Here is a 72,089-nt window from a genome sequence, read left to right as displayed (position 1 = left end):
AGTTCAAAAACAATACTCTATCAAAAGTTATTTACACTTAGTAACAATTTATAGTGCTACTTTTTTTGCTTTTCTTTTTTTTCATGGGGTCCACAGGAAACAGAAAACCAGTTAGAACACGCCCCTGCATCTTATACATCTGAACTTATTATTTTTAAATCTATAAAACCATGTCAACTTAATAACTAATATATGTTTATTTTCTAGCTCAAGGTTTTTTTAAAATATTTGTTTTTGCACTCGTCTTGCTCTAGGAAGCCAGTCGAAACACGACCATAATTCATTTATTTAATATAATATTTATTAAATTAGTATATTAGTTTTATAATTTTTTTATAACTTTAGTTTGTCGACAACTGTTATTTTTGAAACTTTCGCTGTTTGAAAATTGTAATGAAGGCCCTAAACTTAAAGTATGCCATCAAAACTTTTATTTTTGTTGCTGTCGATATTTTTACTGCGATTTGTAATAAACTTTAAGTTCTCGCGATTTAGATACTTTTGATAGATCAAGTTTATAACATGTAGAGTAAATACTTTGGAAAATTATGCTATAACGCTAAATAGATAATGCTGATCTGATTAAAGGTTAATGTTCTGATACATGTTAAAACTAGTAGATTAATTTATTTCGCTTCATAAATAAGTAATGTACTAAAAGTAGTATAGTTAATATATAGATATATTTGATCGTAATATTTCAAATAGTTTTTACAATTAGCACTAGCACAGTAATAAGCTATAAATACTTTTCTTAGACTGTTTTTTTAGCTTTAAATTCTTTTGTTATGATATTATAAGTATACCTTAAGGTTATCAAAACTTAGCTATTAAAGTTAAGGAGACTTGAAATTTTAGAACGCATGCTCGATACACATACAGTTTTATACTAATAAGTTTAAGTAATTTTGCGTTTTTCGCTAAAAAGTGGTGAGGAATTAAACCTTTAGCTTGAATTAGGTTTAAAAGCTAAAATACTATATTTTTAAATGAACAGTTATTTAAGCATATCTATATGAAAGGGGATAATTAATAATTCAACTGCCAAACAAAATAAGGCCTTCAAAATTTTCAAGTTAATATATTTCAACTTTTATAAATTAAACTTCGTTTAAGCATGAAAGTAAATTTCAACCAAAGCAAGAGATCTTCGCATTAAAAAAAGTAAAAATTCGTATTTATTCTAATAGTTGTCATTTCTAGAAATGTCGAGCTTATTGAGCAAAACAATGTATGTATATGAAACTAAGAATTTAATAACTTCTATTTTTGTTGAGTAAGTGTAAATCTTTAAGAGCATTTACTACAATTATAACTGTTTTGGAGAAAAATACATAGTTTTAGCCTTTAAACGACAAGAAAGACGATAAAAAATTTGGTACTAGGACCTGGACACAAAGATTCGTTTGGTTATCGAGTTGCACATTACGGATATCTATCAACGTCTTGTCCAGGTCGTGTACACAATTATAGTAATAAAACTTAAAAGGTAAGTGCAATTTTAGCATTTAAAGTCAATTTATAAATAAAGTAAGTTAATAAAAAAAATGCATTAACTAATACTTTTTTATAGACTTAAAGAATGTATGTCTTAAAGTTTAAATAAAAACAGTTAAAAAATAGTTATAGTTTCGACAATAAATGAGTTTAAAAATTGTTCTGTTGACAAATTTTTACGTTTATTAAACTAAAAATCACTCACCTTTGTATAAAAGTGCATATTAATTAGATAATAAACTTTAGTTTACCAGAAATTGCATATTTCTTATTAAATTATACAACTTATATTCGTTTTAGAACACCAAAAACACTCTATTACGCAAATTAATTCACTCACATTTTTTACCAAAGAGACCCTTGTTTTTTAACTAAAAATTTCAATAAAAATTAAAAATTATATTACTAATAAAACATTTTTTTTATATGCTTTCATTTAAACTAACTTTAAACTATAAATGAAAGACATATATGCAGCTTCCGAAAATTTTTTATAAGTTCTAAAGTTTATTACAAATTATAAAGAAACACCAGTTGATCAAATTATATACATGTATTTTCTAAAGTACTAGTAAATTAATAGATATAAAATCAAAACATTTGATGCAAATATTTTAAAGTTATTTTACTATGTCCAACATAAGTACTTTTCAACATATTTTATATTCATACTTCTAAGATGTACTGAATGGAAGACATAGAAAAAATAACACCAACATAGTAAATAAAAAAAGTTTAAGACTTCAGTTTCAAAATTTTTTTAAGTTATGTTAAGAAAACAAGTAAAAAATTTATGTCTAAAATTTTAAGAGTTAGAGTGCAGCTAGACTATGAATTAATTTAACGTAACTGTATAACAATATAATTTTTACCTCTTAACCAGATATAGTTATAGACAACATATAAAAATTTCTGTGTTAACTAAAACTTAGGTAGTTTCACACACAGGTAGCAATCAATATATTTTGTAGCTTCGAACTGTTCTTCCGTCCATTCGTTTTGATTCAGGTCATAAACAGCCACTTTTTCTGAATACCTCTCAAACACCAATACTTTCCCGCCAACAGAAATAGCGTGTTGCACTCTGTAATCGTCCATGCGTAGCGTTTTCGGCTTTTTAAGAATGGAAAACCTGTTACTGCAAACATCAAAAAGTTCACAGGTATCTCTCCAGCCTCCACAAACAAACAACTTGCTCTTTATAGCAACTAAACTGTGGCTGTTTCTGGCATGAACCATTTTAGGCATGATTGACCATTTGTTATCAATATTGCAGTATGCCTCAACAGTGTTTGCGTTATCTAAATGGTCGTATATATCTACCATACCGCCTGAAACAACCACTTTGCCTTGGAACGCCACGCAACCTGCCGAAATTCTTGCTTGCTTCATTCTTTTTATAATTTTTACTTTGCAGCTGGCTGTGTCAATCTCGAGACAAGAACTGAGAGCCCTTTCGTTTTTATAATTGCCTCCCACTATATAAATTTTGTTCAAAAAAGTACAAACACTGTAATCATCACGGCTGGTCCGTACAATTTTCACTTTATCCCAAGCATTTTTTTCATGGGAGTATTTGTGGACATTTATTGTGTCTATTCCATCGCGTTTAGCTAACACATAAAGTTCACACATGACGTCAACTGGCCAAAGATAATTAAACCCTGAAAACTCTGCTACAGTTTCAAACTTGTCAAATTTTTCTGCATCAATTTTTGTTATATTATGATCGGTTTTTTCACCATATTCCTCTTCTAATTCATTAAAACCTCCGCAGATCATAACGTTAAACATTTTCTGACTGCAATACCGCGTTTTATAGTTCAACGTTGATCTTCCTTTATAAAATTCCTCTCTGTTTTCAAAAATTTTCTTTGTCATTTCTAGACACTCTTCGTTGCTTTGGAACACAGTAGAGTTGCGCGTGTTGTGAGATCTGCATAAAACTTTCTTTAAAACTGAACTAGAAAGCAAGGGAAGACGGACTGTTAAAAGAAGATTCTTCGCAAACTTACTTCTCCGATCATAGTAATGTCTTAACCAAGAATCGGCTACTTTCATGATTTCCAACTCCGAAGTGATGTGTAATTCTGAGCTAGATAGGATTTTTTTTACTAAAGCAAAATCTAGTTCTAAAAAGTTTTTTGACTGAACAACTTTCATAAAACAACGCTCAATGTATTCGAAGGAGTTGTCAGAAAGTTTTGGTAAGTAAAACTTTTTTGCTAAAAAATATGATAAAACTACATTGTGTGAAGTGATGCTTTCTTTTATCACTTGAGTTATTCTGGATTCATCTTTTTCTTTTAAGATAATTTTTCTTATTTTCAAAGCTGAAAATATTACAGTATCTTTTACTGATCCGTTACCTAATAATACATAATTAAAAAAGTTAACGGAATTTATTTGCAGTAGGTATTAGAAAATAATTATAAACATAATTTTAGTTCTTAGTAGTGCTTTTATAAAAGCTACACTAAACTACCTTTTAAGTAAAGTATGTCATCAAAGTAAAATAACTCAAGATCGACATGCGTTTTATATAGATTTAATAGTTTCGCTTCATATAAATAAATAAAACGTTTTAAAATGTCTTTATAATTTTTTTCGCAAGCTTTAAAAAAAATATTTGATTTTAAAATCGTTTTAAACAACATTTTGCATATGATGATAGAATAATTTTTCAGTTGAATTCATACTACGAGCTTTTGAAGATTGCCCTGCTTATATACGATAAGGGACTAATATACAAAATTTTATAAACTATATGACTTAAAGAGCTCAATATATTTTATAGAAACTAGAAAGCGAAATCAAGCTAGAACTAGAGAAAACAGGGGAGTATACTTTAAAAGTTAGTAATATTATTTCAAATATTATAAGTTTAGCGCTTTAATCGTTTTTAGTTAGCTTGAGAACTTTTATTTGTGTATTTTTTTTTAGTTTTACATATGACAATAGTAGAAATATTTTTTCTAAAGTAGCTTTTTTGGTAGAGATAAATTAAAAAAAACTTACTCTACAAGTTGAACAAGTAGTATTAATAGTAGTAGTATGTTCCTATTATACAATGGTATATAATTTATACAAAACTTATAAAACGGTAAAGAAGTTGATATGAATAAGAAAAATACATTAAGTACTGTTTACATGGGTTACAAAAATTATAGCATTATACCTATTGTAATATTAAGAGCTAATAAAAATAAGTTACGTTTTACAGTTATGTCATAAAGAAATAAAAAGTAATAGTAAACTACTAATTAGCTAACGAGCACTTGTATTCAAGTTTTTTAAACTAAATGTGTTAAACTAATGTAAATTAATTTCCACGATAAAATTTAAATTAATTAGTTATAAAATTAGTTAAACACTTGATTTTTAGTACTGTAAATTTTAACTTAATTTATTTATTCAATGTTCTGTTTTATTGCTTTATCACGACTTAACACATGTAGACAAAAAATTACGGCTATCAAATTGTACTTAAAAATTTCAAAAGTTTTGTTATTGCGAAAGAATTATAAGATATGTTATGAAAAACTTCTCTCTTATTATATTCTTTAAAGTAATATCTAAAGAAAACTAAAACACTTAAACTATTTTAAAAATTAAATTTGTCACCTTTAAATGTAGAGTACTTCACTTTTTCCAATGCTTTTTTATCATCGTCTTTTAAAGTGTTGCTTATGCATGACTTTATAAACTCATTATGTTCAATTTCATGAGGAAGTGCAAAACAACTGCTTTTATTGTTATCAACATTGTTGTTTTTGGTTTTCTTTTCAACTGGTTCTACTTCAAACTCGGACTTTGTTCTTTTAGGCATTATGTAAGTTAAAGGAAAATCTAAAGATATATTTTTGATTATATTTTAAAGTTTTTCGTAATAACTACACACTGTATATAAACTAGTAAAATAAATAAACCACTATGTTTCCTATAGCATCGTTTTTAAATAAGATTGAAAATGTATAGGGCTTACAGTATTGAAGTATTAAGATTTTTTTTTTCAGGATTGCTTTTTATACTAAACGCCCGATACTTAAAATGATTGTGAACTAAAGGTTCCAGCTACCAGAGGTGTCGTGTAATGCTAACAATTGTCCAAGTTAATACAAAAATTATAATATAAAACTACTAAAAATTTTATTTCTTAATAAAGTTTAGTTTACAGATTATTTGTTATAGTTCTAGTACTTATATTTACCTAAATTAGTATTTAAAACACCAACCTAAGGATTTATTTTTATCTTTTCAAATCTGTTTACCACTTAACAGAAACATAGCGCGTCTCCACTGGTTGTTAAATTAACAATGTTTTTTTTTGTTTGGTTAAAATCAATTAACTTTGTATTATACAAGTGTTTGTAATCATAGTGTTTAAAAAAGACAATAAATTAAACTTAATACTAAGTCATTGACACATTTATCAAAAATATGACCCACGATTATTGTATAAGTTTTGGTCAAAAAACAAATTTAACCCGTGCAAAAATGTCTCCGTGCAAAAGTGTTTTCGTGCAACTTTGTCCCCTCGTACAAATTTGACAACACAATTTTTTTAAGACACAAAGTATAATGTTTTTTTTTACAATTCGCAGAAGTTTTTTACATTAACTTATATCAGGGTTGCCAAATTATTTTGAGAAGTTACAAATTTTCTTATTTTCTTCGAGGTTTTTAAACGTACACGATTTTAGGTGTAGTTATAGTGAGAAGCTAAGCTACTTAAAATGTTTTTTTTTATAAAAAAAAATACGTTTTGATGATCAAAAATTGTCGTGTTAAATAAATAGTTTTACTACTAAACATATAAAAAATCCAGGATGTTCAAAGTTTTTTACTGATTTTGTTCAAAATTTCAGTTTTGTTTTTTTAAAGTTTCTCAAATTCCAGGTTTATTATAGCCTTAATTTTCAAATTCCAGGTGTTTTAGTTTTACAGAATTCCAGGTTTTTGGCAACCCTTTATACGTAAAATTTATTAAATATCAACAATACAAAAAATTAATAAAAATCATAATTCTGTAAAACTTATTATCATTTATTAATAAAAGTATACATTTTTTTATGTTTGAAAAATTTTCTTCTTTTAATTTTATATGAAAAATTCAATACATTTTACCATTTACATCATAATCTGGAAACAAACATTAAAAATTATAATGAAACAACTTAATTCATCATTTACAACTAAGTTGTTCAAGGCTAATAACTTAATTTTTAGAAGTTTCGACTAAATAAACATGACAATATTTTTGTTTTAAATAAAACATGGTAACTAAACAGTTCTTAAATATAGAAGCTATAAAGTAAAAGCCACTCTAACACTTATAAATTTAATTTAAGATAATTAATATTTTAAAGAATCCTTTAAAATAATATAAAAAAAGAAAACACAAAAAAATCTTAATAATTTAACAGCAATGTTTGTAAAAAAAAAGAATAAAAATACAATCTGAAAAAAACTTTTTGCACTCTTTTTAAATAAACCAAATTCAAGAAGCTTTCTTTTGAAATATAGTATCTGCAATTCTTTTTAACAAACTTAAGTAAAGAGCAGTTAAAACTTTGAAAACATAAAGCTCCCTAAAATTATCAGGAAACATCAACTGAGGCAGGGCCATATTTGAGATCCTGCAAATAATAGAGAGTTTCTTCAAAAGCCGCAAATTAAAGGATTAGCTGACTTTGTTAATGACTCTGAGTGTAAGAGCTATCAAATGGCTGATTTACCTTCAAATGTTACTGACATCATTTTTACATTAAGAAAAATCAACTTGACAATTTAGTTTTAAATTAAACCTGTATAAGAAAAGTTTCTTAAAAACCACATATAGTGTACTAAGTTTACAGTAGTAATACAAAATAAAATCACAAATAAATTTTCAAAATGTTAAACTAACTTAAAAATAAAAGAAATGCTACTTAAAAGCTGTAAAAATTTTGTAAACCACCTCAAAACTTGGTAATAAAATAGATGAAAAAATCTGAGATATAGAAAATTATTTGAAAAGTAAGATTAAAAACAAAATTCTAAACAATTAGTTTAAAAAAAATGATAGAAAAGAAATAAATACTATCATGAAAAGTTATATAACTTTTAACAAAATCTCAATCCTCTGGCTAACATTAGTTCAAGAAAGTTTTTCTTGTAATTTCCTTTAAATAAAAAGTAGCCCTTACAAGAAACAATAAAAAAAACTATATAAGAATTGCCACCCTTTAAGTCAAATGAGTCCTGAGTGAACATAAAATGCATTAAATCATCCTGGTTATTTTAAAATCTTGTAAAATTATGTTTAACTTTGCACACTGGCTATAATTAAAATTAAGTTATTTAAGCACACTGGTTATAAAAGATAAAACATATTGAAAATAACCCAGCTTAATTTCATTTAATATTTAGGAAAGAATGTTTCCTGAGATTATTAAAAAACCTAAACCTATACTATACAAGAAGAAACTAACTTGAGTTTAATAATAAAATCAAAAAATCCTAGAGTTAACCTGAACTGTCCTTAAATTTTCATAAACTTAAAAATGTCTTGAGTATCCATAGTACCCTGAATTTAAGGCAAGCCTTAAAATATACATTTTTCAACTTAGCTAATATCTGTATTAAAAGCTTTATTAATACTGTACTTCAACAACAATAAAGTTTTTAAAACAATTTTCGAACTAGAAATAAAATTCTAAAGTACTACATAAAAAAATATAGTTTATTTAACATCAAAACTTTAAGATTTTTGATTTGTCATTCATGTTTCAAGCTATATTTTTATTGAATATATTTTTAAAAAACTTTCACAAAAATACATAACCTGCATTATGCTAATGCATTGTTTAATTTACCTAAGTACATTTTGAAAAATTATCTTTTAAAGTTTTCTTTTTTTAATGATAATAAGCTTCTTTATATATAAAATATAAAACAAATGCAAATGACTAGTTTTTATTTTTTTTCTAGGTGGCGCTAAAGACCATAAATGTTTTTTAATACATAACTAGATACTATTTTTAATCTGAATACAAGCTAAAATATAATTAATGTTAAAGAAATCAAAAAGATTACTTCTCCAGGTAAAAAAAATTATCAAAATTACCACTCAGATTTAAATAGTATTTGAATTTTTATGTTATAGTACTTTTATTTGATAATAAACTGTAAATATAAAAGACAACTTTTACCAACAAGGATTTAAAATACCAATGAGGGGGCATGGCAATTTTTTTAGAAATATATTGGAGGAGGTCATTGTTTTTTTTTTGTTTCTTTAATAGAAGCTAAAAGTTTTGCTTGAGGTCAAGATTACGATCTGTCAGGAAATTTATTTGTCTCAAAATTAAAGGAAACTAAAACATTAATTAGTTTTTTTACAGTTATAACAACTCTCATAAATTTTTAATACCTTTTATTAACACACTCTAACTTTTTATTTAACTCTAACTATTGAGGAAGGCGTACAGCCTAAAGGCAAACGATAAGTAGTATATAAGCTTAAATGAGAACATTAAATGTAATACACACTCATCAGTTAGTCTTTGCGAGTCTATTGAAAAACAGCCATGTATTTTCTAATTCAGTTTTATTTTTGACAGGTAGACTGAATAATTTATCAAGTTTTTCAGGAATTTTTCAGTTAGATTAAGGCATTCAGGTTTTATTGTTTAAAATAAAAGAACTAAAATAAAAGTGTTTATTTCTGAAAAATGGCTATTAGCATGAAATTTGAAGATATTTTTCCTGTAGCACTTTTCTGTTTTTATGCATATTGTTTTAAGAGATAACTTTGAAATAGTAGTATAAAAGTTATGACATTATTCAAAATATTTTTTAGTTTTTTATTTATAAATATTTATTATTTCATTTTAATTGGTTATAGTATAAATTAGGTGATATAAAACTATGGATTGTTTCATAACACTATCAATAAAGTCATTGACAGTGCTTTTTTACCCATTTAAAAAAAAAAATTATAAAAAAAAAGTATGTAATTTAACAAAAAATACGGTAGAAATAATAAATTTTTAAGTAATGAAAATGGGTTAAAAATATATATGGTTTTAATCTAGTTTTAAGCAATGATTTTTTTATAATAATATATTTAACTCAAATGTTTAAAAAGGAGAAATGGCTTATGGTAAATATTCGCCGCTAGTAGTAAACATCTAAAAAGAGAAAATCTAAACAGCTTGTTTTTAAGCTCTTCATTATAAGAACCTTTTAATCTCTTACTATAATACGAAGGAGTACTTCCTACTGATTAAAAATACTTACCGTTTGCAAGAAATAGGATTTATAGTCTGAAATTAACTGATAAATATTTTCAGTTTATACATGTACATCAATTGATTTATCACAAACTTTTAAATTAAACAGTGTCATGTTAATGTAGACAAGAAGCCTACTGATGTTAGAATTTTTTAGTTTAAGGCAAGACTTGAAGGTATAGTTTATAAATTCACACTTTTTTCTGTTGCATGTTAAGTATATAACAATTAAATTTCAATAAAAAATAGTCATTTGTTACTTCAACCAAGTTTAAATATAAAAATAAAGAAAATCATTTAAATTTGTATACAAGTTTAAAAATTTGTTTTTTGTATTTTGTTGTACAATACTGTACAAAAAAAATTAGATAAGAAAAAAAATAAACAGTGCTAATTGAATTTAACTTTTTCAATCAAACAGTTAGTACAACTTTTTTTTAATTAATATTAGGATAAATTAAAATTTAGAAAATGCTGACATTTTATTTTATTTTAAATAATATTTCCTTGCCAAGTTTTTCAGTAGGCTTTTTCCTTAAAGTTTATAGTTTTAAAAAAGGAAAAAGCTAGGGAAATATTTTTTATTTAATATATTAAAATAACAAAAAAAAAACTAAATGTTTTGCTATTTTATTTGCATCCTTTAAAAAAATTTGAAAAAATGTTTTAATATAAAAAGTTACTACTGAGTTTGAGTTTTGAACAAGATCTGTTGGGTGTAAGTAGTTAAAAATATTTTTATCAAAGCCAAGGAGTTTAGGCATCATTTAGATTAAAGCATTTTAGATTATGTTAATAGTTTAAAACTTTCCTTATTAAAATAAAAATTTCGGTAATACTCGTAACATTTGGTTTTAAGTTTAAATGTCTTCTGCAAAATTCTGCTAAGTTTTATAAAATATACACAAAAGAATGCTTTTATGGTTCATTAGTGTGGTTTAGTGTTAATAAAACTGAAAAGCAAAAATATACTTTTTACTTCTCTATCAATTAAAACATTACTACGTGTTAAGCACAAAACTATACACCAAGCTCTTCTAAGTGAACATATTTTGGATTAATTTCACTAGTTTCAATTAGAATTTTTATAGTTGAATTTTTAGAATGTATATATTTAACTAATATTAAAGATAGTAATGCTACAAATTTTAAACAACAAAGTTATGTAATAGTTTTCCAAATATTTCAGTTTTTATTTATTTTTATCAAAAGTTCTTTTCTTTGTTGACCAAAGATGGAGAATTATAAAAGTTCTGCCGGCATGAACGACTCTTACAAGCGTCAGCTAAATCAAGCTGACAGTCCAGCGACTTCAAGCGGCCAGTTTCACCCGCCACCTTTGAAAGCACAGAGAATAGGAAATGGAAGTTACAGAAAAGGAAGTGAGCAGGCGATTCAGCAAACTTACCAAATGACGTCAATCAACAGTAACTATGTGAGAAACGGCGCTGGCGTCAACTCTGCAACGGATCCGGTTAGTTTATTTTTTTTAAACACAATCGAAAATTAAACAAGAAAGTCAAAATTATACAGCAAGTTGTTACTACATATTGGTAATTTAAATATTTATTTCATTTTAAATATTTTCTGAAATTGTTTTTGGATATAAAGTTAAAAATTGAACGGATGTTTAACTAGTTTTTTTCTATGCATTGCTTTTGTTTTTTTTAGTTTTAATAAAATGTATTCTAACAGACTAGAAGTGATGTAAGTCAACAGAACAAATACTTTCATAAACGGGCTCAATTAAAACAAGCACAAAGTAACAATAACAATGATTGCTCATCTTCGTCGAATTTAAAGTATGTTTTTATATAAATTTTTTAGTAAAGTTATGGTCATAATTTTAGTCACTGAAATCAAATTTATTATCTATTCTCGTTAAAAGCTGTTTTAAAATTAAATATCTATGTTTTCTTATTATCAAATTAAGTTTTTACGTATTTATTCATGCGAATTAAATAATCTATTGTTTTCCTAATACATTTACAGAAAAGATATAATTTTTATTTATTTTTTCGACTACTTGCAAAAAAAAAATACCTGTTTTTTTTACTTTAGCGAAAAACTAGTTTTAATAGAAAATGTTTACGTTTATACAGAAGAAAGTAAGTGTTCATTTTTCTATGTATTAAGATAAATAACTATTTAAAAGTTTTTTTAGTTAAGGCTATTGCCCTTATTAAATATAACCCTAACTAACATTGATCTGTTTCAGACATACTTATAAATAAACAGATTAATATGTTTCAGATTTTAAATAATAGCCATGTATAGATAAAGCATGTTTTTCTTAACTAATTATTTATTGCTACTTTTACACGTGTATTAAACAATTTCTTTTCGCATTAAGTGAGAAAATTATGTTCATTAAATCTTTTATTAGTCCTGATCAAGACATTAAACTGTATCTAAGTATTTTACGACTCGATAACTGAAACGTTTTTTCGTACACTACGTCCTTGGAAAAAATATTTCTGAGAACTTTTTTTTTAGTTTCATTAGCTAATAAAGTATTTAACAACCAGGTTTGGAACTAACCAGGTTCTTACAGGAAACCACTTCAACTTTCAGAGATCTAATCAGAACGTGTATTTTCAAAACAGTTCGAACTACACTGGAGGACAAGATTATACACAAGTTGTAAGTTTATTTATTTGCATATAAATTAAATTCTAAAAATTATACCTCTGACTTTATTATAAAATACAGATGTTGTGTAAAACTTTTAAGATAAAAATAAATTAATAAATAATTTATCTAATAATAGTTTTTATTAAAACCATGACAATAAATAACAGGATACAAAAAAGGATCTTCAACAAGAACAACAATATCCACCACAACATCAACAACAATTTCCACAACTACATCAACAACAATATACACTACAGCAACAACAATTAAAACAACAACAACAATATCCACCACAACATCAACAACAATATCTAGACCAACATCAACAACAACTATATCCACAACAACAACCACAACATCAACAACAATATCCACCACATAAACAACAACTTTCACAACATCAACAACAACAACTATATCTACACCAACATCAGCAACAATTTTCACAACAACATCAACAACTACACCAAAAACAGTTACAACAACAGTTTGTTTTGCATAATTTACAAGGGTTTGTAATTAATAGATTTAAGATTATCATGGTACTTTAATTTTACAATGATAAAAAAAAAAAAGGAATGTCAGCTAATATGTTTAAACCATCTTAAAGTTAATCTAAAACATTTTTTGCATTAACTATTTACGCTTTTAATAAACCAACCGACAAATATCAGTACACAAATTTGTAGTTTATTTAAAAATTTATCTATTTTATTTAATTAACTTGGTATGGATTGATACTTAAATTTTATTAATCAATTAATCTTTTTAAAAACTAAAAAACTTACTGTTCTATCAAAAATTAACTTTGTAACAATAAATAGTAGCAAGAGTGAAAGTCAGCATCAAACAAACAATGAACCTTCAACAACTCAAGGATCTGAAAATCCAGAAGAAGTATTCTGCAATGTTCTTGGTAAACTTGGTTTATTGAATTCAACAAGGAACTATGCAGTTACAAATGCTGAAATAAGTAGGAGACTGGTTGGTTCTGAGCGTCTTAATGCTTCAACGATTGGCGCTTACTTAAGAAGGTTTTTATTAAACTTTGTTGTCTACGTTTTAAAAGTACAAGATTGGTTTTTTTCGAATATTTTAGGATAATAGCTCAAAAAGTTTAACTTGTACGACTTTATTTGAATTACTTTTAATTTCAATAAAACTTACATAAACTACATGTAGCTTTACGAACATGTTAAAACGGAGTTTAACATTTTGCTTTGGCAAACTTTGTTTTTATATAAACTAAATATTTTTATATCTTTATTAAAACTATACAAATAATAACAGAGCAAAATCAAAAGAAGGATTAAACATTCTCCGAAACGAAATAAATGATAAGATTGGAGTTGATTTGCTTGTAGGCAGTCGAAATGCTAGTAAAGTAACATTATTTACATCATTAGTGGAAGGTAAATGTTTATTGTCTAAATTAAGATTTCTTCATTAGTAGATCTATATTAGAAACTAATTTAGACTGCTTTTTTAAACTCTTTTATTTGACAACTACTAGTAAAGTGAATGATCAAAATCTTTCATCAAATTTGTATTTTCTTACAAAACATGTTTTCCAAAATTTATAAGTTTGAAGAACAGTGTTACAGACAAAACTTATAAGTCCAATGAATAAAAATTCTTAATTTAAAACTTAAATTGACAATAAAACACTAACTAAATAGTTTCTTCCATTTTGTTTATATAAGTTTATCTATAGGAGAAGCTGTTGATCTTGCGAAAGATTTTGGTTCCATTTGTGAGAAAGATTTTCCCGCAAAAGATCTGGCTAAATTTGTTTGTGAGAATAATTCTGATCCCCATACGATAGACACGAGAAACAACATGATACTTACTGCAAAGTTTGTTGCTTAAAACATTATTTAAAACTTTAAAAAAACGGTAATGCGAATAAAGTTTTACCAACTTCAAATAAAATTTTCCTAAAGCCTATATATATTCCTAACCTTAAAGTATTCACTAAATGCTAGTATTACTTATTTTTTCAATAGTTGCTTTAGCTACAAATTATACACTTTTAAGCTTTAAAGTAAGTTCCAATAACTAAAAGAAACAAAAAAAATGTTGTACAGATTTTAAATATATTTTTGGTTTTATAACGTCTTATAATTTTTTTTTAATTTAAGTACACTTTCAAAACAGTTATAATGTATAAACAGAATTGTTTTCTGAAAAATAATAGTTCCTGATTATTTAAATTAGTAAATTCGCAACAACCATTTACTTTTATTTATAGGCAAGTAGTCAAACAGTTACAAGACGTACTAGCGCAAGACAGATCACCAGTGATGAACAGTGCACCAACACCAATATTAGAAAAAGAAATTCAAAAGTCTTTGACAAACTTTAGTTCAGTTACCCATGGTTTTGGTAATCCTGCTATTAGAATCATCCTGGATGCTTTACAGGTTGTTTGATATATATAGTTCGTTTATGTAGTTTAAATAGTTTTAAACATTTAGCAGTCGTTTAATACAATGTTCTTTTTTCATACTATATATTTGTTTTTATTAATAGTTTTGTATAACAAACTCTAAGTAAATAATTGTTAAGCAGTAATATAAAGTTTTTATTAAAACTGTGAATCTGGTTAAAAGCTTTTAAACTTATAGTTGAAGATAAACATTTTTTTCAGATAATTGTAATATTTAGCGGTCGAATTTTATAAAATCTTATTCAAACGATTATCTCAAAATTTAATAATAGTTTTGTTTGAAATAGTTTAACATTAATTTATAAATTGTGTTAAAAAACTAGTAATATTATCTCAGGTGTTTTATTTAAAATTGTTTTAACCTAGAACTGAACTTCAAAGTATTTTTCAGATGTTCTTAGATGAAATGCTAAAATTTCAAGCAAAACAAAGTATTACACCGCAGCATGAACATTTACCCAAATATTAGCGATCCACTGCAATCTGATAGCAGTTTAGATATGATGTTCAATAATGGATTCACAAAACGACTAACAATAAATGATATTTAGATATTTACCTTTCTGCTCTAACAACTTTGAATATTAATTTATTTAAACAAATTATGCTGAGTATCTTAAAAGATAAACTAAAAGTTTGTCTATTTCTTTTTTTACCCAGTGAAAAATATACTATGATCCAAGTTTATTTTGGGTTCTATTTTACAGTTAATAAAATTTCACTACATATTTACTATGTTTGCTTCTATTATAAATTGAAAAAAAAATTGTAGCTTTTTCTACAGAGATTTATTAAGTACTTATGTAGAGATTAATAATTTTTAGTTTTATAATTTTAGTCTATAAACTTAAACAAACTTTAAAAAAAAGTTCTGCAAAACTATTATTCAAGTTTGATTGTCTTTAATTTAAATTTTAGTTTCTAGTCATACGTTCTTTAGGTTTTACACTTAATTTTTATTTTAATAAAATACTTAAAAAAGTTGTAAATAGTTTTTTAGACTTTACAATCTATATTAAAATAATTAGTTAATTTGTAACGAAAATGTAATTTATTTAACTCTTAGATGCAAGGTAAATTATTTAGCAAATGTAAATCTAGGGTTGTACAATTCAACCTATTTACTACAAAATATTAAAACCAATTTATTAAACATTTTTATTTAACGCCGGTAATTTTTTGTTTAATGGCTTGAGCTTATGATTTTTATAAGTCTTGTGACTTTTATTGTTTAGAGTAAAAGTCTTTTTTAATATTTTGTAACAAAGGGTATTAGAATTATTAACTTTATTTATTTTTGTTGTTAATCAAAAGTGGATATTTTAATGGGCAGGTAAATTACACGTACAGTGGCGCAATCACATTTTTTATTCAAAAAACCTTTAACCATGCAAAGAAAAAGTAAAAGACTGATGTTTTGTTATAAAATAAAACGGTTTTTCGAATTAATTAGAACGTTATATACACAAATTGTAAAAAGTTTCGATTTGTGTAATTTTACACTCCTTGTCACAAAAAAACTTTTTATTTCTTAATTAAAACTAAAAAAAAACTTAATTAAATTTAGATTAACATTAGGAAATGTTTTTATTAAAGATTTACTAAACACTATGTATTAGATAGAATAATTAAAATCAAGACTCAAATAACAAAATAATTGATACAAACAACATCATTTTTGCCTTGATGTTTTAGTTTCTAGTAAAATGTGTAATTGTCAGTAAAAAAAAAACATTTGATTAAATATCGAAAAAAATAGTTACTATTATCTAGGTAGTAAAATTGCGCTTAATTGAAATAAGTTTGTTATTTAAAAAAAAAGTAAATTAAAATTTTTTAAAAATTAAAATTGTTTTATTTTCAAACTTTTGATTTTCTTATAATGCGATAGTTTAAGTTTTTTTTCTGAAAATGGTAATGTAACTTTTACTTAAGCGCAATATTGTTACCTAGCATATAATAACTTTTTTTTATTGTTTAGATACATAACACAATACTAAAATAACTAAAAACACAAAAATAACTCTAAAACATTAAAGCTAATCGTTACCTGCATACTAAAAAAAGCCCAATTAACTCAATTAAGTAAAAACGATGGCAATTAAATAAATAATTTTGAACTGAAAGAGTCAACGATTTTACATAACTTTTAACTTAACTATTTTGATTAATTTTTATTCTTTTCATCGTCCTAGACAAGACGTTTAACTGTATCCATGGTGAGTGATTCGATAACCGAATGATTTTCCGACCAGGTCTTAAGACCAAACGTTTTAAGCGCTTTATTTTTATTGTTCATGAAACAACCATATAACAATGTATAAGTTCAAATTAGTAAATATTCTGTCTTATGACTTACGACTCTGGGAAATTTTTATACGCACGAACTTGGCTTGAATGTTTTTTTTTGTGTATTTTTTTTACCAAAATTAAAAACAGATTGTTTTGAAATTCGTTAATGCTAACTTGGAACTTTTCTTTTATACTAAAGAACATTTCTTTTTCGTTGTTTTTCACAACAATTTCCATCTAATTGTGGTTTGATTTTTGTAGTGGGGCCCATTTAAAAACTTTGATTTTCTTTCTATTTTTTTAATTTTACAGGTTTTTCTCCAAAAATAATACTTTTTAAATTTTTTTTTTGTTAAACATACTTATTTAACTAATTTTAAACTTGTAAATAATTTTATTTTTCCAATTTTTTTCTTATATCATAGGCCTAAATAAATTTTGCATAAAAAATTCCAATTTTGCATGATTTTTATGTTTACATACTTTTATGCAAAAACAAAATATTTTTTTGATAATTTTTGTATTTAACATACTCGTATAGTTAAGTTTCATGATGTAATTATATTTTTTCTTTGTTATTTAAGTATATGACCCATACAAGTTTTACCTAAATTCTTAGCAAAGCTATTTTAAGGATTTCTTGCTCAAATATTAAGAGTTTAGGTAAAACTTGTATGGGTCATATATAGAAAAAAACCCAAAATTTTAAAGGGGTTCCACTACAAAAGTCAAATCCCAATTTGATGGAAATTATTGTGAAAAGCAATGCAAAAGAATGTTCTTTAGAATAAAAGAAAAGTTCCAAGTTAGCAATAACAAATTTAAAAATAATTGACTTTAAAGTTTGGTCAAAAAAAACATTCAAAAAAAGTCATTCAAGCCAAGTTCACACTTGTAATTTTTATTGCCTCTTTAGCTCAAATTTATTTATTTAAGGAGTTCTTTCTGCAGAAACTTTTAATTGGTTTCCTATTCAAAAATTTTCAATTTTCTTTGAATTGTAATGCATCATTTTCTCTCAGTATACTATAAATGTTTTTAGATATTAGAAAAAAGAGTGAATTTACATTATTTATCTTTTTATTTATATTATCTTATGTATAACAACATTGTATAGTGATTGAGTAGAGGTCTAATGATGGCTTTAAAAACTGTCTAAGTTTAATAATATAGAAACCACAAAAAAGCTGATCTTTTCTTTTTTTTTTAAGGTAGTAAAACATCAGAAAGTACTCATTCTTTCCTTCTGCAACGATAAACGTTAACAGTAAAAGAATCTAACAAGATCTAACAGTAAAAAGAAAAATATGATTATTAAGAATATTTATAAAATTGAAAACATATAGAACAAATTAACCCAGGATAATAAGGATGATCAAAAACTAGATATTAATGATGTAGGCAGAATTACACATGATGTAACACACTTGCTTTCCCCAAAAAAATGTTTATACTCAAAGGGTAGAGTTTGAGACTGATTTTTTTTACAATAAACAAAACTAACTAATAACCTGAAATTATGGAAAAGAGACAAATGTGAACCCTCACAACTATTGTCAATGGATTGGTGTGTAGAAAGACCTTTCAGCCATCAAGCCTCACACCATACATTACATAACATTTTGTGAGCATTTTTAATTAAAACATTAAAAAAGAAACTTAAGATCAATAAAAATTCAATATTAACATTATTTGATTGTATTTTTTTTCAAAGTAGTGTTATTTGAATTAACACAAAAAAAAAAATTATTGAGCACCTTTTTTACACTCATTTTTGCCAATAATGACTATGGAAACCATAGTCTACCATGACCACCACACTGTCTCCTCCCTTAGATTTCAATTTTTACAAGCATGTACGTTCACATTTTTCCTATTGATTTTTTAACAAGAACGACCATGAAAAATGCAATATAAAGTTCTAAAATAACATAAAAAGGGAGAAGTGGTAAAAATGTGTTGAATTTGGCAATTTTAGTAAAAAACCTAGATTTTGACAAAGCAAAATAAAAAAACCTATAATTTTGAACAAAAATTACTAAAAACCTGAAAAAACCTGGCTTTTTCAACAATTTTTACATGTAAAGTAATGCAATTTTAAGTAAATACATTTTTTTGGTAGATTTCAACAGTTATATCTATGATATAGGTATTATTTTGTTGACATAAATTTTTTTTATTAAAAATCTTTGCTTGAAGTAGTTTTAATTTTTTTTTAATGTTATAATACTAACCAAGACAGTTTTTAGCTTAAATATAATTTTATACTTAAGATTGAGTTAAAACCTTGTTTTTTAAACACCTGGAAGAATTTAAAAAAACCTGGAGGTATCTATTTTTATCTTTTGGTATCCTTGCCAAAAAAAAAAGAAGGTAAGATCAGTTTTTTATTGCCAACAATTTAGCTGCTCAGGATAACTTAAGCTATTTTTTATTCTCAGATTTTCTATGAAAAAATTCTGAATAAAGTTGAGTATATGCACTGCTGAAGCAAGTAGGTATTAAACATATAAAAGTTGTAATAAATTGCATACATAGGATAGCCAGTTTACCTGGAACTTATAAAAGTTTTACATATACATTAATAACATTTAAATTATATGAAAGTTAACATTTTTCAATAAAACATTGTTTAGAGTTTTATTTGTTACAAAGCTCATTTAAACTAGCATTACAAAAGCTTTTTCAGTATTTTTTTGCTATTGAAAATATCTTTCTACCAAGATTTTATTTTTTACTAAAATGAGAAAGAAAACTTTGAAAATCCTAGTAGAAATTATTAAAAATCAGTTGCTCACTGACTAAATTGTTTTTTATATCAATACATCATGGTTTATTTTTTTATCTTCATTGAATTAAAAGAAAACAACACTTGAGTTTTTAACTTTACCCTCTTCAACAATTAATGATTTCAAGTTGCAGTAAGTAGTTTAAGTTATGTGTAATTTAACTAAACACAATGTTTGCAAAACTAAATTTTAAGGATGTAGAACATTTTAAATATATTATATATTGTTTTAAAATCTAATTAGAAAATAGTAATTATCAAAATTAAGGCCATAGGGAGGTTCCAACCTTTTTTACAAAAATTAACATTGGTTCCAAAATGAAAGCTTTAATTCAATAACCATAAATTAGTTTTTATAAAATTAAATAAACTTTATTTTATAATAATTTATAAACTTAATCAATAAACTTTTCATATTTTCTAGTAAAAAGATCTAAACTACTTGTTTACCTAGTACTTAACGTTTTTTAATATTTTATAAAATTTAGTGTAATAATCTATATACACATAAGTTTAAGACCTTTTATTTTTATACTTTTTATGTTAATTCTAAATGGAGATATAATGTAATTAAAACTTCACTTTTAAGTAATGTTCTCTATTTAGTGTTTCATTTTATAGTTACTGCATAAGTAAAAGTTATATTAATTTTTAAGTGTAAATTTGGGTTGTCTTAATGTGATATACAAGTTTTTGAAATGTGTGATTAAGTTAATTTGAAAAAGTAGTTTGAAAATAACTTGTGGGTCTAAATTTGTCCAGTTAGTTTGATCATAGTTACTATGATAAACACTTGGTATTAATTTTAAGGTAGAATCTTTTTGTCTAAATTTTTTTTAAAGTTATGATTAATTAAGTTTTAAATAGTTTCTAAAAAAGGAATTTAATAGTCAATCTGTTAGTAATTTTATTATTAGTGTACCTAATAGTGGAGTTATAACTAGCAGGCTAACTAAAAGTAATTATGATGTATTGTTTTGATGAAGTACTGGAAATTTCAAGTACCTAAAACGTTTGAGCAATTATTTTAAAACATTCTCCTATCTTAATGGTGATATTTTTTTTTATCATTTTGTTGACAGGAATAATTAAAAAAGTTGTTGTTGTTCTAAGTAATAATTTTTGTTTGCTTGGGCAAAAAAAATTTTTAAAAGGGTATTCATGTTTACTAGTTAATTATATAACTCGTCAAACTTTAGCAATTTTTGCTTGTTCTAAAACAATTGCCAATAAGTAGTAGTTTTTCAGCTAATTCTACTCATTATAATAACTATAGTATGTTGTAATGGTTGAAGAACTGAGAAAGTATCTTTACAATTTGATGAGCAATATCCAAGGACTTACTGCAATTGTTGTATCTGATAGAGAAGGAGTACCTGTTTTAAAAGTGAGTGGAGTTTATAATCAAATATCATTTATGGTTAAAAGAATCATTTCCATTTTGTTATTTTTTTAATTAACTTACTGTTATTCATTTTAAGGCCATAGAGGGGATAACAAACTTTTATTCACAAAAATTAAAGCTTTTATATGAAAGGTTTAAATATAAACTACAAGCCAGTTTTTATATAATTCAAAAATATCATTTACCTTATTTGTTGTAAAAAGTTTCCGATACAAACTTATGGACTGCAAATTTTTTGGGTTCAATTTTCTCGGAAATTTTAAAGTTCACTAAAAATCTATCTCCTCCTTCATTTTTTAAGCAATCTTCTTCAAATTTTCAGGAAATGTTCCTTATATTAAAAGAAAAAAAAAACATTACTTGTGAATTTCAATAAATTAAGAAAATTAAAAATTTTATCACAAATAATAAGAAAAAAATTGTTTTTATTAAAAAAAAACATACTTTTACAAAAATTATTTTAAATTTCAAAGTAATGTTTTTTTGTTATTGTATAAAGATTAGACTGTGAAAGTTTGAAGAAGATTGCTTGAAAATGTAGGAGAAGATAGATTTTAAATAAAATAGTATTTTTCCCAGTTTTAGTTTTCCCTTCCTATAGGAAACCTAGTATGCGGCCCGACTTTGACTGGTCATATCTCAAAAAATAATTGAATTTTTTTAAATGTTAAAAAACATCTTGAAGCTTAGAAAAACTATATAAAATAAGATTAACTTATAAAAAACATGGAAAACCACCTCTATTGCCTTAAACTTACTGTTTTTAATTATTTTTTGTTTTTTAATATGCAAAATACTTGAGGTAAGGTCTTTAGGTTTGTTATTTTAATGCCTTAGCAATTTAAAAATGTTTTCACTAATAACTTCTTCTTTAACACAGTGTGGCAAGTAGCTACAATAAAAAATTAGTCAAAATACAGTTATTTATATGCATAACTTTCTATTGCAAGTTTTTAATTTATCTGATGAAAGTTAATGTTTGAACTGTAGTGATTTCTTTTATTAAAAACAATTTACTTTTGACATATAGTAATTTGTAATCATATAGACTACAATGTATTCTACACCAGTTTTGTAATTGAATAATCACTAAATGTTTATCAACTTTTTTTTTAGTTTTTAAGATAAAGACCTAAAATTTTAAGAATTTTTCTATATTAAGTAAAAATAGTTTTATTTGTGGCATTTTAAAATATCAAGGCCATAGGCAAGCCATGCTTTTTACAAATTGATCATATTTTATAGAGTTTTTTCTAAGTTTGAAGATGCTTTTAAGGGCATAGGGAGGGTAAACACCCTTTTTTGGTTTTTCATTTTATTTTATATAGTTTTTACTAAGCTACAAGATGCTTTTTACAGATTTTGAAAATTCAAAGTATTTTTCAGATATAGCCCGTCAAAGTCGGAGCCAACAATAGGTTCCTTATGGGAGGCGCAAACTAAAACGGCAAAAATAGACTATTTTACTAAAAATCTATCTTCTCCTACATTTTTTGAGATAACTACCTCAAACTTTCAGGAAATGTTCCTTGATATATTTAGAAAATTCTATCGGAAGGAATTTTGAAAAAAATATAAAATAAAAATTCTATATAAAAAATAAACAAAAAAAAACAGTTTTTTTTTCTTTTTTTGTTATAAAATTTTTATTTTTAATTTTTTTTAAATTCTGTTCTGACAGAATTTTCTAAATACTGCAAGGAACATTTCCTGAAAATTTGAGGTAGTTATCTCAAAAAACGTAGGAGGAGATAGATTTTTAGTGATTTCTAGTTATTTGCCGTTTTAGTTTGCGCCTCCCATAAGGAACCTATTGTTGCCTCCAACTTTGACCGGCTATATCTCAAAATTTTTTTTGAATTTTTTAAATCTGTAAAAAGCATCTTGTAGCTTAGTAAAAACTATATAAATTAAGATGAAAAACCAAAAAAGGCTGTTTACCCCCCCCGCCCCCCCCCATGCCATTAATTGTTTTAAAAAAATCAAATTATTTTTTTAGATATGACTAGTCAAAGTCGGGCCGCATAATAGGTTCCCTATGTGAAGAGAAAAGTGAAACAGCAATATTTTATTTAAAATCTATCCCTCCTACCTTTTTCAAGCAATCTTCTTCAAACTTTCACAGTCTAATCTTTGTACAATAACAGAAAAACGTTACTTTCGAATTAAAAAAATATTTTGTAAAAAATTTTTTTTTGAAAAAACACTTTTTTTTCTAAATTTTTGTGATAAATTTTTTATTTTTTACACTATTAGAATTCAAAAGTAACAATTTTTTTTTAATATAAGGAACTTTTCCTGAAAATTTAAAGAAGATTGCTTGAAAAATAAAGGAGGAGATAGATTTTTAGCAAACTTATAAATTTCGAGAAAGTTGACCTCAAAAGTTTGTGGTCCATACGTTTTTATCAGAAACTTTTTACAAAAAATTAAATATCTCAAAAGTTAAATGATATTTTTGAATTCTATAATAACAGGCTTGTAGTTAGTATTTAAAGCTTTCATATAAAAGCCAAAGTTAATTTTTGTAAAAAAAATGTTGGAACCCTTCTATGGCTATAACAGATTCAAAAAATTAAAAATATAAATCAGAAAAAAATATTACAGTTAATTTGTGCACTTTGTCTTAAACAATTGGACAAAATTCATTTGCAAATGTTAAATTTTTGACTTAATCCAAAAAAATAATAAACTTTTTACAGACAATCAAAGAAGAGACACCCGAGTTCGCATTATCTGCAGCATACCTGAGTAACTTTCAGATAACCTCTGACATCTGTGGAAAGCTAGGTTTTGGTTGCTGCAATTACATCTGTTGCAACTACGACAACCTCTCCGTTGTTCACTATAGCAAGTTTGTTACATTTGTATTTTATTATTGTGAATTCACTTGTTACAGAGTTGCCAAAACACCTGGAAACCTGTAAAAACCTGGAATTTAAAAAGTTTTGAAAAAACTATAATTTTTAACAATTTTACATGCCCAGTAGTTAATTTGACACAAAAAATCTATCACATAAAAAAAAAAATTTGTCATCAAGAGTTTTTTTATTAAAAAAACACATTTTTAGTACCTTAACAGTAACTTTTTAATGTTTTCGTACTATACAGTTTACCTTAAACTTAACTTTAAAATATAAGTAAACCTAAAAATGAGTACTTTTAAAAACCTGGAGGAAATTTTGAAAATCTTGAAAAAACTTGCCAATAAAGTTAGGAAACCCAGTTGTTATTAAATTTTATCATATTTGTTGACCTTTGTAAAAGTATACTGTTTTTTTATCTTGGTATGTTTTTATAAATTTGAATTTTTTTTGTTGTTATTTCATTTATAATTTTTCATTATGATTTGCACATTTTTTTTTAACTCAGTAAAAAAACTTTTTTGTTCTTGTCTTTAAATTGTAATGACTAACTGTATAACATTTAATTTTTAGATATTGTTAGTTAAATTTTATGTAACTTAGAAATTTTAATGTGGTTATATGTTATACATTAGCAATTTATTAATTATAAAAGTTATACAATAATATTGAACACTTACACCATTCTTACTAAATAGTTATAGTAGAGTTAAACATAGTAGTAGTAGCAGTACATCATTCATTTTGTAAACTGTTATTATCGATTGAACTGCATTTTTTACAAAATGGTTGGTCATACCAACTTGATCATCTGACCACAGGCGTTTTGTAAACTGAGACCAGTTTTGTTCTGATGATCGAATTGGTATGATCAACCCTTTTGTTAAACTTGAGCTAGTCTCACAGCATACAAAAGTTCAGGCTTCTTCTCTGCAGACTTTTGCTGATGTTATTGTTAACTGCACATTTAGTCAATATTTATTTAAAATTTGTTTTATTGAAAAAAAAAAATTAACTTTCATGCTCTCTCAAATTGAAAAAAAGAAGGAATGTTTATAGAAAGTAGGTAGAACACAAAGTTAAAGGTTGCCACATACTCAGGATAACTCAGTACATTTTAAATTTTTTAAAATCTCATGCTAACTAAAGATAAATTTTGTGTTTTTTTATAAAAACTCAGGATAGTTTCAAGATTTTCTAGAAATCTATTTACATTTTATTTCAAAGTTTTGAATGGGATTTAGTTGATTTAGTTTAATATGTTCAGGGTTGCCAAAAAACATGGAGTTATTGAAAAACCTGGAATTAGACAATTTAGGCTACAAAAGCTTGGAAAAATCTTGAATTTTAGAAATTTTGAACAAAATTACTACAAAACCTGGAAGAACCTGAAATATTTAACAATTTTTACTTGTTAAGTAGTTAAATTTAACATAAAAAATCTATTATTATATAAATACTTTTTTTAGTCATTGCTAAAGCTCTTTTTTATTAAAAAACATCTTAAAGTAGCTTTACAGTGTTTTTCAATGTTTTTATACTACTTAACACAGTTTTTTACCTTAAACTTAACTTTACTCTAAGATAGACCCAATACTTTTCAAAAACTTGAAAGAAATTAAAAAAACCTGGAAGAAATTTCTCAAAAAATTTTGGCAACCCTGTAAGTTATTATTTTATATAAATTTACCTACTTATAAACTAAATGTAGATGCATATTTATAAACAATTTTTTTTTATTTAAATAGAAAATAAGCATAAGGTATATAATTTTGTGCCGGAGGTGTATATTTTTTAAAGGATTTTTAAAAACTCCGGATAGTTTAATGTCACTCAGGACAGTTTTTGAACACTCAGGATAGTTTTAGACTTTAAGAGGGGCAACCTTGTAAAATGAGTTAATAATCTTAAAATAACCTAACTTACTATATGGGTTATTGATTTTTTTTACTATAATTGTGAACAATTTTTTTAAAACTTAGTCAATGGTATGCCTAAACCAGTTTTGATGCAAAAAAAATTATTGAATTAAATAATTTTCTATTATCATGTTTATATTACTTTATAAAACAGTCATTCACTTTAGTAATTTTAGCCATAAAATACAAGTAAAACAGAGAAGTTCATAATCATTCAATTTTGTAATGTATACCTATGAAATACATGTTAAATAGGCTAGTTCATGATCATTCACTTTTATAATAAATACCCATAAAATAAATGTAGAATATGCTACTTGAAAATCATTCAATATTTTTTTTCCTTAAAAAGTACTAACCACTTGATCTCTCACAAATACAAAAAAATAAACTTTTGTACTTTAAACTTTAAGTTTTAAGATTATTTAATTTGATTATAAACTTATAATTTTATTTAAGTAGATAAAAAAGCACTTAGGGCTATTAAGGGAAAGTACTTAAAAACAAACTAGTTATATAAATTGAAGTATAAATTCTAAAATATTTGTTATATAACAAAATTTATAAATATGTCTTTTGAAACAAGGTGACAAAGTTTTTAAGTTTTCCAACACAAATATATTGAAAGGAAATATTCTTTATGCATTTTTCAGGGAGACCATTTTGCCTGTAAACTTGGAAATACCTGGAATAGTCTTAAATTTTAAACAAAAATTACAAAAAAACCTGGAATAGACTTGTATTTTGAACAATGTTTCTATTAGAAAATTCTCAATTTTAGATTAATTAAGGGTTACATGACAATTCAAATTCAGACAACTCAAAATCCAACAATTCAAGTTCTTATAAAAAAATTAAAAGACTGAATCTCAAAAATTAGTATAAATTTGAATGAAAAAAATATGTATATAGAACTTATTAAAATCTACAAGCCATTTTTTATTTTCTTGAAAAACTTTAAATATTTAAAGATATTTTAAAATTACTAAAAATATCTATGTTTTTTACTTCATTTAAGTCATATCTCAAAAAAATATTTAATGTTTTGCTAAAAGAAAAAAATGGCTTGAGATATTTATATGACCTACGTATGTATTTTTTATATTTGCCAAATATACACTTGTTTAGTCGTGGCCTCTAATTTTTTTTTAGAATTTGATTATTAGAAATGAACTGTCCAAATTTGAATAGTCAGGCACCCTAAATAAGAAACAACTGTTACATAAGACGAAAAGTTTAAGTGTTTTTATGGTTAAATTTATAATGAGAAAAGTTGTAGAGCAATCATTTTAGTAGTTTTATATAGTTAAAAATATTTGTTTACTCAAACTTAAGTTTCTACTTAAAAGGACAAGAAAACTTGTTCATTAAAACTTTTGAAGAAATTTATATTAAATTATTGTACAGGCCACCCTGCTATTTTTTTCTAAGTTTGAAAGAGCATATTCATTTAATCCTTGTTTTTTTTTTGCTAGAAAACTAAAGTTGTCAGTTTTTTGAAAATTCAGCAAGAAAATATAAGTGTTGTAGCATCTCAAAATTTAAAAGTTTAACTATCTTGTAAGTACAACATACAAAAGTTGTTATTAATAATACACAAAACTTATGAAGGAAATAGTAAACCTGCAGTATAATTTTTTTTAAGATTAAGAAAGTTTGAAAAAGGGTTGTTTAAAAAGTTTAATTAAAAATATGTAGTACTTTTCACTGTTTTTGTCTTTCCAAACATACCTACTGAAGTCCTAGACTTATAATTTACTTATATCAAAAATACTTTGAATTTGAAAAACAATATTAAGTAACTACTACCTTTAAAAAGATCGCTAATTTAAAATGAATTGTCATTATTTTATTTAAAAAACGATCATAAAAAATACTTTATCGGTTGATGTCCTTTTTGCACAAAGGGACCTGACCCTATCTGTTACTCTAACAGTTAATCCTGTCCCTAACCTTAAACTGACCCTAAATCTTGTGCAAAAGTGACTACTCTTCCCACTTATTGTAGTATCATACATTCTAGTATTCAATAATTCTAATAATTCACAAAAATAACATAATATCAATAATATCAAGAAATTAAGTAAGAATACCTTATTTCACCTTAAATATTAATGTTTTAATAATTAATATAAACAGAAAGCACTTGATAATATCCTACATTGCCACCGAAGACAGCAACTTGGGTCAGATATTGAATTTGCACAAAGAAGTTTATCCATACCTGCGCTCAATTGAAGACATTGTTGAAAAGTTTGAATAAAATGGCATCTCCACGGCCTGTAAAGGTATAGGGATAATTGTTTTAAAATTGTTAGTGTATAAACAACTAGAAAGTTTTTTGTAGGTTAATAGTTTAAAAACAAAAGTAATGTTCTTTAAAACTTTATTCTTTTAAAACTAGTTTAACAATCCGTTTTTGAAGTTACTTTTTATTTTATAGATTCGGTGTTTGTTTTAATATAACTAAAAATAGTTTTTCAAAGAGAAGTTTAGTTTTCACTGTTTGTATATGATTAAGTATGAAATGTTTCTTAAGGAATTCAGTATCAAATGATACTTAAAATTAGCTTAGCAAAAAGAATAATTAAAATCACTTGAAGTTAATATATCTAACTATAATAAGTTATTGTCTGAATTGAAAGGTATTAGTATTTTGCAGAAATATACTTATAATTGCTACTAACAATATATATTTGATTATCTAATTTGATATAAGTTTTATATCAGTTGTTATACCTGAGTTTTACCTCATATTGTTGTAAAAAAAGATTGTTCATTTATTGTTTTCATTTAAGGACACATTTTCCTAAACTACTTAAATGGAACATTTTTCTTTTTCTCATTAGACTTTATAATTACCATATTTGTGTTATATATGATTATATTTTATTTTAAGTCTTCTAATTAAACCATATGAAAATAGGCCTTTTGTTAGGCCTTAAGTGTTTTATAAAAGTTAAGACTACAGTTTAACTTTAACAATTTATATTGTTTCACATAATTAAAAACACTTTTTACTTTATTTATCTCAACAATTAGATGTTGTTTTATATATTAAAGTAACTTGTCTAAAATTAATATTTAGTTTAATGTAAAAACTATAAAAGTTATTGAAACTTTAAACTATAAACAACTGTTAATAACTGTAAACAATTGAAACTATAAACAAAAAATTCATTTTTTAGTTTATTTAATTACTAACGAGCTCTTTGATAGTAATATAAGTTACAAAAAAGTTTTGTAAAAAAAAAAACAATTAAAATAATAAGTTTTTTTATTATCCGTACAGATGGTGGTGAATGAAGTGAAGGAGAAATTCGCCACCATCATTTCCACCATCACCTCCCCGAAAAAATCCCCCGATTCAAAACAAGTAAGTCGAAAAAGGAAGCTGGTTGGAAGTGATGAAAATGTTGACGACTCTTCATCGCCATCAAGTGATAAGATGAACAGCAGGTCACTTGAGGATTTCTACAAGAGACTCAAGACCTTCACTGTTAGTTGACTGAATATGAAGTCTTATTTTTTAAACATATTAATTTGTTTGCTTAAATACTGAGTTCAACCATTTTAACTTTTTTTTTTATCATGTTTATCTAAATTGTTATTAAAAGTTTCTCTGTTTAAGCTACCTCTATCTTAGTATTCATTAAAACTATTAGTTTGAGTGCTGATAAAAGTTATAGTTGATATACCACCTCTAACACTAACATCATTATGACTTATCTCACTACTAGCGCTACTAAAATACTACATCAAAAGCTTAAAGTGCTGACAAGCTTCACATTTTAAATACTTTAGTAATCAACAGGCAAGCGAGTGGTTCGGCAAACAATTGTGTTTATCGCCATACGTGATGTAACAATTAACACTAATACTACTCACAATAAACTATTATTACGTCATAACAGGCGAGCGAGTGGTTCGGAAAACCGTTGTGTTTATCGCCATACGTGATGGCATCTTACGGTTGGTACTTGCTGAAGGAAGACGTAGTCATGTGCGCAAGCTGCAATAAAATGTTCGTTGTTGACCTTCCCTGGAGCGGCTCTGAGAACTGTTTGTTTTAGTTTAATTAAACTACATATAACTATGTTTTCAGAATCATAAATTTGATGTAACAAAAAACAGTTTACGTTAAATTATCTGTTTTTACAAATTTCTTCAACAGACGCATCAGAGGTGCTGAAGTGCGTGGAAAACATCAGGGGCAAGAAAAGTAAAATGTGCGCGTGGGTTAACGCTCACGTGGCGCCCACTAATGTTCAGGATGGCGATCAGTTTCAATCCAGGGTAAATTCCCTTGTTCAGTTGGGCGACAAGCTGCCTCACATCAGCGATGAAGTTCTCAAACAAATTGTCAGTTTTCTTAGTCTGCTTTTTTTAAGCTGTTTGTATTAGTTTTGTGCTTTTTTTTTAATTTTGCTAATTTCCAAACAAGTTATTAGGTTTATTTTTAGCAAATATTGATTTTAAGATGTTGTTACTTGTTTAAAGTCTGTTATACTCTGTAGATAAAACAGAGCAACATATGTAAATTTAATAAAAAAGACACTTGAAAGGTAAATCTGTTTTCTGTAACAAGTACTCTACGTCTGTCTATTAACGTTTTGTCTAACTGTTTCTTACACGAAAATTACTAATTTAACCCAAAGAAAATCCCAATAAGTTTGTGCGCTACTGTTATGTAATGTTTAATCCTATTTAAATAAATAAAAAATGTTGAATGTTAAACTTGAAAGCATCTTAGCTTGAATTTTCACCGCAGCGAGTGATTATTTTTATTTTTGAAACGTCTAAACTTTACTATCATTAACCAGGAGGTGAGCAGGGATGAAGTTATACAAATTCACTCGACCGTGAAAATTGATGACGTGAATTCCGATGACGTCATTGTGTCAGCGGTGGTGCTCGCCATGTGCGGGTGGGAGAAAAGGTTGGTCGTTTTTTTATATGTTTTTTGCTAGTTTATATGAATGCTTAACACTGGTAGTGATTAAATCTGAAAAAATCGTTTTTTTTTTGTAATGTATCTGTTATTAAAATTTAAGAAATTCTTTTTTCAATAACTTCTTTCACAAAATTTGTGCGCGTAAATAGCGTAGTGACGTAGTTGTTCTGCTATCACGACTGTCTTTATTAAATATTTAATCAAACAATACAAAGAATCCTAAACTCAGTGTGAGTTTAGGATTTAGTCAATTTTTACCTACCTTTCATAAAAGACAAATTATAAAAATAACGTAAGTTGAATAAAAACTCTGTAAATATCAAAACTACGCCTTGCAATGATGTAGGCAGATACGATTATAGTTAATAGTTTAATCGCATTCATAATAATTTCATTTCATACAAATATAATATATAATATATATAATTTATACTTTTTTGATACCTAACAACTTGTTACATCATGCAAGTATTTTACTCGTATGTGAACAAATAAAAAAAGTAGCATTAAACGTGTTTATTATTCTCATTTTAGTTTTTTTTATATATAAGTTAAAAAATATCTAGTTGTGCTTATTATTGTAAAACGTTTACATATTAAAAAGCTATATGTTTTATCAATTGTACGGTCTTTTTTTAGTTGTATTGAATATAAAAAACAACTTTTCAATTCAAAGCTAAGTCAAATGTTTTCGTATATATTCGTGCTTGAAGCAAAACAAATTATAATTTTATTTTTTACTTTAATTTTTGCCTTTTGAATTGTGTTTAGTACTAAAACATTAGCTTTTTGACTTATATACTTGGTAAAGTAAAAATTATGTTTTTTTTTTATTTTTTAAGTAGTTTTAGTTAGTCAAAAATTAAAATAAAAAATGTCAAAATCGGCTTAATTGTAGATAGTTTTATACATTTGTTGTTAGTGATGCGTAAATATGTATATTATTTTACTTCATGTTTGTACTTTGTTGAATGCTAAAAATATTTTTATCTTTTGTTTGTAGAAAATATTAAGAGAAACTTTATATAAAAATTTTTGCTTGAGAGCCGCCATTTTTTAAATGTTAAATTTATGTGTATTCTTTATATTATTTATATTTTTTACAAATCTTAATTTTTTTATTTAATAATGATTGTTTTTTATTTAACAATTTACAAGCATAATGTTTTTGAACATCAAAGAGTATATTATTAAGCAGTAGTTAATAAAGTATTTAGAAGTTTGGTTCTTGAAAAGTTATAGTTATGCTTTTTATTTTTATACTTTTATGTGAAACATAAAACTAATACTGATACTTAGTTTTTTGATGTAAATCCAATACTTTTCAAGGCCAAACAAGTTTATTATAAGTTGAAAAAGATTCAGCTTAAGTTGTTTTTAATAGAATATGTTTAAATATGTGTAGTTAGTAGAAACCAATATTAATTAGCAAAATAGATATTTATATCTCAATGTTTGCCTTAAATTCAATATATTTGATGTTATAAAACTATTCCTAGTTTAATGAAAATACCTTTTAGCCTTTTTAATCAAACACGTCTGTATTTCGGTTTCATTCAAAGTTTATTTTACTTATCTATGTAAAAACTCGAAGATATTCTAATTTCGTTTTAACTCGAAAACTGTTTGGTGACGTCATGTACATATTACCACAACATTTTTCATTAAATTAGTACTATATATAAAATCCATCATGTAACACATTGTTTTTGCAACCTTCACGTAGTAATTTTAACGAGCTAAAGACTCGTAGTATTCCAAAACTGCCTTAAGTGACCTTTAATTATCAAAGCCTCACTACTTTATAATGCTAAACGCCTCAATCTTAAAATACATATAATTAGAAAATGTTTTAAGTTCCAATTAGGTTATACAACGCTTACCTGACCTATAAGTGTTTTTTATTATCGTTTTAGGTGTAATTAGTGATGATACTAAGTTTTTGTTTTAAAATTTTAAATAACGTCTTTAATTTGGATTTTTTTCGACTTAACAACTTATTTAAACTTTTGATCTCATTTAGAACAATATAATAAAGGTAAACTTTTCAGTTTTAAAATTTTTCTTTTTATTTGACAATTTACATGCATAGTGTTTGTGAAAATCAAATAAAATAAGCAACAAGTTATTGAAAGTTTTTATATGCTTAATTAGTACTTTATTTAATTCTACTTACACGGTTGTCAAAAATCCTGGAGTCCTGACAAAACGTGGAATTTGAAAATTTAGGCTAAAATTATTAAAAAACCTTGGATTTTGAACAAAAATCTTAAAACTTGTAATTTTAAGCAATTTTTAAATGTTAAGCAGTAATACTTTGATCACAAAAGTCTATCGTATAGATAAAAAACTTGTCATCATAATTTTTTTTTCTTAAGAAATACATTTAAAGAAGCTTTAACATATCTTTTCAATGTTGTTATACTATTTAACACAATTTTTTTACCTTAAAACTAATTTATAATGAAAATATATCCTAAAATATCTTTTTTTAAAAATCTGGAAGAAATTTTGAAAAACTGGAGAAAATTTGCCAAAAACATTTGGTAACCCTTTACTTTTGATTTATTTTTTAATTTCTATCTAAAACTCGATGTTATTGTTTTTTCTACAGTTACTGGTACTGTTCTAAGTTAAATAATTTTTTAGAAGGTTAAACAAATTCGGTTTTTAATGTATATAATCCCATTCTATAAAAATAAGCAAATCGTTACTACTTTAGTATTACGTAGAACAAGCTAATACCAAGTAAAATATATTTTAAAGCAAAAGTTTGTTGTCAAAGGTCAATACTTTGTATATTTTTTTAACTTTACGTAGTTAACATTAAACAATATTTTAAATTCATTAGTTTTTCTAATCAAACGACGTCTGTGTTTTGTTCATTTTGTTCAATATATTTTTTTTTTGAAAGCAGCAAGATTGTCTGATTTCATTTTAGCACCAAACTTGTTTAGTGACGTCATATGTGTATTACAGCAAGCCTTTGTATCAAATTGATATTAATATTTTAGACCACCGTTAGACCGTAGTGGATCCATTTCAGTAACAAATTTAAATTTAACGAGTGAAATATGCTCGCACCAATCTTAACTCGTTTAAATTAAATAAAACTACACTACTGGTTGCTTGCTAAACAATTTAAATTAAGTATACAGTTGGGAAATATGTTTGTTTAAATTAACACTAATAATGCTTACCTGTCTTATTAAGGTTTTTTCACTATAATTGTGATATATTATGTCACTCACTCATTTCACTTTAGTTTATTTAAACTTTAAATATAGATTATATATGTTTAAGGTCAAACAAAAGACACATATTTTTGTACCACATATTTAGTTAATGCCAAGTAAAATGTTTTTTTTTTCTCTTTTTTTATGGTCGTCAATAATCTTTAATGTTACTTTATTTTTTAAACTTTATTTTAAAAATTTCTTTTAGCTGAAATTATCAAACTACGTTGATCTTTTAAATTTATAACAAATATTATATTTGTTTATATGAAAGCTCTCTAGTTTATTTTTATTTAAGTAGTAACTGCGAAATGCAAGAAAACTAGTTAGTGACGTGATGTGTATATTCCCTCAAACTATTGTCTTAGATACTTGTTTATTATGAAGTTTAACACTGAAAAATGTATTTGGTGTCTATTAGTCAACAGTTAAAAGGAGCGCGAACAGTTTGCTCTACTTTCTTATATAAATAAAAACACATACTACTTATTTGTTTTTTCATAATGCTTGCCTGCTGAAGAATTAAAATGCTTCATACATGCTTACATAGAGTTATGATAGTGTTTTGCTTATTGTAATGTTTTTTTAGCTCTCTAAAACTGATCAGGTATTATTTTTCTAATTTTAAGCTGACTTATGTAATCTTACTTTTCCTATAAAAATTCATTTACTTGCAAATGAATAAATGTCATCTTTAAAAATTAGAAAAGATAAAACGCGTTTGTCAATTTTTTTCTATTTGAAAGTGTTTTTCAAATTAACTATCTATTCTGAGCACTATATTCCAATTTTACTATTTAACAGTGTAAACCAACTAGTTGAAATGCAAACTATTATTTTATGATTGATTAGTGTTATGATATTATTTATTTAGTAATATTTTATTATGTTCAACAGTGAAAACGAACTAGTCGAAATGAAAGTTATTATTTAATATTTATTTAGTAATATTTTATTATGTTCAACAGTGAAAACGAACTAGTCGAAATGAAAGTTATTATTTAATATTTATTTAGTAATATTTTATTATATTCAACAGTGAAAACGAACTAGTCGAAATGAAAGTTGTTATTTAATATTTATTTAGTAATATTTTATTATATTCAACAGTGAAAACGAACTAGTCGAAATGAAAATTATTATTTAATATTTATTTAGTAATATTTTATTATATTCAACAGTGAAAACGAACTAGTCGAAATGAAAGTTATTATTTAATATTTATTTAGTAATATTTTATTATATTCAACAGTGAAAACGAACTAGTTGAAATGCAAATTATTATTTAATATTTATTTAGTAATATTTTATTATATTCAACAGTGAAAACGAACTAGTTGAAATGAAAGTTATTATTTAATATTTATTTAGTAATATTTTATTATATTCAACAGTGAAAACGAACTAGTTGAAATGCAAATTATTATTTAATATTTATTTAGTAATATTTTATTATATTCAACAGTGAAAACGAACTAGTTGAAATGAAAGTTATTATTTAATATTTATTTAGTAATATTTTATTATATTCAACAGTGAAAACGAACTAGTTGAAATGCAAATTATTATTTAATATTTATTTAGTAATATTTTATTATATTCAACAGTGAAAACGAACTAGTTGAAATGCAAATTATTATTTAATATTTATTTAGTAATATTTTATTATATTCAACAGTGAAAACGAACTAGTTGAAATGCTCACTTGCAAACTGACCATGCAGAATATTGGTTTGTGGGGAATTACCTCGATTGAAAGTAAAAATGTTGGCAAATCACCGAAACCAAGAAGAGGAAAGAGAAGATCCGGTGGGAAGGAAAGTGATGATAAAAAGGTTTGAAGTTTTAAGATCAAGCATTAGTAACTTTTCTTAACCTTAAAGCAAACAATTAAAATATTTTTAATAGATTTATTAAAGGTTTAAAATTATTAGCTTTGAATGTAGAGTCAAATTAGAAACTGATTATTTGGTTAAACATTTTACAAGAATAATTTTGTTGAGAAATAGTAAAAATATTAAACAAAACTTTCTAAAGCTGACTAAATACTTATCGACAGCTTATGTTATATTTTAAAAAAATAAGATATAAAATACTTTTAAAACTGCACAGCAGTTTCAAAACGTAAGTTATCTAAAAAGATGTTAGTACAACTAATGAAGTGATTGACAACATTGTTATACCTTATTTACAAAAAATTATTAAATATTTTCTTTTAATCTATAACATTATCTATAATATCTTTTTCATACTAAAAGCAAACAAGCTGGTCTAATTAACTTAAATTCTTAATGAAATCCACAAAATTGACTAATAATTAATATTTAACAGCAAGTAGAGACGAGATTATTTCACCCGCTTGATGAGCACTACATATGGTCACCTTGGATTTGTAACATGAATATCAACAACTTGTTTGTAAGTTTTATTAGTTTGCTTAGTTGTTATAGTATGTATAGATTATATTAAACAAGTTAAGTTTTATTGGCTTTGATTCATTCAGAAATTTAAAAGTTTACATGTTTTTTTATAATCAAAACTATTAATATTTCTATATTGATATCACCAAATGCATACATTTAACAGCGAAATATAAATAAAAGTAATTTGGGCACCAAAGTTTTTGTATTTATTACAGGGTTGCCACATTACCTGGAATCCTGGAAAAACCTGAAATTTGACTATTTAGGTAAAAAAAACCTGAAAAAACCTGGAATTTTTAAGAATTTTAACATGTTCAGTAGTAAAATTTCGGTTTGACCCAAAAAATTATCATATAGAAAAAAAAAATTTGTCATCAACAAAAATTTTTTTACTTAAAAAACACATTTTAAGTAGCTGAACAGTATCTTTTCAATCTTTTTATACTATTTAACACAGTTTCTTACTTTAAATTTAACTTTAAACTAAAAATAGACCCAAAAATGTGTTCTTTTAAAAACCTGGAAGAAATTTGAAAAAACCTGGAAAAAAATTTTAAAAAACGAGTGGCAACCCTGTTATTAGCATGTACTAAACTAATGTATAGCAAATTTAGGTTTAATTTAGAAAAGTCATACGAAATTACATCACTTTTATATTAAAGCTTGCAACAAAAAATTTGCAATCGCAGTTCAATGCGTATTTTTTATGTAAATTTTTATAGTATTATAACTTATTTTAAATTAAAAATTTAAAGTTCTCGACCTAAATGTCTTTAGGGAGATTTTTATTTATCGTTTGTAGTAATAGTTTGTTAGTTATAAACTGTTAAAATAGATATTGGGTAGATTTTTCATGTAAAACTTCCATGTACACTTATTGCTTATACTAAGCTTGCTTATTTTGAACATATTTGCCTGAAACAAAACTTTCAACTAACCAAAATGTCAAATCAACAAAAATATACCTGAACTTTTGGCTTCATATCTCATAAGCTTGTTTATTCTGCCATGTAGTTTATTGAGTTTGAAGTACAGTAACCTCTCGCTTATTTACGCACATTGTGTCCACAGAAAAAGTGCGTAAAGATATGAGAGATCGTAAAGAAACGAGAGGTACCAAATATACTCACTATAATGGCTGATTTTTAATATTGCTTCTAATTAAAAGCAGACTGGGCACTTTCCCACTTTTAACTATTTGTTTACTTAATTTATAAATATGAAAACAATAGATAAAATTACGCATATATTAAAAAAAAGGATTTGAAGTTCTAAAAAATAATAATACGAGTAGAAATAGTTTTACTATTTTAATAATAAGTAGAAATTACTATTATTTATATGTGACATTTATATTCTTTTCTACTTAGCAAATTCAATTTATAATTAAGCATTTGTTTACAATTATAAAATGGTGTTTATTAATATATAGGGCAAGACTGCTGTATTATTTCTTTGTGTTTTAAACTCTCATTATTTTATTATTAAATACAGTCATGTTTATTTCAGAATTTTGATTTAATCTCTTATTGTTAACAAAATTTCTGATATACTGAGGTATAACTAAATGTTTATCAATTAGTCAAGGAACATAAATTTACAAAGTCTAAAGATATAGAGAGGTGTCTTAGCATTCAAAAACATATTTTAATTCAAAAATATTCATTAAACCTAATTTGTGCAGTGTTAAAAAAATGAAAGTTTTTATTTTCTGAATTTTATAGAATTCTGAAATGCGTAACTAAACGAGAGTGCGTAACGTCACAAGTGCGTAAAGATCCGAGAGGTTACTGTAAATCAACTTTCTAATATTCACTAATAACACTTACTAATGATGTTTTGTTTTCCAGGAAAACCCGCTTCAGTTCGGTATTGATGACGCAACTTCCACATGCGGATGGAAGTCACTCAAGCGTGCATTGATGACGTCACACAACAAAACAACCAATCAGAAGCTCGATTCTCAAAAAGCTTTTGAACGAGCCGACAAGTTGTTAAGCAGCTGGGATTCTCCATATTTGAAGAAAAATAAATACTTGAAATTATCTTGATTTTTTTTTGCAGTTAATGATATTCCAAGTACTAGTATAAATTTTTTAAAATGGTTTTTCGAAATAGTGTGATGTCTTAACTGAGTTTTATGCTAACTTTTAGTTTTTGATACTTTATTTTTATTCTAAACTGTCTAAGAAGCAGTATTGCAGACATGGTTTTTATTTAAAATTCCAAAGGTTTTTTGTTGATTTTAAAAGTTGATTCAAGATATATATGTATTAATATTATATAGATTTTTATCTATAGATAAATGATTATGTTGTTTACATTTAATAAGTGAACTTGTTTTTTTTTTAAATAAAAGTTTCACTAATTATAAATAAATAAGTTAATTTTAAAGCAGTAATTTAAGCATTTTAAAATTAAATTAAATAAATTAACTATTTAATTTTAACTTAATTAACTATTTATAAAATGATTAGTGGGTTTAATTAACTTTATTATAGAATGATTAACTAGGTTTTTTAACAAAAGACATAAGTTAATAACTTAAAACCTGTAAAAAAATATTTTAACATTAAGATTAGCAACGTATGACCCATGGGACGGGTTTAAGTCTTTGTTAATTTTAAAGTTAAAAACACAACTTTCCTTTCAAATATTTTTATTGTCATACGTTCTTAGTATTGATAGATTCAGAACTTAAATAAATTAAGTATCATCTAATAAGAAGAATAATTTTAGAATGTCTGTGTCGCAATAAATATTTTTTATGAAAGTCTGTATCACGGAGTATAAATGTTTCCACTCTAGAAAATATAACAGCATAATTGATGATTTTTTAATATTAAAGTTAGTAAATTTAATTAATATACAATTTATAGAAACAAACAATAGTTTAACTAACTTTATAGTTTTTAAGTACACCTAATCGTTATAACATTCATTTTGTCTTTTACTAAAAGCTATATATAATTTTTCAAAGCAGTGTTCACTAGAATTTTATAAAATCGTTCGAAGTTTAAATCTCGAAAAGATGTCATTCTGTTATAAGTCTTCATAGTTCGTACAACTAACTTTTGCAGAGTAGAGTTAAAGTAAAGCTTAGTCACACTATGTTCTAAATATTAAGATCATTATAATCTGATTACTTTTTAAAAGTTTTAGACATACGAGCCATAATCTTGAACCAGTTTTGTCTTCTGTGTTAATCTAGCGTTACTAGCTACCTAATTTAATTTCTCAGTCTAAACTGTATTCCCTTAAACAAGAAAAAACTACTTTCTGAACTTTATGTTACCATTTGTATATATATCTAATACAGTTGTAAAGCTTTGTTTCTTTTTTTTATATACATTTAATTTACAAAATAACTGCTTGAGTAAAGTAAAAGTTACGTGTATGGTAAAAAAAAGTATTTTATTAGACACTAAATTAATATTGAATTTTGCAATATGCAAGAACTGTTTAATTATTAATTGTTTTTAAAATTTTGACCGTATTCATATTTTATCAAATACTAAAGTTTTAGCATTATTATTTGAACCAAGCAAACAAAGATTTGGCTCAAAAATAGATTTATTTTTCTTAAAAGTTCTTTGTTTAAATTTTCTGTACTTAAAAACTAGTTATTTAGATGAGACTGATATATATTCTTTAACTTTTAGTAGTATAAAAGTTTAAATTAAAAAAAAAAAGTTAGGAATTTTGTATGAGTAAACAAAAATAAAGATACTCTTTATTTAAAAGCATACAACTTTTTAAAGTTAATTCTTTGTAAAAAAAATATACTTATCATTCACTTACTTAGGTAAACTATTTTTTATTAACACTTGTTAGCCCACAAGCTTAATTAATCTAATATTTTGGCAACTTAAATCAAATATAAAACTAATAAAAAACAATAATTTTTTTTATATACATTCAATTTTGTAAGAAGCTGGTGTCTAAATATTTAAAAAATATGAACTACTAAAGCTAAACTAGATTTTATTAGATTTACAAAAGTTGGTTTTTGGTAAATCCTAGTTTCTCAAACTTTCCCTTTGACTGAAAAATTAAACGAGTTGTTCCATTTTAAAATATCGCATACCCTTTGATAGCTAATAACACGTACTTTTTTATGCCACGTCCCTAGATATTACCCTCTATATCGCTTTCTTTAAAAAATATCATTTCAGATTATCTCTTAAGGTAAAGTTTTGAAAACCTAGCTAAATTAGCAACTTCAAAGTCAACAACTCTTCCAAAAATTTCGAAATTTACCTATTTCGCTCAGGAATTAATTATAAGCCCCGATTTACTAAAATATTCAAAATATATCAGCAATATTGCCCAGTTGGGGCATTGCTGGTTCTAAAAACAGCTGTTTGAAGTAACTACGTAACTATATTTTTACTTTTAATAGTTGAATATTGTTATAACCTAAACCAGCGAAAGTTTTTTATTTGTTATCGTTTAAACTTGTTTCTCTAAATTACTTTACACTTTTTAAACTCTTTAAATGGAGGAAAGCTTTACAAATGATTTTTAATTTAACAATTTGTGTTCAAATAACCTTCCAGTTCCAATATTTCGTATTGTTTGGTCTGAAAAATAAGTAAGTTGTTTTATTGATCAAGATAGAAAATCAACGCTAAAATATTTTATTTAAGGACGTTGTGTATGAAAAACCTTCTGATAACAAAAGTTATGTAAAATTAATAGATTTTATGATATAAGTTCGTTTTAGTAGTTAGAAGATTATGTAAAATATATTAATAAACAATTATGATTTCAGATTTTTAACGTAAAACTTTTATGATACTATTTCTAATTCATCTCGTAAAAATTTTGATAACTAGTCTGAGTTTTAAAATGTCCATAAAAGATCATTAACTGTATTAGACTTCATTTATATAAGTTTTTCGAAAGCTAAAAAACATCTAGCTAATATAAAAAAGTTTTAATGAAAAAAAAAAGACAAAAAAGTTTGTCAGATTAATAGAATTTAAATCTTGACGTACAAAAAAAATTGTTTGTATAAAACTGTTAAATATATTTTTCTGCTTTTCAGTACTTTTATAGCTTTGTATCTTGTAAATTACTAACAAGGTCTAATAAAAAAACATATCAAAGCATAATTTAGAAATTCCGAGCACTAAATAAAAAGTGTAATAAACTTATTTTATAGTTATACTCCAACATATAAAATAATGCAATGAAAACTTAGATGTTTTTGCCTTAGATAAGTTTATTTCTAGTTGAACATTAAGTTAAAATATTTTATATAATTTTTTGATATTAGAGCGTAATTTATTAAGTTTTGATTGTATGAAATAAATATTAATTGCAATATTTCTGTGTTAACCATAAATTCTTTAAATAAACTTTATAAAGCATTTTTTTTTATTTACAGTTTCAAATATATAACTTACATAAATCATTCAAATTGCCAAAAGTATACTAGTCTGTTTAAATTAATCAATAAAAAGATCCTTTGTCATTTAAAAATGTTCTCTTAACATAAAGCGAATAATAATGGACGAAATAAAACAGAATTGAAAGTAAAGCCTATACAGCTTATTTATACACCAATTATCTGTAAAAAGTTACTAACTTAAAAAAAATACAAAAGAACTATATACTATATATAAGCTCTAATACATATTTTTTTTTTATGCACTAATCGAAAAAAAAAAGTGTTCAAATTTAAAAACTATTTACTTTTGAACAATTTATTAGATTAGAACAGTTTGTACGTTGATAAAAGCAGGCAATTTAAAATTCTATCATATAAACTACAAACAAATATCGGAGTAGTTAAAGTAAAAATTTTACAATGCTAAAACAACATTATTCTTAAATGACAACTATTTGACACATATCTTTTATTGTTGCTAAAAATTTTTCAGTCAAACTTATGCCTACAGATAGGACAAGTGTTGTGTTCAGCAAACCATCCTTCAATACATTCCTGGCAGAAATAATGTTGACCATCGCAAGTAAGACGCATCATCCTTCTCCCAACATCTATGTCTTCCATACAAATACTACATTGATCACCAACATGTGTTTCCTCAGCAGTGAAAAGCTGGAATCTTCTGATCCTACTTGGAGTGAGGCCATTTTGTTCCTCGTCAGCTTGCAGTAACTCTTGCAATAAATCATCACTCTGTCCTGAAATTCCATGTAATTGTGATCAACTAATCTCTCCATTTCTTCTACATTTCCATACTCTATATAAAGTTCACTTAACCGCTTTTTGTTCTCTTCTAGTTTTTGATTTTCTTCCGTGACAAGTTTTAGCAACATATCGTCATTCTCGAAGTTTTGATGCTGAGAGTTGTTCAAAACTTATTTGTTTTGCTTTATCTCAAAATTAACCTCGGTATGCTTTCTATTACGTTTTTACTTTTCTCGTTTATTAAGTTGTGAAATTGTCCTAATTTTTCTTCATATTCTCTTATAAATCTTCTTAATTCATCAGTTTCTCTGAAGTTTTGTAGATTTGTTAAAGTATTTTCACAAAATTCATCAAGGTCTCGATATAACTGGTCTAAAGATATCTAAACAAACAACATTTTTGGTTGTCCTATATAACTAAAAAAAATCTATCATTACTTTTAATACTGAATTAGTTATGGTGCAAAATGTTATTGATATTATACAAACAACAAAAAAGTAGTTGAAAAAATTACATACTCATTTAGGTTTAAAAACTTAAAATGTATTTTTAGTTCGAATTAATTTGGCGATATTTTCCAATTAAAATAATTTAATAAGAAACTAGCATTAACAAAAAAAATAATATTTTAACTTACCTCTTTTTCGTGAGTTCTACCGGAAGCTGAATCAGAAATATTTAGCTGTAAATTTTCCATTACTTATGTGAATTATTTTCTATCAAATAATCAACTTTATGATATTTATGAGTTATTATTTTCAATTTAATAGTTGTGAATTGCTACTTATAAATATAAATTTATTGGATCTTGACAAATTGGCTCTTTTAGAAAGTAACAATTAAACATTATGAAAAATTGTACGTGCATGTTTAAGAGTTTTGTAAATTTTATTAATTATTTATATAGCTTCATTAAATTAAACTTAATACTTGTTTTATCAATACAAAAACAACTATTAGTTTCATTGAAAGAGTAGAATAGTAACATATTTTAATTTAAAATTTGAAAAACTAATAATCAAAGAAGTTTATATTTTTTTGTCTATTTCAATTACTCAAATAAGAAGTAAAATTATTAAAGTTATTGTATACAGAGTAGAGTGCTTATAAAGAATGCTACCTTTGAATTCTATGCTTAAAATTGTATTGTACGTCGCAATCATAAAAATGAAAAATCATAAAGATAAAAGTGTAGGGGAATCTGCGCTTCACTATAAATTATATAAAAAATTAAAGTAATATTATTTAATTTTTATAAGTGTCTGATCTTTAAACAAAAAACTTAAAATAAAAATAGAATAAATAAACAGTAGATTTTTATTTCTAGTACATATTAGGATGTCAAAAAAAGACACATTATCAAAATTAGCTTGAATTAAAAAAAGGGTATAAATAATTCTGGCTACAAATTATTCACTAAACAATATTATTCAGCTCGAGAAAAATAGAAGTTTATAATTTTTTCACATTTTTCTCTTTTATTGAAGGTAATTACCAAATTTACCTCAATATACAAGATTTTAAATATTTTTACAGAAAAACAACTATACTTTTTAACCTTGCTTATCAAATAAGAAAACAAAAAATATTTAATTAAAAACAATTACAGTTATTACTAAATTAATAATTACTAATTTAAACTAATATTTTTCATTTCAGTATTTAATTACTTTCCAGTTTAGTACGGCTACTCTTTTTTATTTTTATTATTTTTGTTTAATTATCTTTTATATTTTTTCTCTAAATTACTGTACACTTTTTAACCTCATAGGAAAAAACAAATAAAAATATGGAGGAAAGCTTTATAAGTGTTGTTAATTTAACAGTATTTTACTAAAAAACCTTTAACTAAGTCGTATTGTTTGGTCTGATAAATAAGCAAGTTGTTTTATTGATCAACATAAAAACCAACACTAAAAGAATTAATTTGAAGGACCTTGTGTATGAAAACGGTTCGGGTCAACAAAGTTTTGTGAAAGTAAAAAAAAAATACAATGACAATACGTTCAGAACGGTTGTTTATTGGTACTACCGAGGTTTCACTGCTAGTAGTACTTAAGGTGCAATTATGAAACGACAATCTAAAGCTTCTTATATATAGAGGTAAGAAGGTATAATGGGATTATTGTAATTAGTGATACTTTAAAAAGTGTTTATAAGTATTAGTAATTATTAGTAGTTTTAGACATAATTTTAACTAAGATGCAACTTAATCAAGCATTTGCGTACTAAAACAAACTATAAAATAAGTAAGTTAACTTAAAATGCGATTAAAAACGTTTTCGAGCACTCTATTATTATCTTGCTATTAAATTATATAGTCTATTATAATTAAAAATTAAAAATACAAATTCACTTTAGTATTTTGAAATACTGCAAGGATAAAATAGAAACTAAAGGTTTAAAATTTCAAACGTAAAACTTTTATGATACTATGTCTTATCATCATGTTACAATTTTAATAGCAACTCTGAAGATTTAAGATATCCATAAAATCATTAGTTGTATAAAACTAGATTTAAATAAGTTTTAGGAAAATTAAAAGATCATCTTGAGAGATAAAGAAATCTAGCTATTAAAAAAAATTCATATATTATTAGATTTATAGAAAAAGGAATAGTTTAATCTTGACCTATATAATAAAAAAAATTGTTTGTTTAAAAGTTTTAACTATGTTTTTCAGCTTGTCAGTACTTTTATAGCTTTGTGTCTTGTAAATTACTTACAAAGTATAAAAAATCAAATCAAACCATAATTTAGAAATTCCAAGCACCAAACAAAACGTAATAAGAATTTTTAGAAATCATACTCAATCATATAAATTAACCCATTGAAAAACTAAATGGTTTTGTCTTAGATAAATTTATTTAAGTTAAACGTTAAATTAAAAAAAAATCTATAATTTTTTGATGTTAAAGCGTAACTAATTAAATTTTGTTAGTATGGGTCAAATCATAGATGCAATACTTCCTTGATGACCATAAACTCTTTAAATAAACTTTATAAAGCTATTCTTTTATTTACCATTTTAAATATATTGTTGGCATAAAACATTTGAATCGCTAGATGTGTACTAGTCTATTTAAATTAATCAATAAAAAAGATATACTGTCATTTAAAAAAGTTCTATTAGTATAGAATATAAATTGACGAAACAAATAAAACTTAAAAAGTGCCTACAGAACTTATAAAAACAACTAATTATCTGTAAAAAGTTATCTTACTTAAATAAAAATACAAAATAACTATTTAATATAATTAAGCTCTAAGACATAGCATTGCTTTATTTAAGCACTAATCGAAAAAAAAAACACAAATGAATTATGTTAAAATTTAAAAGCTATTTACTTTTAAACAAGTCATTACAGTATAAAATTTTGTACATTGCTAAAAGCAAGCATGCTAAAATTACATAAACTACAAATAAATAGTGAAGTATTCTTAAAATACTAAAACAACATTGTACTTAAATAACAACTATTTGACACATATTTTTATTTGTTGCTAAAATTTTCACTCAAACTTATGCCTACAAAGAGGACAAGTGTTGTGATCAGCAAACCATCCTTCAATACATTTCTGGCAAAATAAATGCTGACCATCGCAAGTGAGACGCATCATTCTTCTCCCAACATCTATGTCTTCCATACAAATACTACATTTATCACCAACATGCGACTCATCAGCTGTGAAAAGCTGAAATCTTCTGATTCTATTTGGAGTCAGGCCTTGTTGTTGATTATGAGCTTGCAGTAACTGAGTTATTAAATTCTCACTCTGTTCAGAAATTTCCATGAAATTTTGATCTATTAATCTTTCTATTTCTTCTACTTGTTCAACCTCTGTAGTAAGTTCATTTAACTGCTTCTTGCTCGTTTCTAGTTTTTGATTTTCCTCCGTAACAATATGTAGCAACATATCATCATTCTCGAAGTTTTGATGCCGAAAGTTGTCCACAGTTTCTATGTTTTGCGTTGACTTCAAATCAATCTCGGTAGTGGTTTCTCTTAAGATTTTTCTTTTTTCATTTATAAGATTGTTAAAGTGTCCCATTTTTTTTTGAGCTTCTTGTAGAAACCTTTCTAATTCAGCAATTTCTCTGATGGTTTGTAGATTTGTTAAAGAACTTTGATGAAATTCTTCAAGGTCTCTGTGTAAGTGGTCTAAAGATATCTAAACAAACAATATTTTTAGCTGTTGTATACAATTCTTAAAAAAACCTAGCATTATTTTTAATACTAACTTAGTTATAGAGCAAAATGTTGTTGATAATATACAAACAACAAAAAAGAAGTGAAAAAAATACTCATTTAGTTTAAAAAATTTGAAATGTTTTTGGTTTTAAAAAGTCTTACGATGATTTTTAATTAAAATTTTTAAAACAGAAACTAGTATTAACATTATACTAATGAAATTTTTACTTACCTCATTTTCGTGAGTTCTGCCGAAAACTGAATCAGTATTGTTTAAAGGTAAGTTTTCCATTACTTATATGAATTATTTTCTATTAAAAAAATATTTCGTATAACTATAGTGGATTTTATTTTCAATATAATATTATTGAATTGCTACTTTTGAATATAAATTTATAGGCTTTTGCAAAATTTTCTCTTTTACAAAGTAACAACTAAAAATTATTTAAATTGGTACGTGTATGTCTAAAAGTTTTGTAAACTTTTATTAATCATTTATTTATATATGATAAATTAAACTTAATACTTTATTAAAACAAAAACAACTATTAGTTTTATTGAAATAATAAAATATAAACATATTCTAATTTAAAGTTGGAAAACAAATTAAGTATTTTTTTTTGTCTTTATAGTTACCAGCAATCACAAAAGCTAAACTACTAAAGTTATTGTAAATGGAGTAGTATGCTAATAAAACATGCTACTTTTGATTTATAAGCTTATAATAGTATCGTATGTGATAACCAAAAAGATAATAAAATCATGAAAATAAAGTATAATATATACTGTATAAAAATGCATATAATATTATTTTATTTTTATTTATGTTTAAATAAGTATTTGACATTTAAACAAAAAACTTAAAACAAAAAACATTAGTATTTTTTTCTAGTACTAGGATAACCTAATAAGCCATATAATCAAGATTAGCTGAAATCAAAAAAATAACATCAACTTTAACAATTCTGATTACAAATATTCACTACACAATTAAATTTAGCTCTATAAAAATAGTTGTTCATATTTTTTTTCACGATTTACTCTTTTATAGAAGGTAATTATTAAATTTACCAGATTTAATCCTTTTTTTCGAAAAAAGAACAATATTTTCTAACCTTAAGCTTATAAAGTTGTAAAGAAAAAAGTATCTAATTAAAAGAATAACAATTATTACTAACTAAAAATTTAAAAAATTGGATAAATGTAAATTTACATAAACTGTATTCAAGAAAATTTACCCTTCAAAACAATGGAATTTACCCAAAATTGAAAATTGCAGATCTAGATGATAGCTCAAAAGAAATTTATTAAAAATAAAGAAATAATAACACATACATCATAAATTAGAAATCCGCACGAATACTACATAAACTTTAAAAATTGTTAAAATTCCATTTTAAATTACTTTATAAAACTCTAATTAAAAAAAATAACTTAAACTAACTACATTCAGATAAAAATAAGATTCATTTAATTTAACCAAGAGGCTAAACAAAAAAAAAGACATTAAAAAATACAGTTCAAAAAGTTGACAAAAGATATAAAATATATATTTCTTAAAAACTGTTGCAATCTAATTACTTAAAACAAATGGTTAAGGACCAAAAAAATTTAGATGGTTGGTAAAAACTAATTAAACACAGCATAAAAAGGTTTTACATAATTACATGGTTATTATAAACTTAACTTCCACACTAAAAAAATATCATAAAATTAGTCACAACTTAACATAAAAATTATTTATCAAAATAGACAAAATTGTTTATTTTGACCAACACTAATGTATTTGAAATATACTTATAAAACTAAAACTACCTATTTTACAGTAAAATATTTAAAATTGTAATAAAAAAAGTTAACAAAAATAAACTATGTTTTTTAATTAATCAAATATGCTTCTTAAAAAACAATATGTCAACAAAAAAAAGCTTAATAAAGTAAGTTAGAAAAATTGATTTAGAGTAGGCCTAAGCTTTCTATATGAAATTTTAAACTGAACCGAGATCACCTAAGAGTAGCCTTACTAAACTAAAAACTAACTGTTAAGCAAAATGTATATATTATTATATTCATTTTCATAAGAAAAAAGCCAGAATGTTAAACGAACCAAAATAAGTTCACTAGCAAAGATACTAAAATGTCGTGATGAACTAAAAGCGTAATTTTATTAATGAAGTAGTAACAGCTACTCTGGTTTGTATCAATATCAAAGTAAGTACCGTGTTTCAAATTTTAAGTATATGAGTACAGTTAACCTTAAGTACAAAAAACTTTAAAACTTTCTTTATCATTTTCGGTTAAATATTTGTTAAAAAAATATAATGTTGTCAACATTAGTTTGTTACTTTAAAAATGTTTTTTTCTAACTTGTAATAATCTATATGTGAACTACCCTAGTAAAAAGTTAAACTTATTAACTTTATATTATTATTTATTTTTACGAATCTTATTTAAAAATTAAACAAAAAAAAAATTTTTTTTGAACACTCAGGTTTATTTTGATGTTTTAATGAAGAAAAAAATCTTTTTTTGTTTGCGACTCTTTATTTGATTTTAAAATTGATAACTAAATTTCATACAACTTACTTTTCATTAACTGTTATACTCTGAAAATAACATTTATTTCTATAAGCATTTAGTACTTTTATAAGGCTTTAAATTTAATTTTTTTTCATAAACATTTTTACTTATCCGTCACACTTTTAGTTTATCACTACACTTTTGTGTCTTTGCTGCAGAACCTTTTTCGGTTAGATTAACATTCTGGCTTTTCTCCTATGATAATGAACAAAAAAAAAATTGGTATCTAATTCAATTTCAGTTTAGTAAGGCTACTCTTTGGTTATTTCAGTTCTGCTTGAAATCTCATCTGTAAAGTTCAGGACTACTTAGAATTTTGGTTTTTTCTAAGCAACTCTATTAAACTTTGTTTGTTAATTTATAATTTTTGAATGGGCCTATTTTTAATTAACCAATAAAGTTTATCTGTTTTAGGCTTTATTGTTATAAATTATAACATTCAAATTTAAGATATGTAGTTTTTTTTATAGATTTAATCTAATTGGTGTTTGTCATAAAAAATAAATCTGTCTATTTTCATTGGTAATTTTTTCACTAAGTTGTGTCATATATGTTGTTGCAAACTTTATTTTGTGTGGCAGTTTATTTTATTATAACCGTGTAATTATTTAAAGTGGTTTTATGTTGAGTTAAACTAATATTTAAATAATATCTAGTTTTAATTGGTTCTTACTTAGACTTGTAGTGTATGACTTGCGTAAAAAAAATTGAAAATATTGTGTTTTATGTATATTCCTAAAATACATAAAGGTATTCAGATAAAAATTTTTAATATCTCATTTTTAAGAGCCTATTGATGGAACTAAAAGAATCTCATTATTTAAGGCTTTGACTACTTTAAGTTTTTTATTTAAAATAAAGTTTCATAAAAAAATTAAAGATTTTTAACTGTTAAAAAAAAAATAGCTATTATAGAATAAAATTTCGCATACGTTTTACTTTAAATTTAGATGTTTATGTTAGTATACATAACTTTTTAATTGATAAGTTTTTATCAAGGATAAATTTATAGCAAGGAAGTCTAGTTTATGGTGATCATGATGTTTTTACAGTACTTTTATGCTGAATAAAATAATTTTCGCCTATCATCTAAATCAGGGTTTCCTATTAATTTTATAAGACCCCATTTGTAGGAATAATATAGCAATGGCCCTTTCTGACAAAATTACTCAAAAATATTCCTTTAAATACACCTAAAACTTTTTTTATTTTACCATCAACTCCAGAATATTTAGTGTTTATACTATTTTATGTATCTTTAAATTTTTGTAACTGCTTCCAAGGGGCTATATGGCTTACTTTGAGGCACTCTGATCTAAGTGTTACTATTTTTAATTTTGTTGTATATTGAAAGACTTGTAACCAGGATTAAAGATGTTTATGCTTGATTATTTTGTTTCCATTTACTTTAAAATTTTCCTAATAAAGTAAGTGTCTTTTTTGGACAGCCTATTACTATAAATTAAAATCTGGTATTTATTTAGGCTTTTTTTTATATTTAAGATTTCTGCTTTAAGGTCAAATATTAAAAAAAAAATATAATTCAACTTTTTTAATAGTTTTTATTTAAACAGATTTCCACATAATTATAGTTTTGTTCATTTTTATATTGATGTTTAACTGTATGTTACTATTACATTAAGAGCTTAGATTAAAATATATTAAAGCTTTATAAAAATTTCCACACCTTTGAGTTTATTTATAAAAAACAAACATCAAAAGCCAATTTGGTTCATATAAGAGACATTTTTATAATAAGTTTATCTTAATGTTTGTAGTTATTTATCTACCAAGGTGATTGAAAGACCTATGTTGTTTATTAAATGGATATATTATTATACCTTTTGCTGAAACTGTATTTAAAAACATATTAAAATGTCTTAAATTTGCTAAAAAATCAAAACTAGTCTGTTGATATTTACTTTTATATCTAGAATTTGAATGTCTTCTAAGAAATTTATTTTGAGTTATGTTTTTATGAATCATTGAATAATTAGTAATATAAGTAATTTGTAGATGTACAATTTATAAAGTAGTTCTGATCTAGCTAGTTATTTCCTGTGAAAGAGCTGTAAAAATATTTTTGAATACTTGAGACTAACTGTAAATCAATAAATATAAAGAATTTTTCGTAAATCAATCGTAAATGTGCATTTAATGTTTTTTAAACATGCAGAATAAGATGATACTAGGTAAATCTGATTAAAATTTATTTTTTTTAGTGTAAAAAAATGAATCTCACCTATATAACTGTCACTAAACATTCTTAATACCACGGACTAACAATATTTATATTATATTAATAGTACTGTATTAAATAAATAAATCTTATTGATAACTTGATTAACTAGACAACTTAAAAAGTTACTTTATGAAGCCTACTTCTAATAATAAAGTTTAAAACTCATGTATAAAATAACAAATTAGTTTTATTATCACTTAGATTTATAATAAAAAGTAATCAAAATAAGAAATGGATAGATCATCATCACCCGCCGATTCTCTTTTTGATGCATATGGAGAAAGTGCGGTAAGTAGTTCATAAAGAAATAAATAATAATTCGTTTATCAGTCCTATTTTAAATGTGTTATGAATAACGTATGTTAAACTTAACGTATATTTCATAATTTTATAAATTAATTATTTAATAAAAACTATTTAAAACAAGTTTTTTAAATGCTATGTTAGTATAAGCTTAGTAAGGTTGTCATATATTTAAAAAAAATACTCTGGCTGCTACGGATTTTACTTACACAGGCTAAATAATTACTTTGATTAAGCTTAACAATTCTTGTATCCAATACATGTATGTTATTTAAGTTTTAGTTAGGCATTTTATTTTAACTTTTTAAGTGCTGGTTATAATACCTGTAAGAAGAGTAGCACCTTATGTAATGCTTAAGTTAATACAACATTTCATATGTTCATAGTAGTATTTTAAATAGTATAAAAAATTTAAAGTATTTGAATTTCGTGAAGCCTAAAATATACTTAAATAAAAACATAGTATGTTTCTTGAAAAATTTAATATTAACCAGTCTTCTTGAAATATACTCTTGTGAGTTAAATGTTTGCCTAATTATCTATTGTCTTGCAGTTGTGTGAAATATTTCGATAATTTAAATTTTGACAGATTTACAACCACAGATAATATAACTGTACAGAACGAATAGGTATATAGATAGTTCAATAATAAAACCAAATTTTTTAGCTACGCTCAGACATGTTAGAACAGAATCTCGAAATGATGTATGTAACTTGGGAAAACTTAATTCAGGGTATCAGGAACAATAATGGTATCGACATGTTTCAAAGGATTTTTGATCAAACTGAACATTTCTTTGACACTGAATTTAACAAGAAAGTACAATGTCTATTAACACTCAAAGCTCAAAATGACGCAGAATTGATTGCGAATACTAAACGCCTGAAAAATTTACAAAATCAGCAATTTGAATCAAACGCGACAAAGCAACAGGCTATTTTGCAACAAACTCATAAGCTACATTTTATTAGAACTAATGCTACAAATATTATGCGAGCAACAATAAAACTAACGCAAGTTTACAACAGGTACAGTCAAAAGGTCAATGAAACGGTTGATCGTCTTCAAAATATTTTTGTGAATTTACCAGAACAACAACAAAATGAAGATCAGCAACAAGGTCTCTCTGCAAGAAGGATCAGAAGATTCCAACTTTTTACTGCTGATGAGTCGCATGTAGGAGAAAAATGTAGTATTTGTATGGAAGACATAGATGTTGGTAGAAGGATGAGACGTCTCACTTGCGATGGTCAGCATTATTTCTGTCAGAAATGTATTGAAGGATGGTTTGCTGAACACAACACCTGCCCTGTATGTAGGCATAAATTTGACTGAAAAATTTAAGTTACAATGAAGAAATTATGTTTCAAATAGTTGTCATTTAGGTACACACTGTTGTTATAACATTTTAATAATACTTAACTTTATTTGTATTTTGTAAAATAAAAAAAGAATTCCAAATCGGTGATTTTAGTGTTGTACAAAATGTTTTATCATAGTGACTTGTTTAATTTTTTTTGTTTTTTTAATTTTAGAATATTTAACTTTTAATTTTTTTGATTAGGGCGTGAATAAAGCAATGCTATATAAAAATATAAATATTGTTTTTTTATTTATATTGAAGTAAGGTAACTTTTTACAGATACTTAGTTATACACAAATAAGTTTAATAAGCAATTTGTTAAGTTTTAGTTTTATTCTTACATTATTATTTTATTTTAATAAAAATTTTAAATGGCAAAGGATCTTTATTCTAATTATTTTCAGTAAACTAGTATACGTTAACTATTAAACTATTTTATCTAAACTGTATACTTAGAATTGTAAATAAAAGACTAGCTTTATAAATTTTATTTAAAGAATTAATGGTCAACACGGAAGTATTGAAACAAAGTTTTAATTAATACAAACAAAACTTGTTAAATTACGCTCTTTAACTTTAAATGATATAAAATATGACGATCAATTCAATATTTAAATACAAATAAAATTATTACACTAAAATACATATGGCTTTTCACTTTTTAAACTTTGTAGTTTATTACCATGTAATAAAACTGTAAATAAATATCACTATACGACCATCAAAAACAGTATCTGAGACAATCTACGACCAGTTTCGTCCTTTTTAGGTCACATAAAGCAGGCATAGTCGCGAGAAACCACTGTTGAGATCTAACCAAGCGGGCAAAAGTGCATGTGATATAATTGTATACTTGTTTTGATTATAATTAATAGTTTTTGTACTTTGGTTTTGTTTAAACAGCAAATCAATGATGATGTAAGTTAGGTTACAACTATAGCTTTGTGTTTCAATAAAGCCGATAATTTGTTTGTTTGTATTTTTTTTTTCAAATTGATATCTATAGTTGGTTAGTATAATTGAGTTATTTATTTAGCCGGGTTTTATGATTAAAAAAATTCATAAAGGGGTAGCATTATATTTTACAGTTTGATTTAAAACTGCATAATTATTTACGTATAAAAAATGCATTTATATTAGTCATTATTCATGCTATCATAGTTAAAAATAAATTTTACTGTAATAGTTATGCTCCAAGGAAAGTTGAAACTAACCAACAAAATAACAACTTGCTGTTCTTTTGTACTTAAATTATTTTTCTTAAATTCTTAGCTTAAAGTATACATCGGTTTTTATGAGCTCTTTTTTATTGAACTTTTATTTGCTTAAACCGGATTGAATGTCATTTTTACTTGATGAAACATATTTGTTTTGGCCTGAATAACTATTTCGAATTGGTTGTTATCCTTAATATTGGGACTGGAAAATAAATACAGTTATTTTTAAAGGAGTCAAAAAAAAGTTTAATTTATATTATTTTAGGTAAAGTTGCTATGTTCCTACAAGAAAGCCATACTTTTACCGCTCAATATATAGTTCTTAAGTTAAAACAAACAGACGTTTATTTAATATTCAGAAGCGCATACTTCTATATTCTAGCAACTATGCTTTGAGGGTGTAAGCTGTTTACTTTATGTTTAACTTAAACTTTGTCATAATTTTTGTGTCATACAAAATTTTCTATACCATACGGTGGGATTAAGTTTATTAACAGTGTAATTGGTTTAAGTAATTTTGTGTTGAAGGTGACCTGCTTAATTTCATGTAGCTGTGCTACCCATTTTTGCCAGAATTATTCGGCTACTTTTACCCTCATTCGACTTTTATATGAAAATTGACATACATAAATTTTTAACCGTTAAGTTTCGTCCAAGAGCTAAGTTTGACTTTTTTTCAATTTCAGCAAATGATTTAATCTACAAATAAAATATTATACTATAGTGCTATTTTTATTAACTGAATGTTCACGGAATTTAAATTCTTTATTCTAAAATATTAAAAGTATAATTCTTGCAAACTAAAAGTACAGATTCCGGTATCATTCTTTAGCTGGTTTAAAAGTTGCTTGCAGTTTTTGTTTAACTTATTATTTTCAAATGCATAATTCTATTAGTTGAGTTAGCGTTTTTTGAGCTCGCACAGTCGGTTAAATTTGCAAATATTGAGTTCGCACTGCTTTTTAAGTTTAGATTTTAAATAAAAAAAATTTGCTTAGTTGTAACTTTTTAAATTTTAAGTTAAGTGAATATGAGTTTAATATAAGCTTCAAAACATTATTATTAATTTAATTTTTTATTCTAATGTATTTAACCAAATATATAAAAACATTAAAAAAATTTATATAAGCGAAACTTAAAACTTTTAAATGTACTAAATGTTTTAATCAAAGAAATCGTTTCTTTATTTAAAACGATAATTTTATATTTCTGTAAATTCAGTCTCAAAATAGCAGTAATAAACACTTTTATTTGAAAAAAAGTAAATTATAAGATTGTTTTTCAAATTTTATTACAAGACGATTCTTTTAAAAATCTGTAAATGAAATTGTTTAAAATTATTAGAATTTTTTTTTTATAATTTAGAGTATCTTCAAAATATGTAACCTTTTAGTAATAAATGGTGGTTTAAATTTTGAATATAATAATGGATAAAAGCTTTATTTTTTATTAATAGAGTAATTTATTAAATACAGTAATTAAGTGTTGAACTCTAATATTTATATAGTTTTAGATTTTTATATTGACCTTAAGTGAAATTTAGTAAGTGTAGTTAATGAAAAGAGTATTTATCAGTTTTATAACAAATTTTATAAATAATTAACTCTTTAGTTTACTTAGTTTGTATATCTTCATATAATGAAAAGATTTTTTGGACAAAATTGAAACGAAATTATATCATTTCTAATATTTGGACGTATACAAATTAGGTGCATTTATCTATAGAGTACAAAAATTTTTTTTAATATAAAATATTCGTTAAATTAAAGTTTAATATTTATAGCTAATTTAAGTACTTTTTCCAATTCTTGAAATATATTAAGTATCTTGTTGAAAAAATCTGGATAAACAAGCTAAATGAAATATACAAAAAACTAAAAGTTTATTATAGTCAACATATTAAAAATATAAATAATAAAAACAAATTAAAGTAATTGCAGAAAGTGTAATTAGTTCTTTGTCTAAAATCCACTAAAACTGAAATATTTAAATACATTATATAAACAGTAAAAATTAATTTACTGTAAAAAACACCTAGAAGAACTTATTTCAAATTTTAAGCTGGTCTTTTAATGTTTTTTGTTCATCATATTAAATAAAAACAAATGGTTTAAAGCTATTAGAATTAAATTGCTTTTATTGGTACTTCTTAAAACTAAACCATAAAAATAAAAGGTAATACTATTTAAGCTTTATAACTAACTGTTTTATGTCATTATTTTAAGTATTAATTTGACAAATTAAAAATAAAAATTAAAACATAATTTCAAACAATCTACTGTGAAATTAAAAAGACTAATCAAATAGATTTAAGATATTTTCTACACTATTTTTTCTTAAAAGGTAGTTTTCACATGAAAAGTAGAGCTAACATTTATAGTTTTAAAATTTCATTTCTATAAAAGCTTTTGTGATAAAAAAACTAAGAATGACTTTACATTTGGTATAAAGAAAACTAATAGAATAATACAGCTTAAAGTGAATTTTAAGATCAAAAACACTGAATATCAAAAAGTTTAACACAATGTTCTATTAAAAACTTCCAAGGTACGCGGTAAAAATTTAACTTAGTTTTAAGCATTTAATCATTTTTACACATCTAAACAAAAATAGAGGTTTAAATTACAATTTGAATTAAAAATATTTTAAAATGTTACATAAGCTTGGTTTATACAACTGATTTGTTTAAGCAATTCTAAAAAACTAGTAAATCAGAAAATCAACAAGACAAATAAATTATAAGAAAACCAACAATTCATTAGTTGACACACTGAATAAAAAACTGTTTACTATTTCTAAAATTTTTAATAAATTTAGTTTACTGAGTTAGTATATTTTTTACATATGAAGTAAAAATTTGACTTAAACAAAATAAACTCTTATTCAATAAAAATAAGTAGAAAAAGCATCATTGATAACATTGCAGATTGTAAAGTTGGCTTAAAACATTAAGAATCTCTATATCAATTAAAACAAACTGCTTTAAACAGTAACTTATTTTTGTTTTTAAGTCACTTAATTATGTCTTCTGATTATAAAATACCACCAAAAAAAAAAAAAAACCACACAAGGAGGAATTTTTTATTGAAACCATTAATCTTTTAACAAACATCACTTTAAAAATGTAACTGCTACAGTATATAAATTTAAAATGTTTGATCTTTTAATAAACATGACTGTAAATAGTAACCAGAGATCTATGTTTTTGTTCAAAATTAAATAAATTTAAAAGAACTAATAAAAAAAAAATGTAACATATTGCAAATAAAAGAGAAGTAGTTTATATAACTACTAAATTTGTGTACAAAACAGTTAGTGATAAAACTATTAGTTCTTTAACTTCAAAAAACAAAAGAACAACATTTTATGAAAAATTTAAACACAACTAAATTTACTTAAGTACAAAATTTGTTACATAAAACTGTTAGTTAAAAATAATAAATATGTACTGAACTAACAAAAACTTAAAAAGGTTTAAAAAATATTATTTTTTAAACTTATATGAAAACACATTTAGAACAAAGTATTTCAAGTTAACCTAGCAGTGAAGTATGTTATTTTTAATGTATTATAATTAAAAATGCAAACAGTTACGAAATGCAATAACTGGTTTTTAACAATGATTTATTTCTTAATAGTTAGAAAACATATATAAAACCAATTTATTTTTTTTAGTCTAGCTCTAGTTAAAATGCTTATTTCAATCTTTTTATTGTTTATCAATGTAAATTTAAATTTGTTAATATTTTAAAAAATATTGTGCTCTCAACTTTAAACAGTTATATTTCAAAATTTGTTTTAATTTAAATAAACAGTAAGTAAACAACATATAATTTATTTAAAAATCTACAAAGTAAGATCAAGCTATAATTTTTTTTAGTTCTTTAGTAGCAATTAAACTTCAATTCGACCGATACAGTAATCATGATTTAATACTAAGATTAACTAAAAATAAAAATTAAAGTTCTTTTGACCAGAAAGTTGTATTACATGCCACAAAGCAAGAGCAACTTATAACAGAAAACAATGCATTTTGAGTATTTTCAATCCTTAATGTTTACTTAAACTTGGATTAGCATTCTAAAAAATAAAAATCTAAATTATATAAAAATTTTAAAATTTGTTGATTTTCTTTTGCTTTTCAGTAAATTTATATCTGAGTTTAATTGATATATTTCATGTTTTTCTTAATTGCAAAAAACATATTTAAAAACATTCAAGGGACTTTGCCTGAAAACATATAAAAAGTTGTATAACTTAACTAAAACTTTTGAAATATTACTACAAATGCTTTGTTTTACATATTTTTGTATTTGAAACTTTTTACAGAAGAAGTTCAATTTCAAAATCTTATTTATCACTCAAACAGAGTTTTATTAATATTTGAAAATCCTTAGTAGTTAAATATAATAGTATTATACATATAAAAACAAAGAGTTAGAAAAACTATATAAATATTAAGAATTGGAAAAATTAGAATCATACTTTTATTTAAGTTTAAAAATTAAAAGTTTTGAAAGGTAAAACCTTTTTTTAACTAACTTAATAACCAAAGTATCTTTTAAATTAGGGAAGATGGTCTAAAAATAAACAAATAGAAAAATTACAAACACTGCTAAGTTATTTTGAATAAATGAAATTTTAAAACAAAACTTATTAAAAGATATGAGTGCTCCTAGGACATTTAAAATCCTACTTGTTTTACAACTTTGATAGACACTAACAAATTGGAACATTCTCTCGAAATCTTAACTAACTTTTTGCAGTTGGTTTTACTGAGATTAGCGCTTTAAGTGATATGAATTTCTGTTAAGTAAAAAAAGTCTTTAAAATAGATTAGATTAAACTAGAACAAACACATTTAATACTAAACAAAAAATATTATTAAAAGTAGAAAGCTATAAAATTTATTCAAGTATAAAACATTTAAAATTGATCGATTTGTACAAATATTTAAATTAAAAAGTTAAACAAAAAATTAAAAACAACTTTGATACAAATACAAAAATGTATTAAACTAGTATATAAGAGTTAAAAAGTTTCTAAATTCTTTGAAAACTTAAAAAATTGTTTATATTTTCTCATTAAAAAAAAAGATATTATTCTAAAAAACTCATTGATGTAATAATGGTAATGTACTACAAATATTTCTAAAAGAGACTATATCAACTGCTTCGTTCTGAAATTTGTCCATTTTTTATGTTTTAGCAAATATGATAAGAATTCTATATACAATTTTACAAAGTAAAACAATCATTAGGAAATTGATTAATTTTTAGTTTAAACAAGCAACAACCTGATGCCTACATGCACTTTTTTTTGAAAAAATATCAAATAAAAAAAATTTAGTTAAAAACTTTAAGTTTTTAAATAACTTATTGTATTTTCCTATACTATTAAACAAAGTTTAAGAAAAATGCTAAAAAAGTTTTTCTAAATTAGTCTTACAGAAATTTTTCTCTAACATTTTCCGAGAAAATTTAGTCAAAACTATGAAGAATTCCGAGTATTGTTCAAACTGTATAGGCAAAAACTAGATGGATTACACTCACATAACTTTTTAAATACTTCAAGCATAAAAACAATAAAACCATTTTTAAAACAAAGAAATGAAACTTTGTTAAACTATGATTAACATTTTTTACAATTTTTTTTAGCAAGATTATTTTATTATTTCCAATGGCCGCTTTAACCCGTTTTCAGCTTACTGTGTTCAGGTAAAGTTTATACAAAATGATTGTATTTTAGAAAACAAGCATGCATAATTTTACCCATTTATGAAAAAAAATGAAAAAAACCTGTTACTTAAATTATAATCATGAATATCTATGAAAACTACATGCAAATAGTAGAGCAGTATGAAAATTATCTTAGTTATTTTTAAAATCAAACAATGGTAACAAAATTGTAATAAAGGTATTAAGGGCTTAGGGGGGAGGTAGAACAATTTTTCACATTTTATCTTATTTTATTGAGTTTTATTTAAGCTACAAGATGATTTTTAGTGATTTAAAAAACTAAAAATATTTTTTGAGATATATCAAGTAAAGTTGGAGGAAACAACAGGTTCCTTTTGGAAGGGGCAAACTAAAACAGCAAGAAAAGACTACTTCACTAAAAATCTATCTTATCCTACGTTTTTTGAGATAAATACCTCAAACTTTCAGGATATGTTGTTTAAAGTACTTTAAAAATATTTCAGAAAGATTTTTTTTTTAATTAAAAAAATATTATTATGAAAAAATAAACAAAAAACAAAAAGTTTTTTTTTTTGTTTTTTTTGTCACAAATTATTTATTTTATTTGTTTAAATTCTCTTCCGACAAAATTTTTTAAAAATTATAAGGAGAATATCCTAAAAATTTGTGGCATAAAAAAAACGTAGGAGGAGATATATTTTTAGTGATTTCTAGTTATTTTCAGATTTAATTTGCCCCTCCGATAAAGAACTAGTGTAATCTTTAACTTTGACCTGCGATCTCAAAAAAAAAAATTGATTTTTTAAAATCTAAGAAAAGCAACTTGTAGCTTAGTTAAAATTCAATATTATAAGACTATATTGTATAAATGGTGATAAACCTCTTTATGACCTTAACATGATTTTAATTGTTATTCAAAAATTAGTAGGATGATTAATTAAAACTAACTTTTTTCAAATGTTGTCTGGTATTAGCATGATATTTTAAAGTTGAGCAATTAGCTTTCAATCTGTTGTTACAATATCTACACCTTGCATGGTTTTAACTAAACACGTCAGGCATAATCCAGTCTACTAGTAAAGTCATATTCTGTATTTTATAATTAAGTCTTATTTATGTTCAGCAATAATCAACTAGTTTACTTTTAAACTCTGGAAAAGATTTCCATTTAGAAGTGTATTTTTGTTTATTATTCCTTGTAAATGCTTCAATTTGAACAGTTATCATTTTTAACTAGCTGTAAAAAATAAATTTTAAAGTGCTTTATATTGGATAGGCTATTATAAAATTAACTATCATAAAATAAAAAATAATATTTATTATGTATTTTGGATTAAATAAATCTTGGGAATCATAATTGTACATATTTTTTTTTACTAATATTATAACTTGTTTTAAATTCAACAATTTAAAGGTCTTGACTTAAATGACTATTTCAATATTTTGTTTTTAATTTTGTTTTACTTCCATATATTTTATACAATTTTTTTTCAGATTTGTTTACAACAAGTGAGGATCTCCTGTATGCAAATATATGAGTGAAACATTTTTTTGTTGATGTTGATAAACTAAATATTAATTATTTTTGTTTATTTAATACTTAATAAAAAAGACATTAGTTAGTTAGACAGATAGATGTTTCTTCTACCTTTTAAACAACTTACAAGTGTAAACTTTGCTTTTAACTATTCTAACTACTAAGTTAAAGTAATAATAAACTAGCTGAGTTAATAATTATTAGAATTGCAACTCTTTGAGGCAAAATAGTTAGCCTATGTTACCTTAGACTACTAAAATTTATAAGAAAATAGAAACAAAACGTTTTTGTTAGCAAAATTTTGAATAAAAATACTACTAAATAAATTTAAATACAAAAAAATACCTAAATAGTTACAGAAAAATTAAAAAAATTAATACTTGTAAGAAATAAGAACCGGTATAAGATACTTAAAGAATATCAAAACTAGCATGAGATTTCAAAAAAAGTTTGTACTATCCTAAGAGTGTACACACAGTATTTATCTGATACTTTTTTTTAACTGAATAATCTTAAAAGCTAATTAAAACTGGTTTTGATTGTATTAAAAACTTGGAATAGACTTTATGGATAATACTATAAAAAAACTAATCTACTTATGTGAAATTTCTGCGTGATACAAATAAATTTTAAAACTGAATCATTAGATTTTAGCTCAATCATTTTATCTATAGTCCACTACAAAAATTAGTGTACATTTTTATTGACTATTTGCTTTAAAAGCCATAGTTTTAATTTTTTGCTCATATATCGAGGATATGTAAAATGTGAGTTGAAAACTTTTTTAATGAAGCAAATCAATTAAATTATTTTAATTTTTTTTTATTAAAACTGTGCTTAATGATTCTTTTTCGTAACAATTAGATTATTAAGATAAATTATTTAACTACTGTTTTAATATACTTCTTATACTTATTACACAAAACTTATTTTAAAAATGTTTATAACTTATTTTACATATTACTTTGTTATTAATTTTTTGTAAATAAAAAAAAATGGTTTAGATTTTGATTTTAACACAACTGTTTTTGGAAAAACTTGTATACTTCAAAACTTAAGATGAAAACTCATAACTTCTAGAATTTTTGAAAAACATGATTTATTAAAATCAAAATTGAAACAAAAATATTTATCAAATAACAAAAGAACTTTTTAAGAAACAAAAGAAAAGCTAAAGCATTAAAAGTGTTAAATATTAAAAAGAAAACATTATATAATTGTTAAGTTCTAAAATAATAGGTAAAAATAATAGATTATTAGTCTATAATCTATTTAAGTTATTCTTGAAAAAAAGGTATACGATAAAAATATTCAATTGTTACAAAAGGAGAGTCTTTAAGGACTGTTTAAAAAAAGAATTAGCTTAAAAAAAGGGACTAATTTACTTACATAGGTTAACCAATTTTATAACTTTAATGGTTAACACAATAATGCACAACACAACATTTGTAGGCTACTTTGTATATGGCTGCTATACAAAAAGTGCTAGGCTTTAATAATGCAAGACATTATTAAATTAAATTTTGCAAATAGGTTGCTTCAAGAAATCTTTTTTACTCATTTCATTAAGATTTAATCTGTTTTTTTTTTTGAGTATAAAGTGAACAAATTAAGTGCAAAAATTAAGTCAAAGAAGACATTTCTAAAGACTAAAAAAACTTAAACTTTGTTTTTATTTTTGAAAAATGATAAACTTATGTTTTAATAAATAGTAACTTGAATATACTTATGTCTTGGTTATAAACTATATTAATTGCATAAAATCATAAATTTTGAAATTTATTCAAGTCATTTTAAAATTCATTAAAACATACAAATATATAAAATAGAATACCAAAAATAAACTAAAAAGAAGTCTGTTTGATCAAAATCATTAAGTATTTTAAGACTTTAAACACAATTTATTGCTTTATTTCTTAAGATATTTTAATTTTTTATGGTAGACAACCATCAGACTTACTCTACCCTCTAATTTACTTCTTAACATTAAATTGAACACTTTGTAAGTTTCAAAGTTTGTGTTTTCAGAGTACTTAAGGATTTTGCAAGGTTTCATAAACATCTTACCAAGCTTAATATTCTGCTGGACGTCTTATCTCGTCTTATTTTCGATAAACAATAGAAAATTTTTTAAATAAGTTCAAAACTACAGCTTTTTAAATACATTATTTGATTCTCTGCCATAAAAAATGAAAAATATATACTTTAAAGAAAATTTAATACACACTACAAATGGCTTTTAAATACTGATAAATTTAATCTATATAAATTTTGAGCATGAGCATTTTTTAAATATTTTCAAAAATAATTTATATAAAGAACAGTGTTTTTTTAGAACCTTTTATAATGTTTTAAACTGTAACAATTTAAATTTATTATTTTAAACCTTACAAGCATTTTTACTTCAACTTGTAAACTTAGATAAATTGTTTTCAAAACACTTTATATAAAGGGATTCACCTTAACGTGATTCCCCTTTAGGCCGTTATGCTACAAAAATCAAGTTTCGAATTAAAATAGACTTATAGTGAAAAACAGCTTATTTTAAGACAAATTTTCCGCGTTTAAGCTACATTTGGCATCTACGAATGAGTGTACTTCAAAGTAAAAAACTTTAAATAATTCAAGAAAATACTGATATGTTAGACATTAAATAACCAAAAAAAGTTTATTTATAAACAGAAATATTTCGACTCTTTTTATATATTAAGATTTAAATATAATCAAATATGCAGGTAGGTACCATCTTTACTGTAGGTAATTGAATCAGGTTTTCAGAATTTATAAAAGAACCTGAAGAAATGGAACAACCTCTGCTGTCTGAAATAACACTTTTAGGTTTCTTTAAATCTGCAGATTTTTCCTGATTTCCGTTTCCTGATACACAAGTTCTTTTAACACCAAGATCATTTTCTGTATTCGCTTTTCCTACAACAAAAACAAAAGACAATAATTTTGTTTCACTGTCAACTTTAGAATAACAAGTGTCATTTGAAAGTTCTTTTGATAACATATTCGACGTTTCACAAAAGCAGATTCTGGTGTGTTAAGGTCTTCGCCAAAACAATCTGTTTTGCACTGTTCATGATAAGATTTAGAATCTTTTGGATAACCATACTTAGTATATTTATAATTTTGTTAGATTTAACTCAATTAAGATTGAAGTCAGCATTTTGAATTTTTTTTAGATAATTTTGGTCAACATAATTAATTTTAAAGATATGTAGAGGTTTAGAGCTATCTTGAGATTTATTATCATTTATCAAACGTAAGATAAAATCATAATCTTCACCTGTAGGTTTCAATAGTTCAGTCTTATACATTGTAGAACTATCGCTAGTAGTTTTCAAAAGACTTGTTACTTCAAAAGATAATTGTTGAGTAAGTGAAACAACTTTGTGATCAAATTTAGATTTCATTAAGTCTACATTTGCTTTTTAGTTTAGATTTATTTCCGCTTCTAATTCTGAACAAAACTGTTCTGCAGTATAGTCGCTTGTTGTTTTTAAACAAGTTTCAACTGTTGAAATTTAGACAGACTTTGAGGTTTTATTTTTGTTATATCTCGTTTACTAAACTTATGCACCTTTGATATGTTTTTTAGTACATTTTAAACAATTTTTTCTTCATTTTGTTTAACTTCAACTTCTATCAGATATGCAGGATTAACTACGTCATGAAGGGCTACAGCTACTTTTCCTTTCATTCATTCATAGTTAAATCTACCTTTCAGAATTTTGTTTTCTGACTGTCAAGCTTGTCTTAAGGAGTATCTTTGACAGTTGTTAGTTTTCTATTAAATCGGTCGCTACTATAAATCTTTAGAAATAGTTTATTATAAGCATATTCCTCTAAACTTTTATCTAATTGTCGACGAGTTGAACTGCTATTTCTAGTCTTTTTCTTTCCATTTTGATAAAAGACAGTAATTTTAGGAGATGGAAATAAAAATTAGTTTTATCTAAATTGATACCCTTCTTGTCTTTACTTGATTTTACAGAGACTGCATTTGTATTAGTACTTTTGACTTTATTGACGAAAAATATTTCAAGTTTTTAGGAGTTTCCTCATCATTTACAAAACTATTTAATAATAATAACTAGTTTTTAGGAGTTTCCTCATCATTTACTAAACTATTTAATAATAAACTAGTTTCTAATAGTTTAGTTTTTGATAGTTTTAGCTTTTTTTAATCCAGAGCTGGTTTGCCCAAAATGGACTAAGTAGCTATGAGCAATTAAGAGGAGGGGGTAGAAGTAGTAAAAGGAGTTACAGGTAGTCCATGAGGTCATATTTTGAAACTTACACTAGATATTCTTGAGATACTGACGGGTAAAAATGGTAATTTTGCAAAAATGTTTTTAAAGCTAGGATTGTCAGGCATTTGCTCTTCTCTATTAGTGTGCAAATTATAGTAGTTTCAAAACTTCTAAGTTTTAGATTTATTTCTTGTTATAGAATGATGATGCTTTAAAAAATTGTAAGTTGGTTTAGCAACATTGAATTTAAAATAAGGGAGTGTAGTTTTTTTATATCTATAAGTTCGAAAAAACATATTTAATTTAATCTCTTATTAGGGAACTTTAAGCAAGTAACGTTTTTGCTTACAGTGCTTAAAATAGATAAACTGTAACTATAAATAATTGAAAAAAAAAAACATATTCTCAAAACAATGTTGTCGCTTAAAAACTGTAGCCAAAACTTGATGATAAATTAAATTTTATCATTTTCATATGCACAAATAAGGTTACTTATGTAAAAACACATATGAATACTACTTATATAATTAACCAGTACAAAAAAATTACGTTTTTACAAATTCACACATTGTTATTTTAAAAATATTCTACACTCGAATTTTCAGTCATTTATTATTGGCTTTTTGAGTTTTAAAGCTTTACTCTGTGAACTGCTATGTTTAAGATTTAGTTTTTGTTTTAAAGTTTCTGTAATCAAGCTGTTTTTAAAAAGTTGATAGGTTTTTTTCAATAAACTTTCCAGGTTTTCCAAATTTCTTTAAGGTTTTTATAAATACACACTTTGGGTCTATTTTAGTTTGAAATTAAGTTTATGGTTAAAAACTTTGTTAAATGGTTTTAAAACATTGAAAAGATACTGTAAAGCTACTTTAAATATGTTTTTTAATAGAAAATATTTTCACAATAAAAAAATATTATATATATATTATATTTATATATATCTACGATAGTTTTTTGATTTAAATCTAAATTTTACAACTAAACAAGTAAAAACTATTTAAATTTCAGGTTTTTTAGTGATTTTTGTTCAAATTTCCATGTTTTACAAGTTTTTTTTTTAGTTTCTCAAAATCTAGGTGTTTTTTAGCCTAAATTGTCAAATCCCAGGTTTTTTGAGGTAAGTGGCAACTCTGTGTTGAGTAATGTGAGTTATGAATGTGGACTTAAGAATTAGAAAATGTGGAATTTTTATATCTAAAAATTAAAATACATTTATTTATATGTACCCTCTTATTTGAGAATTTAAAGCAAGTTATATTTTTAGTTACAAGCTTATGTTAAACTACACTTAACTATAAGTAGGCTTTTGTTAATAGGTTTTTAATATGCTATTTTTAACAGTGTTGCTTTGAAAATGTTTAGGTAACATTTATAAAAGACAGTGAAATTCTAAGACTAGGATAGTAAATATAAAAATTTAATTTCAATTATTTACTAACATAAATCAAATAAGTGTGGTTTTTGATAATCAATGTTTAGGAAAAACTTAATACAGTTCTAAATAAATTTACAAAAGAAATTTTATTATCTTAATTATAATCTATATTTTGATAACTTCAACTATGTTATAATTAAAAATTAGTTATAATAGCTATTTTAAATCATAATTTTAAATAAAAACAGTGTGATTTTTTTATTCGATTATATAGACACAATTTACAACAAAAACACTAGTAGTATACTTACCTGTATAAAATATTTGACATTTCCTGCTACTTCTACTACAGTAACCTCTCGTAATTTTACGCACTCGTGACGTTACGCACGCTTGTTTAGTTACGCATTTTAGAGTTCTAAAAAATTCATAAAACAAAAGTTTTGATTTTTTTAATATTGCACAAACTAGGTTTATTGATATTTTTAATTTAAAATATGTTTTTAAATTCTTACTCAACTCTTTATATCTTTAGACTTTGTAAACTTATGTTCCTTGACTAATTGATAAAAATTTAGTTATACCTCAGTATATTAGAAATTTATTAAACAATAAGAGATTAAATTAAAATTCTGAAAGAAATATGACTGTGTTAGATAATGAAAGTATAATGAAATAATGAGAGTTTAAAACACAAATAAATAATACAGCACTCTTGCCCTATATATAAATAAACAACATATTATAACTGTAAACAAACGCTTAATTATAAATTGAATATGCTTTGTAGAATAGAATATAAATGTAAAGTATCAAATAAGTCACATAAAAATAAAGATAAAGATAAAATATACTTATTATTAAATTTTATAATTTTTTTATACTCATATTATTATATTATATAAATTTAAATCTTTTTTTTTAATATATGTATAGTTTTATCTTTTGTCTTTATATTTATCAATACTGTTAAAAGTGGGAAAGTCCCCAGTTTGCTTTTAACTAGAAGCAATATCAAAAAACAGCCATCATAATAAGTATATTTGGTTTCCTCGTATCTTTACGCATGTTTTTTGTGGACACAATGTGCGTAAATAAGCGAGAAGTTACTGTATTTGTCCAATCTTTTGTAGAATGAGCTTATTAAAACAAATAAATTTAGTTTAAACTTGCCTCACTGACTTTAGATTCAGTATTGAACAAATTATTTATCCTTAAATATTGAGGTAGCATAGAAAGTACATAAAATCCTTACAATTTAAGGATTTTGACATAGAATTTCACTTTGATAAAATAAACTTCAACTGAAAAAAACATGTTTCTTTATTTTGTTTTTTTTTTTTGGCTTTTGAACTTTTTGTTATTATATATTCATAAATGTTTTCACACTACTTAAAGTTCTACAAAAACATCGGCGAAAGTCTGCAAAGCAGAAGCCTGGACTTTTGTTTGCCGTGAGACAAGCTAAAGTTTAACAAAAGTTTGATCATGCGAATTGGATCATCAGACGACAAGTTTCGGTAGACTGAGACCGGTTTCGTCCATATTAGGACTCGTCAGTCAGTCACAACCGAAAAACTTTTAGTCGTCAATCTACAAACGGTTTATCATTCTTTCACATGAAGCAAGCATTTGCTGGCAATGATCAATGACGTCAGCATCCTAATAAGGACGAATCCGGTCTCAGTCTACCGAAACTTGTGGTCTGATGATCGAATTCGCGTGATCAACCCTTTTGTTTTTTTTATTTAAAGTTCATATAATCATATTTATGATTTCACTACTATCACGTATTTAAACTTATTTTTTAGGATTTTAATAGTCGGAGTTTTTTATAAGGTATTGCTAAGGTTTGTTACACTATTGTTGACAAGAATTTGTGTCTAAAATAAATTACGTGATTTTTAATTATTTTTTTAAGACAGTTTGGTAAAGAATAAGGGTAATAAAGTAGAAATACAGGATTTTGGTGAAATGGTTTGCATTTAAACTTCTTATAATTGAAGTTTAAAGCAGTTTAGTTATTAAGAACTTTTATTTACAGTAAATTAAAAAGATACATGTATATTCCAAATAAAATTATAAGGCTTTTGACAGTAAACTTTAAAATTTAGTACGTTAAACTAAACTGTTACCTAACCAATAACTCAAGAAAAAAATCGATTTTATGTTAAAACTGTATACAATGAGTATACTACAACCAAAAACTAATAAAAAAGTTCTTTACTATCTAAACTCGTTAACGTTGTTAACAAAAACAATGTGACTTATAACTTTAAATTTTACCTATCACTACAACAAAACACTAATTATATTCTTTATTGAACGATAAAAAAGCTCTTAAAAGTTTGGTCTAAAGAATTGGTGTACGGAAAAACCTTTTGGTTTCGGTATACCACAACTATATATTTAAACTGTATTTATTTTATTATTTGGCACTAATACTTGTAACTTTCGTAAAGAATTGATTAAGAATGAGTTTTTATTAAGAAATAAGATGGATTTGGTCTAATAATAGTCTTTTAAAGTTTACAATTCTGAGAGTTTTTATAATAAATATGAAATTATTTTGAATGAACCACAAAATTTAGGAAAAACATTAATGTAAATGTAATATAACTCCAAAAAATAATGAGTCTTTTAAAGAGTTGCGTAAAGGTTTGAATTCTTAAATAACTAAACAACAGAGATTAATAGTTGTAGGTCAATAGTGTTATGGACAACTGTTGAAAATATTGTAGACTTATAGTTGGTCTATAAGCAATTATGAAATTTTTGTAGTTTTAGGTTATGATTATACCCTTTGCTGTAATTTTTCCATACTACGTGAATAAAAACTCGATTTTTATAATTAATTAAAAGAAAATAACTAATTATTGTCAAAAAAAAATAATTTTTTCATGATCTATTAAAAACCATGATTTTTCAAAAACTAACTTGAGGTCTAAATTTTTCCTTATATACTAAATTCAATTTACCTTAAACTTTAAATTTGAGGTTTTAAGAACATTTGTTAAGTTTTAAACCTATTTTACGTCTTTTATAGAATTGCGTCAAAGGTTAATTTAAGGTATAAAAAATTTGGGAAGTGACAGTTGTAGTTTTTAAGTCTACTGTGATGTGATAGTTGTATTTTACGACCTATTGTGACGTTATAGTTTTATTGTTGTAATCTACTGTGATGTTATAACTGTAGTGTTGCATTCTACGGTGGCATTATAGTTTTATCGTTACGATCTACTGTGATGTGATAGTTGTATCGTTACGATCTACTGTGATGTGATAGTTGTATCGTTACGATCTACTGTGATGTGATAGTTGTATCGTTACGATCTACTGTGATGCGATAGTTGTATCGTTACGATCTACTGTGATGTGATAGTTGTATCTTTGCGATCTGGTGTGATTTAAAAGTTTTATTGTTGCCATCTACTGTGATGTGATATAGTTGTAAAAAAGCGGTATACGGTTATGTGATAGTTGTATTGTTGAAATCATAATTTGAAGATTTTGAAATTTACACTACATATTCTATGTTTATGGTGAAAAGAAAAAAAATGCCTTAGACATATTTAATAAGTGTTTGCTTAGGAATCAGTTGCCACATATTTTTTTATTCGTTATAATATGTACTTACGAAAAAAAAAAACGTTGGGGGAACCCTGCTTTAGAGTTAGCTTAAATCTTTTTTTTCACTACAATTTTTTTAAAACTGGAAAACTATTAACCAAAGTAAAATATTGTTTAGCTACTTTGACAGTCATTATGGTAACCTTATATTTATTAATGACATATAAAAATAGTTCAACTAAAGTAATTGACCTATAAGTAATAAGTAAATACTATATAAATTTAAGTTTTAAAGCAAGCTGACTAAATTAAAAATTACATAAGTAGTGTGCAGTGCACTAAATGCATAAGTTTTATTACTACGCAGTAAAAATCAAAACAAACTCATATTTTCGCCTGCAAGTCAAGCAGGTGTCGTGGTGTTCGAACCACGCCAGGGCGCAAATTTCGCACATGACGTGTGCGCAGTCAAGCATCACCAGATAGATGATCTGAAGTTGTTCGAGGCAAGCGGGTCACTTGTCTTCGAACAGATAACCGAAAACACTGGTTTTGAAACGACTGATTTTTAATATTTGCTGCTTGCCCTAAGCACGAAATTATTAATGTATTTCTTAAAACTAAACATCGTAGTTTTTAAAAAATTTAACACCTTTTTACCCGCTAAAAAATTTTGGTAGTACTTGGTAAATAAAGTTTGTTTATCTTTCAAACTTATAACACAAAAAAAACGTTATGCTAAGTAGATGACTACAAAGTGTAGTTTGAGGAGTAAACCAAAATTGTCAGTTCTACAAACAATAAATATTTATTGTTTAAAACTCAAACATCTGCAATTAACAAATTAGTA

At 24.6% G+C, this 72,089-nt stretch overlaps 2 protein-coding genes across 2 annotated transcripts; one reads left to right on the top strand and one right to left on the bottom strand.

Moving 5' to 3' along the window:
- Positions 1-2,418: 2,418 nt before the first annotated feature.
- Positions 2,419-3,558, bottom strand: LOC145841202 (kelch-like protein 25). Its single transcript, XM_082948570.1, has one exon. The coding sequence runs from the start codon at positions 3,556-3,558 to the stop codon at positions 2,419-2,421; it is 1,140 nt and encodes a 379-aa protein (XP_082804696.1).
- Positions 3,559-24,058: 20,500 nt separating this feature from the next.
- LOC145840627 (zinc finger C3HC-type protein 1-like) lies at positions 24,059-39,125 on the top strand. Its single transcript, XM_082947943.1, has 9 exons — positions 24,059-24,198; positions 28,267-28,415; positions 29,420-29,626; positions 30,042-30,189; positions 30,302-30,489; positions 30,951-31,066; positions 35,996-36,152; positions 36,649-36,735; positions 38,591-39,125. Exons 2-9 carry the CDS (start codon positions 28,392-28,394, stop codon positions 38,789-38,791), a joined length of 1,128 nt encoding a protein of 375 aa, XP_082804069.1. The 5' UTR covers positions 24,059-24,198; positions 28,267-28,391; the 3' UTR covers positions 38,792-39,125.
- The last annotated feature ends 32,964 nt before the right edge of the window (positions 39,126-72,089 follow it).

This window comes from Thalia democratica, chromosome 7, assembly GCF_965202585.1.
Source record: "Thalia democratica chromosome 7, ktThaDemo2.hap1.1, whole genome shotgun sequence".
In the NCBI taxonomy this organism is placed as follows: Eukaryota; Metazoa; Chordata; class Thaliacea; order Salpida; family Salpidae; genus Thalia; species Thalia democratica.
The sequence above is the reverse complement of the archived record's forward strand: the minus strand, read 5'-3'. Positions and strand labels throughout refer to the sequence as shown.

Bases quoted from the DNA above. Each gene is read 5' to 3' on its own strand.
- LOC145841202 (XM_082948570.1), bottom strand. From the start codon at position 3,558: ATGAAAGTAGCCGATTCTTGGTTAAGACATTACTATGATCGGAGAAGT.
- LOC145840627 (XM_082947943.1), top strand. From the start codon at position 28,392: ATGGCATCTCCACGGCCTGTAAAG. The intron at 29,627-30,041 runs GTTAGTTGACTG...ACGTCATAACAG, and splicing joins AGAGACTCAAGACCTTCACT to GCGAGCGAGTGGTTCGGAAA. The intron at 30,490-30,950 runs GTCAGTTTTCTT...ATCATTAACCAG, and splicing joins ATGAAGTTCTCAAACAAATT to GAGGTGAGCAGGGATGAAGT.